Source organism: Zingiber officinale, chromosome 6A (assembly GCF_018446385.1).
Source record: "Zingiber officinale cultivar Zhangliang chromosome 6A, Zo_v1.1, whole genome shotgun sequence".
Classification (NCBI taxonomy): domain Eukaryota; kingdom Viridiplantae; phylum Streptophyta; class Magnoliopsida; order Zingiberales; family Zingiberaceae; genus Zingiber; species Zingiber officinale.
This window is the reverse complement of record NC_055997.1, coordinates 58,700,756-58,772,844: the sequence shown is the minus strand read 5'-3', so window position 1 is coordinate 58,772,844 and position 72,089 is coordinate 58,700,756.

The following is a 72,089-nucleotide window of genomic DNA, read 5'->3' as shown; positions in this document are numbered from 1 at the left end:
TTCATCCACCAGTCCAAGGCGCCTTGAGCTTCCTTCAAGGCACCTCGAAGCTTGCTTCGTGGACAGCTCAGCTTTGCATCCGAGGCGCCTCCAAGCCCCATGGAGGCGCCTCGGACACTGTTCATCCGAGGCTAAGTTGTGCTCCTTTGGTCCTGCAAAAAGTGTTAGTCCCTGCAAAACCAAATTAGCACAAAACAACAATATAGATATGATAATAGAGTATGATGACAGTCTCCGGACTGTCCGGGTCTGACTTCGGATTTCCAACCGGAAACCCTAGGTCGACCGACGCCTACTGTTCCCTCTACGGGGAACGCGTCCTCACCTACTCCACTCAGGAGATTTACCTGTTGCCAGTTCGATCCTCCAGATCACTGGACTTTTGCTCGGTGCTCGATGCTTCCGGACTTTCTGCTGGACTTTCGTTTCCCGACTGGGCCAGTCTTTCACCTGATTCGCGACACCAGAACTTTCTGTTGGTGCAGTTAGCACTAACGATTTAACCCAGGTTTTGATGAATGACAAATCAGGTTAAGTTAGTTTGTTGTTGTCTGACACTTTGATCGAGTGTGCAGGAGAAGTCCAGACAGGTCGACGGGCTGACCGGATGTCTGGCACGAAGCCCATCTAGGTCGACGGGCTGACCGGATAGTTGGCACGAAGTCCAAGCGGGTCGACGGGCTGACCGGACGCTTAGGCACGAAGTCCAGCTAGGTCGATGGGCTGACCGGATAGCTGGCACGAAGTCCAGAAGGGTCGACGGGCTGACCGGACGTCTGGCAGGTAAGTGAGGTAAGTCACTGGAGGGGAGTGACTGCGAGGACGCGTTCCCGGGAAGGGAACATTAGGTGTTGATCCGGCTTAGATCCATTTCGGATATCTAAGTCAAGATCGTGACTAGATTCCTGTCTCAGAAAGACGGAATCTAAGTCATACTCTTTTCTATTACTTTGTTGAACTTTAATTGTGCTAACAATCTGTTTTACAGGATATATATTTGCCTCGGACTAACTCTATTTTGCAGGAGAAGGAATTTCTAGAAATAAGAGGTCCGGGCGCCCCGGGGATCCGGACGCTCGGAGGTGAGTTTTATCCAAACCAAGTCGTCGTCACGTGGAGTTCACTGATTAGACCTGCCACGTCACACCAGGGCGCCCGGAAGGAATCCAGGCGCCCGGAGCAGCATATAAAAGAAGCCCCAGGGGTGGAGCTTCAAGATCAACTCAGAACTCTTAGACTGCTTGCTCTGCTGCTCTGCGCTCCAACGACGCTAACGAAGCTCCGACAACGTGCTCTTGTCCTTGTGGTTTTCTTTCTGTCGGTATAGCTTTGTTTTAATTTTTATTATCATTTCTTGTACTGTCTTTGTAATCATTATTTCGAATTGCTAGTGAATTGCCCAACGAAAGTACTCACGGAGTACGGGCCTTCGAGTAGGAGTCGTCACAGGCTCCGAACGAAGTAAAAAATTATTGTGTCTATTGTTTTTAAATTCTGCTGCGCTTAACTCTTTTTAACGCTATTTTTCGAATCGATATTCACCCCCCCTCTATCGACGTTTCACGATCCAACAAGTGGTATCAGAGCAGGTACCGCTCTGATTTGGTGCAACCACCAATCAGACAAGGGGTGAAAAATTAACCTTTATTTTTCTTTCATTTTTTTTAACGCTTAATTTCAATCTGGTATTATTACCTGATTTGGAAATTTTTTCGTTGCAATTAAGTCTAAATTGGTGCAACACCAATTTAGATACATCTATTATTTTTTCCCATACTACTAATCCAAGACCAAGTCTTGGGATATTTTTTTCTCGTTGTTTACTTGTGTACAAGATGTCTCAACTAGAAGGCTTCAGCATAGTACGTCCTCCCCTATTCAACGGGGATGACTTCTCGTACTGGAAGAAAAGAATTGAGGTGTACCTAAAGACGGATTACGATCAATGGTTCAGCGTTATAAAGGCCTACCGAGCTCCAGCCGACAACTCCGGAAATCCACTAGACATGGAACAGTGGACTCCGGACATAAGGAAAAAGGCGTCGATGAAAAACAAAGCAATCAATACGCTACACTGCGGCCTAACACGAGAAGAGCTGAACCGGGTCGGACCACATCAGAATGCTAAAGAATTATGGGAAAAATTGATTGAGCTGCACGAAGGAACGAGCGACGCAAAGGTAACAAAAAGATATTTACTTTTAAATAAAATATTTAATATAAAAATGCAGGAAGGGGAAATGGCAAGTCAACTGCACGCGAGGATCAAGGACATCCTCAATGGACTCCACGCGATAGGTCACCAGATGGAAAATAGAGATTTAATCAGGTACGCACTAAATGCTTTTCCACGTAATAGTTTGTGGGCATCGATCGTAGATGCCTACAAAATTTCAAAAAATTTATCTAAATTAAAGTTAGACGAGCTTTTTTGTGAATTAGAACTGCATGAACAAACTAATGTTGGAGCCGAGAAAGGTGTTGCTTTATTTGCAGGCTCATCCAAAGAAAAGAAGAGCAAGTCTGAATCTGAAGAAGATTCCGATCAAGATTCCGAAGACGAAGAATACCGGTGAACCTGGTACGAAAAATGTTCACCAGGAGAAAAAGGAGCTTCAGCAAGAAGGACCTTCAAAAGATTAGTTCTCCCGCAGAACAAAAGAACGTGACTTGCTTCGGATGCAATAAAAAGGGACACTACAAGAGCGAATGCCCAAGACTGAAGTTCGACAAACCGAAGCCGACCAAAAAGAAGACCCTCAAAGCAACGTGGGATGATTCCTCGGACGAATCGGAGGTAGAAGAGCAGAAACACCAGAGTCACCTCGCGCTGATGGCCCGCGAAGTTGAAACGGAAGACGAATCGGGAGATGAATCGGAAGACGGGTCCGAACTCGAATCGAGCCACGAGTCCGTACTCGTTTCCGAAGGCCCGGATTAGGTATATTTTAATTTAAACAAAATTTTTTAAAAAATTATTTCCTGCTTAAATAGTAAATTAGTTAAAATAGAAAATCAAAACAAATTACTCCTTGAGGAAAATCAAGACCTCAAGGAACAAATCAAAAATTCAAATTCAACTCAAGATCTAACACTTGAAGAGAATTCATCATTAAAATCAGAAGTTAATAAGTTAAAAGAAATACTAAAAAAATTCACTACAAGATCAAAAAATCTAGACTTAATCCTGAATAATCAAAAGGCGTGCTATAATAAAACCGGACTCGGATACAAGACGAACTCAAATAAAACTATTAAATCATTAATAACTCAATACAAATTAACTAATCAAACTTGGGTTCCGAAAGCGTGTTTGACCACGCAAGTAGGACTTAATCAATATTATATACCCAAAGAAAAAATATATTATATAAACTCGAATAAACCAAATCAAAAACCAAAATATAAACCTAAATCAAAAAATTCAAAGTTTAAACAACAAAATATAAATTATCACCAAGTTAATTATAACTATAAAAGAAATAGACACAAACCTAAAATTTAAACAAAAGGCCAATGATTCAGGGGGAGGCTCCAGAATAGCTAGCACCTCCAAAACTAACTTACCCGACAGGGTAACCCAAATAAACTAACCAGGCAGGGTAATTAGGATTAGTTAAAAAGAGATCCAATTTAACTTGAATCACGGTACTGGTGAAGTTTTTAGATGATAGTACGTTAGGGAAGCTTGGCCATCACATGTCTAGAAAGATATTGCTTCGATCTGGTGCATTTGGCCAAGTGGAACTGACCGAAGCTACCCTTAAACAGATCCTAACTAGTTAGACCAAGGTTTAGTACTAAGCTCCGTGGATAGGACTATTCGGAAAACTTCGAAAGGTTGGTTACTTTTAATGACGTCCAAGTGACTCACCAAGCTTAGAAGTTTATCCGAAGAATGTCTATTTGTTGAGACCAAAGCTAAACCTGAATCTAACACAAGTTAAACCAAACTCTATAATTAAATCTAATTCATCTCACAAAATTATAGGATACCCTGATTGATAATCTAGATCGGGTGAGATGAAAAAGGATTAGATTAATTAATTATCAAATTAATATTAATTAAAATTAAATTTCAAAATTCAAATTAAAATTAAATTTCAAACTTCAAGTTAAGTTAAAATTAATTAAAATTAAATTAACTTTAAAAATTATTTTAAAAATTAAATTAACTTTAAAAAAAAATTATTTTAAAAAAATTAAATTAACTTTAAAAATTATTTTAACATTAAAAAATTATTTTAAAAATTATTTTAACTTTAAAAATTATTTTAAAAATTAAATTAACTTTAAAAAGTTATTTTAAAAATTATTTTAACTTTAAAAAATTAATTAAAATTAAATTAACTTTAAAAATTATTTTAAAAATTAAATTAACTTTAAAAAAAATTATTTTAAAAAAATTAAATTAACTTTAAAAATTATTTTATCTTTAAAAAATTATTTTAACATTAAAAATTATTTTAAAAATTAAATTAACTTTAAAAAATTATTTTAAAAATTATTTTAACTTTAAAAATTAGTTTAAAAATTAAATTAACTTTAAAAATTATTTTAAAAAATTAAATTAACTTTAAAAATTATTTTAAAAATTAAATTAACTTTAAAAATTATTTTAAAAAATTAAATTAACTTTAAAAATTATTTTAAAAAAATTAAATTAACTTTAAAAATTATTTTAAAAAAATTAAATTAACTTTAAAAATTATTTTAACTTTAAAAAATTATTTTAAAAATTATTTTAACTTTAAAAATTTTTTTAAAAATTAAATTACCTTTAAAAATTATTTTAAAAAATTAAAGGAACTTTAAAAATTATTTTAACTTTAAAAATTTATTTTTAAAATTATTTTAACTTTAAAAATTATTTTAAAAATTAAATTACCTTTAAAAATTATTTTAAAAAATTAAAGGAACTTGAAAAATTATTTTAACTTTAAAAATTTATTTTTAAAATTATTTTAACTTTAAAAATTATTTTAAAAATTAAATTAACTTTAAAAATTATTTTAAAAAAATTAAATTAACTTTAAAAATTATTTTAACTTTAAAAAAATTATTTTAAAAGTTATTTTAACTTTAAAAATTATTTTAAAAATTAAATTAACTTTAAAAAATTATTTTAAAATTTTTTTTAAGTTTAAAAATTATTTAAAAAAATTAAATAAACTTTAAAAATTATTTTAACTTTAAAAAATTATTTTAAAAATTATTTTAACTTTAAAAATTATTTAAAAAATTAAATTAACTTTAAAAATTATTTTAAATTTAAAAATTATTTTAACTTTAAAAATTATTTTAAAAATTAAATTAACTTTAAAATTATTTTAAAATTAAATTAACTTTGAAAATTATTTTAAAATTAAATTAACTTTAAAATTATTTTAAATTAACTTTAAAAATTATTTTAAATTAACTTTAAAATTTATTTTTTTAAAAATAAAATTAACTTTAAAAATTATTTTAAAAAATTAAATTAACTTTAAAAATTATTTTGAAAAATTAAATTAACTTTAAGAATTATTTTAACTTTAAAAAATTATTTTAAAAATTATTTTAACTTTAAAAATTATTTTAAAAATTAAATTAACTTTAAAAATTATTTTAAAATTAAATTAACTTTAAAAAATTATTTTAAAAAATTAATAATCTTAAGAGACTAACCTTAATTCCTACTCAGTGTAGGAAACCAAGTGGATTTTGGATAGTGGTTGCTCCAAACACATGACTGGAGATCACACCAAATTCACTCAACTCACTTACAAAAGCTCAGGAACAGTTGCCTTTGGAAACAACGGCAAACTCAAGATAATTGGGATAGGTAATATTGAATTAAAAATAGATTTCATAATTACAAATGTTCTACTTGTCGAGAATTTTAAATACAATCTCCTGAGTATAAGTCAATGGTGTGAAACTAGGTATAAGGTTAAATTTCTATCCACAGAGTGTTTAATCAAACATCTGGATAATCCTACTATAAGCCTAAAAGGTTTTAGAAAAGACAACATCTATGCTATCAACTTAACCACCTCTTCAATTAAGTGTTATTTAACACAAAAAGAAGAAACTTGATTATGGCATAGGAGAATGTCTCACACCAACTTTAGAAATATAAGCAAATTAAATGGACTAATGAGAGGCTTACCAAAATTATCTAACCTAGATTCAACCATATGTAATGCTTGTCAACAAGGTAAAAAAACAAAATCCACTCACAAACCAACAAATCAGCCACAAACCGACTCAATATTAGAACTTCTACATTTAGACCTTTTTGACTCCCATGGAGTCAAATCCATAAATGGAAACTTATACTGTTTAGTAATAATAGATGATTATTCTAGGTTTACTTGGGTAAAATTCTTAAAACATAAAGATGAAACTTTTAAAATCTTTACAAACTTTTGCAAACAAATTAAAACGAAAAAGATCTTAAAATTAAAAGAATTAGGAGTGACAACGGGGGAGAATTTAAAAATCATAATTTTAACAAGTTCTGTCTTGAGAATGGTTACCATCACGAATTTTCATGTCCTAAAACCCCCCAACAAAATGGAATTGTAGAAAGAAAAAATAGAACCTTACTGGAAGCCTCTAGAACTATGTTAAATGAATATAACTTACCTAAATATTTTTGGGCAGAAGCTGTTAGTACAGCCTGCTATGTGCAAAATAGAACAACATTAAATAAAAGACATAATAAAACCTTCTTTGAAATATTTTATAACAAACAACCTAACATAAAATATTTTAAAGTATTTGGGTGTCCAGCCTACAGCTTAAATACTAGAGAACACTTAGGAAAATTTACCTCTAAAGTAGAAAATGGAATTTTTGTACGATATTCTCTAAATAGTAGGGGTTACAGAATATATAATAAAATTACGTTAAAAATCAAGGAAACCACAAATGTAAAATTTGAAGAAACCCAAGGACAAACTTAACTTCAACCTATTGAAAATAATAATCCTGAAGAAACCAATCAATCCCTAGATCATGAAGAAGATGAACACACTCAAGTAAATCAACCACCTAGAACTATAAGAATCAACCCTAACCATCCAACTGATCAAATAATTGGTGATCCAGACCTAAGGGTTCAGACCAGATCATCCTTTAGGAACCTAAGTCAAATTTCCCTGATTTCAAAAATTGAACCCAAAACTTTAGCTGAATCCCTACTTGATCCAGATTGGATCATCGCTATGCAAGAGGAACTAGCTCAATTTGAGCGTAATGAAGTTTGGGATCTAGTACCACCACCTAAAGATAAGAAAATAATAAAAACAAAATGGGTATTCAGAAACAAATTAAGTGAAACTGGGGAAATTACTAGGAATAAGGCTAGGCTAGTTGCCAAAGGGTTCAGTCAAGTTGAAGGACTTGACTATGATGAAACCTATGCCCCAATAGCCAGATTAGAATCCATTAAAATGTTACCAAGTTATGCAGTCCATAAGGGATTCAAACTATATCAAATATGTTAAGTCAGCTTTTCTCAATGGACTGATAAAAGAAGAAGTTTATGTAGGTCAACCTCCTAGGTTTGAAGATCTAGAACACCTTGATTATGTCTTTAAGTTAAAGAAAGCATTATATGGACTTAAACAAGCACCCAGGGCATGATATGAAAGGCTAACATCTTACTTAACATCCAAAGGATTCAACCAATGTCAAATTGACCTAACCTTGTTTGTTAAATTACTAAATAATGACATATTTATAGCACAAATATATGTAGATGATATAATATTTGTTTCAACTAACTCATACTTTTTAGAGGAATTTATCAACCTAATAGAACAAGAATTTGAAATGAGCTTAGTAGGAAAATTGACCTATTTTCTAGGTTTACAAATTAAACAAACAAATGAAGGAAATTACATTTATCAATATAAATACACTAAAAAATTACTTAAAAAATTTGGAATGGAAAATACAAAAGAAATATAAACACCTATGGCAGTAAACACAATCTTAGACAATGACCTAAATGGAAAACCAGTGGATCTAAAATATTATAGAAGTGCAATAGGTAGTCTACTTTACTTAACTGCAAGCCAACCTGATATCTTATTTGCAGTTAGTATGTGTGCTAGATACCAAACCTGTGCTAAAGAATCCCATTTGACTCAAGTCAAAAGAATTTTTAGATATCTTAAAGGAACAACAAATGTAGGAATTTGGTATCCTAGGACCAATAACTTTGAATTAATAGGATATTCTGACTCAGATTATGCTGGATGCAAATTAGACCGCAAAAGCACAAGTGGTGGATGCCAACTACTAGGTCCATCACTTGTCAGCTGGTTTAGTAGAAAGCAACACTGTGTTGCACTATCTACAACTGAGTCAGAATACATAGCCATAGGAGAATGTGTTGCCCAATTATTATGGATGATGCATACTTTAAAAGATTTCAACTTAAAAATCACAAATGTAAAAGTTTTAATTGACAATATTAGCTCAATCAATTTAACAAAAAATCCAGTGTATCATTCAAGAACCAAACACATTGAAATCAGGCACCACTTTATCAGGGATCATGTTACTAAGGGTGACATTGAGCTCAAATACATTGAGTCCAAGTCAAACTTAGCTGACATATTCACCAAACCACTCCCTGAAAGGAATTTAGCAATTTGCATAGAAAACTAGGAATGTGCCTAATAGACTAGGAGTTTCAAATTTCAAAAATGTTTTCAAAATGATTATTCTCAAATTATAGGTTAAACATGTATCATTTTCAAAACTTTTCTATTTTTAGATTTTTAAAAAATATTTTTTAGCCTTAGACTAGTTCAAAATCCTTAGAAAGTATGTACCCATAAGACTAGTTTTTTAGCATCTCACCAAAACCCTAGGCTTACCTTGCTTGTGTCTAATGAACATAGAAAGGGATGAGATGTATAGGCCACTTGCCTAAGACTTAAGATGCTTATTTCAGTGCATCAATATAAGTCTGGGCGTTAAATACAAAATATACATTAATCAAGTTAAGGTTAAACTTAACTTGACTAACCAAGTGAAAGTTGCTATCTTTTGATAGTCAGTCAGTAACTACCTGGTTAGACATTTGATTTAGTGTCAGGTTCAGGGGGAGAAATAAAACTAATTTAGTTTTTCAAATTGAATTTTAAACTTAATTTTTGAAAATCAAAGTTTAAAATCAACTTGTTTAAAATTGTGAAAATTTAGTTCACAAATTTTTTTCTTTTTACTTAGTCTTATAAAACTAAGTTGTTTTTAAGAATTGGGTTTTACTTTTTTTATTGAAAATTATGGAAATGAAAAATAAATTTCAATTAGTTTTTAACGTTGACCTTAAAAACTATACTTGAAAAATTAGCTATTTTTCAAAGTTACTAAGTTATAAATCAGCTATTTTTCAAGACTTAGTTATTTTTAAAGAAGTAAAGGTAAAACTATCGTTTAAACTCCCCTAAACGACATTTGTTCAAGACTATCGTTTCAAGACTTATTTCAGGTAAAATTAGTTTTTTTTTTTTTTGAAAAATATGCTTACTTGACATTTGTTCTTTTGATTAATGACAAAGGGGGAGGGTTAGGTGGTTAAGTTAGCCAAACCAAACTGAAAATACAAATTAACTTAAAAATCACATAAATGCATGTTGTTACTTGCATTTGTTTTCACTAACTTAACCAGGTTGTCATTCCATCAAAAAGGGGGAGATTGTTGGTGCGGTTAGCACTAACAATTTAACCCAGGTTTTGATGAACGACAAATCAGGTTAAGTTAGTTTGTTGTTGTCTGACACTTTGATCGAGTATGCAGGAGAAGTCCAGACAGGTCGACGGGCTGACCGGATGTCTGGCACGAAGCCCAGCTAGGTCGACGGGCTGACCGGATAGCTGGCACGAAGTCCAAGCGGGTCGACGGGCTGACCGGACGCTTAAGCACGAAGTCCAGCTAGGTCGATGGGCTGACCGGATAGTTGACACGAAGTCCAGACAGGTCAACGGGCTGACCGGACGTCTGGCAGGTAAGTGAGGTAAGTCACTGGAGGGGAGTGACTGCGAGGACGCGTTCCCGGGAAGGGAACATTAGCGTCGATCCAGCTTAGATCCATTTCGGATATCTAAGTTGAGATTGTGACTAGATTCCGGTCTTGGAAAGACGGAATCTAAGTCATACTCTTTTCTATTACTTTGTTGAACTTTAATTGTGCTAACAATCTGTTTTACAGGATATATATTTGTCTCGGACTAACTCTATTTTGCAGGAGATGGAATTTCTGGAAATAGGAGGTCCGGGCCCGAAGGTGAGTTTTATCCAAACCAAGTCGTCATCACGTGGAGTTCACTGATTAGACCTGCCACGTCGCACCAGGGCGCCCGGAAGGGATCCAGGCGCCCGGAGCAGCATATAAAAGAAGCCCCAGGGGTGGAGCTTCAAGATCAACTCAGAACTCTTAGACTGCTTGCTCTGCTTCTCTGCGCTCCAACGAAGCTCCGACAACGTGCTCTTGTCCTTGTGGTTTTCTTTCTGTCGGTATAGCTTTGTTTTAATTTTTATTAGCATTTCTTGTACTGTCTTTGTAATCATTATTTCGAATTGCTAGTGAATTGCCCAACGAAAGTAATCACGGAGTACTGGCCTTCGAGTAGGAGTCGTCACAAGCTCCGAACGAAGTAAAAATTTACTGTGTCTATTGTTTTTAAATTCCGCTGCGCTTAACTCTTTTTAATGCTGTTTTTCGAATCGATATTCACCCCCTATCGACGTTTCACGATCCAACACTTTCCACCTAGGGTTACCCCCTAGGACTTTTGCCTGAAGCACTTGATCCACCAAGACTTTCCGCATAAGGTTACCACCCCCTATGACCTAGGGTTACCACCCCCTAGGGTTTTCACCTTACCTAACCACAGTTAGGGCTTTTGCCTAAGTACACTTAGGATTTTCCTATAATCTCATTCAGACTGTTAGATCACCATAGGGGATGGTATTGTGGCCGGATATAAGAAAAGAAATCAAACTCATCTATATATATATATATATATATATATATATATATATATATATATATATATATATATATATATACACATTAACAGTATCTAGCTAGATTACTTTTAATATATATATATATATATGCACATTAACAGTATCTAGCTAGATTAACGTTGTTGGTTTCCCATGAGTTTTATTACTTCGATCGGCTAGCTATATACTGTTAATGTGCATATATATATATATATATATATATATGGCTAGCTAGATACTGTTAATGTGCACATACATATATATATATATATATATATATATATATATATATATATATATATATATATGTGCACCTTAACAGTATATAGCTAGCCGATCGAAGTAATAAAACTCATGGGAAACCAGCAACGTAACATTTACTTTTCTATATATATATATATATATATGCACATTAACAGTATATAGCTAGCCGATCGAAGTAATAAAACTCATGGGAAACCAGCAACGTAACATTATTTTACTTACCACAGGATTAGCTAGAAAGAGGCGATGTGGCCAAATGTATTCAATGCTACATGCATGAAAAGTGTGTCACAGAGGAAGTGGCTCGAAGGGAGATAAGAGAATTGATGAAGAAATATTGGAGAGCTTTGAATGCATCTCTTAGTTGGGATTCTCCATTAGAGGAGTACTTCAAGAATATAGCAGTTAGCATCCCTCGGACGGCACAATTCTTTTATCAAGATGGTGATGGCTTTGGCAAGTCGGATGGAGAAACTAAAACCCAAATTATTTCGGTGTTATTTGAACCTATCCAAATCTAGAAGGAATGCACACATGCTCTACTCCGTAGTTGTAGGCGGGCCAGGGGACGATGGATCCCGTCTTAATAACATTTGTATTCACCTATATAGATATATATAAAGTTTTATCCAACTAAATAAATGAAATATTTTCTATTGTTTACTCTTTATTGGGGATTTACCAACAAAAAGGAGTTGCTCCTAGGTTTAAATAAAAATAATTTTTTATTTAAATCAAAATTAAACCTAATGAGTTTTTACAAGAGTCCTAGCCCTTAGGGGGAAAACTCATCCTTAAAAGTAGAAGATAAAATCTAAACTAATTCTTTAGAAAAAAACTAATTCTAAAAATTTAAAATAAATAAAAGAAAAAGTTAAAAAAACTAAATCTAGAGTTCATCAAAAGACATAGCATAGCACGTTCATTCTAGGGCATAGGATGTCATGTTAGAGCGCAACTGAGTCAGGAGGTCATGGTCTGGTCATCTTCTTTGTCGATAGTCTCGATTATCCTTCTTCAAGACTCAAAAGGGAGGCTGGTAGACTCATTTTCTTCTCATCACAACTTAAAGGGGAACATAACCGTATCAGAGGAAATAAATTGGTCATTTTACTAGATGCTCCTGCATCAGAGACCGACCAACACAAGACCACGTTGAACTGCAAGGAATGACCGAGGGAATAGCTAGTCAACTTGGGGAGGAGTTGGAGACACCAAACTCTCGAAACCATGCTTCCCTTGGAGCTTTGAGTAAGAAGGGTGACGCGGGAGAAGAAACTCTGTGACTTATCTCTGTACATCTTCGATGAGCTCATAGGATATGCTTCAATCCTAGTGCGAGACTTCCTCAGTCGAAACCTTTCTTTCATGACCACGACCTCAACTATGCTGATTATTCATGGATCTAAGACTCTGATACCAAATGACACAGGGGAGAAACTTTGTGACTTGTCTCTGTAGATCTTCGATGAGCTTGTAGGATATGCTTCAATCCTAGTGTGAGACTTCCTCAGCCAAAACTTGTCTTTCACGACTATGACCTTGACTACGATGATCATCCATGGATCTAAGGCTTTAATACCAACTAACACCATGTTGAATATGTATATTATTCTGAAGCGTGAAGTTGCAGAGGGATTAATAAGAAAATAATAGAGAAGCAACACAAATAAAAGGAATAGCCTCAATTAGACTTAAGCCTATTATGAAATCAAGAGCGCAAAGAAAAAGAGATGTAGCTGTAACGTGGCTTAAGCGAAACCAATTGATTAAATATTAAAATAACTTATCCTAAACATCATCTAAGCATATGTTTATATAGTTCTTAAAATCTTCAAAAAAAATCTAAATAGAAAAACTAACCAACTAGACTTATTCCCTAAATTTAGGATAAATTAACTAAGAAGACTTATTCCCTAAGATTTAGGATAAATTATCTAACAAAACTAAGTTTCCTAAGATTTGGACCAAATTAAATATAATTAAGAAAAAATAAACTAAACTTAATTAACGGATTACTAATTTAAAAAAAACCCAAAAGATCCAAATCTGAATACTTTAGATTTCCTCCAGCATCAAAGGGAGATTAGGTAGTTGGAGTTCTTGTGATTGGAATCGAGGCATTGATTTATAAACGGAAGTGATGGTGTGAACAATGTGGGTAGCTAGCTACCTACACTGGGCCTATGCTAGCTCCACCTCTGGTGAGACCACCCCTCCACTATCGTCAAGATAAAGAGGAAAATGTTGCCATCACTGATGGGTGGGAGATGATCCGTTGTCATTTAAACATGTAATGGAAGATTTTGACAAAGAACGGTGGCTTGAAGCTATGAACCAAAAAATGGAGTCAAGTTACTCTGATTCTGTTTGGGTGTTCGTAGACCCACCTGAAGAGGTTAGATCTATTGGGTGTAAATGGATCTATAAGAAAAAGAAAGACTAGTTGCAAAGGTTTATACCCAAAAGAAGGAGTCGACTATGAGGAGACTTTCTCACCCGTAGTCATGCTTATCTTACTTTCAATTGTTGCTCATTATTACTATGAAATATGATAGATGGATGTCAAGATGACCTTTTTGAATGGTCATCTAGATGAGGAAATTCACATGCAGCAACTAGAGAAATTTATAGCTCAAGGCCAAGAGCAAAAAATTTGCAAATTGCTTAGATCCATTTATGGACAAAAGTAAGCCTCTAGATCATGGAACCATAGATTTGATAAGCCTCTAGATCAAGTATTATGGCTTTGACCAAAGCATTGATGAGCCTTGTGTATACAAGCATATCAAGAATGGAAAGGTGGTGTTCATAGTGTTCTACGTAGGTGACATTCTGCTCATTGGAATGATGTGGAAAAATTGTCTACCGTTTTAGGTTAGTTAGCTAAGAAATTTTAAATGAAAGATTTGAGAGAAGAAAATTATGTTCTTAGAATTTGAATTGTTCGAGATCGCAAGAATAAATTGTTGGCATTGTCTCAAGCTTCTTATATTGATAACTCGACATGAGAATGCAAGATTTCAAAAAGGGTTACCTAGCTACCAACCCGACATGAAATCGTCCTCTCCAAGGAGCAGTGTCCTAAGACCCCACAAGAAGTTGAGGACATGAGATGCATTCCCTATGCCTTTGCAATAGGCAACCTTATGTATGTAATGTTGTGCAATAGGCCAGACATTTGTTATGTGGTAGGGATAGTTAGTTATTTTCTGTCAAATCATGACATGCGTCATTGGATAGCTGTAAAGAACATTCTTAAGTATCTTTGAAGAATGAGAAGTTATATTCTTGTCTATTTAGGTGAAGATCTTAAAATAGACTGTTACACTAATTTTGATTTCTAGTAAGACAATTATACTTGAAAATCGACATCTGCATAAGTGTTTACTCTTGGTGGAGATCCTATAATCCGAAGAAGCATCAAACAATCTAGTATAGCCGACTCGACCATGGAGGCCAAATACACAATCACTTTTGAAGCTGCTAGAGGCTGTAGGGCTTAAGAAGTTCCTAACTGAATTGGAACAAACAATAACAACAACCAAGCCTTTCCCCACTAGGTAGGGTCGGCTGTATGAATTCTTTTACGCCATTGAGCTCTATCTCGTATTATATCATCATCTATATTTAAATAAATTTTATCTTATTTTATTGTTACTAACCAAGTCTTTTTTGGTCTTCCTCTTTCTCGTTTGATATGCATGTTTATCATAGTTTCACATCGCCTAACTGAAGCATTTATTGGTCGTCTAAGTACATGTCCGTACCATCTTAAACGTGTCTCTTGGAGTTTATCCTCAATAGATGCAACTCCGACTTTCTCTCTAATGCTCTCATTTCTTATTTTGTCCATCTTCATATGTCCGCACATCCATCTTAACATCCTCATCTCTACAACTCTCATCTTCTGCTCATGTGCTCGAGTCATAGCCCAACATTCAGCTCCATATAACATAGCAGGTCTAATTACGGTTTTATAGAACTTACCTTTAAGTTTAAGTGTAAAATATCGGAAAATATGCGAATATTAATAAGGAAAATTTTCAGAATTTTTAGAAATTTTTCGAAAATTTTTCGGAGCTTGTATGGACGAGTTAACGGGGATAAAATTTGGGTTCCGGGAAAGCCTGTTTAGGTTACCCATTTAAGTGAGGAAAAGTTTACTTTTTCCTTTATTTTTCTTTTATTTCTTTTCTTTATTCTCTTTTCCTCCGTTTCTCTTCTTCGCCGAACCCACGCGCGCCTATTCTCCTTGCCCTAACCACACTCGGCGGTTCCATCTCCCTCCGAGCGTTTAGGTTGTGATCAAGGGAGAAGCCGAGCACTCATCTTCGTTTTCTTTCTTCTTCTTTGCCTTCCGACGTCGATTCCTTGGCCACAGAAGCTTCGCGCGCCGGCCACAGGTTGCCAAACCATTTCCGGTCTCCCTCTCTGGATCACGGCCAACAGGGGCTCGCCGGAAGTCTGATCTCTTCCCACTGACGCCGGCCATCTTTCTCTTCATCATTTCTCCCGAGCCGCACACCGCCGGCCGCTTGTCCTCAGCAAAGCAGCGCCGCACTCCTTGTGCCATTTTTCTTCTTGTGCCGACCAAGTTTCTTTGCCTAGCCGACATCATCACTGCCATCGCGAGTGCCCTAGCCGGTTCTGACGCCACTGCTGGCCACTGCCTTGTTTCGTGCTTGAGCAGCCGGCGATCGCAGGGATCTTCCTCACCAGTCCCGTGCCCTGGGTTTGATTTTTTTTTCAGCCGACCTTACCTCATTTTTCTCGGAGACAAATCGATTAAGGTAAGGTTAGGTTGTTGATTAGGTTGGTGTTTAGATCTATGATTCCCATGGCTTGATATTTGTTCTTGTTCTGATCAAGGATATTATTGCTTGATACCATATTGATCTGTTCCGTGGGAAGAATTCCAGCAAGGTGCTGTTATGTGGTTTGTTTTGGGTCCGGCAGTTTTCTAACAGCGGCTACTTTTCTTCGGCAGCAACATTTCTGCTGGGAATCTAGGTAAGGTGTAGGATAACAGATTCTTGTAGTAGATTCTGTGTTGGTTGGACTATTATGATGATAGATGTGGGTTAAGTTTATATGTTGAATTAGGTATGTTGATTTATGATTTAGGGTTTTTGCCCTAGATAGTTTTAAGGATTCTATTTAGAAATTCACTGGAATTTTAGCTAAATAAATAAATCTCTGTTGGTATTACAGGATTTTGACACGAGACGATTATCTCGGAGTCGGATTGGACCTTTCTATTATCGGAGGCGGGTACTTTTGATTTTTTTGTCTTTGATATGCTTAGTAATGAAATCAACATATTGCATCAATTGTGTTTCTTATCTGTTTCGATTAATCACTACCCAAATCTTGGTACGTGCTTGATTGATTGATTGATTTGCATCTCATGTATATTTTACCTGTTTATACATGCTTATAGGGGGTAGTGATATACCATGCTTCACCATGTTCAGGACCTAGGTTTTTATACTTTCTGTGTACCTTTGATTCGATATGATTCATTTACCTAGGGTGCACTTTTCTACATATATGGATTAGGTCAGGATGTTTATATGGTTATTGCCATGCATCATTTGCATGATTGCATGCTGTGCGATAGTCCGCTCCATTATTGTTGAGCACATCGCCAGTTACATGGATCTGCACACACCACCACTCATGGGTTAGTGGTCGATTTAGGTAGAGTGTGTTGCAGCAGGGACTCTGTTAGGCACCGTTGGTCCGCTCATGGGTAGTGTGACACAACGTGTTATCCGGCAGGGATTCCTCCCCGTCATCGTGTACCGGGAGTTGAGAGCATTGCGCTCCCCCATCTATGATTTGGGGTAGGAGGATAGGTGTACTCCGACAGCATCCCGTCCACTCAGTCACTCATCAGGAGTAGTGACGACAGAGTGCACGGTTGTCACAACCCTACCCACTCGGCCTCACTATGTGTGTGAGATGATCGACTGGCGTCAGGGGTGACCAGGACGCATCATTGGCATCATATGCATGATGCATTTATTGCTTGTGTTTGTGTTTGCTGCATTTATATGCTGCATATTGTTTGGATACCTATGTTTGACATGCATACAGGATTTCCTTATCCCTCGGACTGTTTGACCTTATACTCAGGACCTGGTTAGTACAATATTCTCCTGTTTACTCAGATGCATTTTTTTATCTTTCTTATCAGGAGACTGTACGCATGATTAGTGCTAGGTGTTGTTTCTTTACTTTGCATATCAATTGTACCTGCTGAGTGTTGGACTCACCCCACCTCCATTGTTGTTATATTTCAGGATGATGCTGTCAGGAGAGAGTTCTAGTTGCTGGTCCCCTGAAGACCCGAAGACTTACGGATCTACTGGTTTTGTTTTTTTTTTTTGACTATGTTATTGACTTGGTTTGTTTGGATACTTGGACTTTGTATGGATTTTGAGATGTTGATGGATTTTTGGTATGATTTGGATTTTATTCTACTACATGCCTGCCTGGACGGCAGAAGAGGTGAGTTTGTCAGATTTGAGCTTTACGAGTGTAGTGGAGTAGGGTGGATTTCGAGTCAGGGTATTATCTTTCTGTTTACTTATATAAACTGCGTGGTGATGTTTTATTTTGTTGTTATTATTCCAGCCGCCTGTGGCTGAGGTATTTGTGAGATGTAGAAAAGTTTCAGATTGTCCACCGTACAGGGGAGATGCTGCCGAAATTTTCTCGGACAGGGACTCCTCTGGGGCGTGACAATTTAGTGGTATCAGAGCACAGTTTTATGATCTTTTGTTTCGTATTTTGGATTTCGGGATTTATCTGATACCAATTTATTTGGTATCAGAGCGGGTTATGATACCTGCTTTTGGTGTTCTGGAGATTTATTGGATACCTGTTGTTGGTATTCTGGATATTTGGGTTAGCCAGGTTTGCGAGTCAAACTGGGCATTATCGGATTTTCGATATGGTTATGTTTCGGATTTCCGTTTCGGATTTATATGGATTTCCGGCGATTTTTTCGTTCGGAATTTTGAGGTCAGAAGTTGGGGACTGGACAGCGATGGAACATCTCCGGACGACAAATAGGTATGATGTTTATTTTATGATAGTTAGGACATCTTTTAGCACTTTATCTTTACACATATTACATGTGATGGGTTAGCCATTGAGCAGAGTTGACCTTAATAGAGATCAAGGATTATAGTCTCTGATGATTTTTTTCCATCATACCATAAGTAGTTTTAGCTGCTGTTACTACTAGTAGGTGATGGAGGCACATACCAGCCTCTGCTATTGTTAGCTGGCTAATGGATGATACCTACATATTCCTGTTGACTTAGCCAGTAGAGTTTTTATACTCATATCTTTTGGATATTAGGATATCCGTTACGATGAAAATTGGTCATTTGGGGAGTTATCATGTTTGATCATTGTTGAGAATGATTTGAGGTTGAGGAACATTGTGAGATCAGATATTGTGATGTGTTGATTTCTAATGATTTATGAGAGTAAATGTTATGTGGTTGTCTGATGATCTATTACTAGATATTTGTTTTGATGATCTATTAGTGGATAATTATTTTGATAATCTATTATTTGGGTTATCGTTGATGGTGACATAGTAAGTGTCATGTATGATATTCACAGGTTTGATGATTATAGTTGGTGATCAGATATAGATCGGGTGCTAGAGAGTTTACGGTTGAGTGTGTCTATGAGATTTTAATAAATCTAGTTAGTTGTGGTTAGTTAACAGGATGATAAAATTGATGTTTACTTCCTCTGATATTGGACTATGTTGATAAATAGTGATTTGATGTTTTGAATGTTAACTTGCTCTCATGGGGAGTAGAGACTGATTCATCTGATATTATGTGGGTTGATATTTTTGAGGATAAAAATGAGAGTGTCTTGATGTTCTTGAATTCTGACTTTGTCTTTTGGGTCGTACACATTTATACATATGATTTTTGAGGGTGTCTAGTAGATTATACCCGAGTGGTTAGATATACATATCTGATTGTTTATTGGAGGTATTTGTCAATTAAAAACTATGTTGTGGAATGTGCACATATGTTTGAGTGTTTTATTGGATGTATCTTATCGATTAAATTTGAGTTGTGATATGTGCAGATGTGTTCGGTGTAATATTTGAGGTATCTTATTGATTATATTTGATTTGTGGATGCGCTTGTGTCTATTAGGTTTTGTTGGAAGTATTACGTTGATTATATTCTTGGTATAGGTATATATATGCCGTGTGAGGTTATTTGAGGTGTATTATTGATTATACCTATGTTGATATATGCACACGGGTTTGATAGGTATTGTTGGAGGTATCACACTGATTTATACCTGTGCTATGAGTGTGTTTGGTGTGTACAAATTGGAGGATTATGTCGATCATACATATGTTGTGTGTGCAGGTGTACCAGGTGTATGGTGGGTAACATCATGATGATTCTACCTATGTTGAATGTAGAATGCTGAGTGTCTACATTATGTTATTGGTTGTATAACCCTGTCAACTAATTCTCCTATTAGTGGGTGACCAACCCACTAGGATGATGATAGAGTTGACTATGGATTTGATTTTTTTTACTAGGTTGTTTATACCTTTGGCTGCCCACGGTGATATGTGGTCGAGTGATCTCGTGCAGCCTTTAGTTGGATAGTTAGGTGCCTTGGACACTTATGGATCGTTTGTGGTGGAGCGGAGTTCCCACATATACATATTTCGGATTGCTTATAGCGGAGCATTGCTCCCATATCTATTGCAGATACATGATATAGATTATTTGTAGTGGAGTGTTACTTCTGCATATTGAGGATTTCTTGTGGTAGAGCGTTGCTCCCACATATGTGGTATTTTCTGTGATGGAGCGTTGCTCTCACACTGGAGGATCTATGCTTAGATGATTTATATCGTTGGTGATCATATTTCAGACTTATTGTCAGGGATCTTATGGTTAGAAATGTCTGTGATATGGACATTATGGGTCATGATTTTACCATTAGGGTTTGGGAAGCCTTAAGTGTTTTCAGAGACTTGATGATTTTGGTATTTCCAGGATGTTTGGATCGGTTTCCATTGTCTTTGTTGACGATGTTGTGATCTATTCCTGATCTGAGGTGTATCACGTACACTATCTTTGCATAGTTCTAGAGATGTTTCGATGGAAACGTCTATATGTGAAGTTCAGTAGTGTGTATTTTGATTGTCTCCTGTGAGATGTTTGAGACACACGGTCACCAGTAGGAGTATATCATGGTTCCACAGGAGATCGAGGTTGTTACCGTTGGGAGTAGACGGAGTCTATAGAAGAGGCTCGCAACTCTCTTTGTTTGGTTCGATATTTCCGGAGATACGTTGAGGATTTCTCTCGGATAGTTATGTCACTGACACGCTTTACCTGGAAAGGCGTGAAGTTCACTTGGACTGAGGATGACAAGACCAGTTTTTAGGAGCTGAAGCGGAGACTAGTGTCGGCTCTGATTTTGGTGTTACCTTCTGGAGAGGACGGATATGTCCTCTACACCGACGCATCTATTCAGGGTTGAGCGCTGTTCTGATGCAGCACGATATGGTAGTCTTCTATGCTTCTCGTTGATTGAAGGAACATGAGAAGAACTACCCTGTACATGATTTGGAGCAAGTCGTCATTATTTTTGCCATGAAGATTTGGCGATATTAGTTATATGACATTACATTTGAGATTCTCACTGACAATAAGAGTCTCAAATATCTGTTTACTTGGAAGGAACTTAATCTCCGACGGAGGAGATGGATGGAGTTCCTGAAGGATTATGATTGTACCATTAGCTATCACCCGGGGAGAGCTAATGTGGTTGCCGATGCGCTTAGCAGGAAGTCCGGAGGGACTTTAGTTTGCCACCGAGTTGTGGTCACAGACTTGATTTAAGGTTCCTCCGATTTGGTCCTTGAGGGGTAAGGACAGACAGAGTAGGGTACTTTGGTACCATGGGTGCTCAGTCGTTGATCAGGACAGGGATACGAGAGCCATAGGCTGCTGATCAGTATTTGCAGTTTATTTACAGCTAGATAGCTTCCGGGTAGCAGACCGAGTTCACACGAGACGAGAAGGGTATTATATACTTCCGAGACAGATTATGCGTACTGTTGGTGCAACCTTAGGTCAAGGTTGACCTGGTTGACCTGACTCGAGTTGACCTGACTCGAGTTGTATTTTGATGTTTGACTTAGGAAGATTGTTGGTGCAACCTTAGGTCAAGGTTGACCTAGTTGAGTTGTATTTTGATGTTTGACACTCGTGGAAGAGTTGTATTCTTGATATGGGACAAGAATAGATGTTTGGGAGATTATTGGTGCAACCGTAGGTCAAGGTTGACCTGATTCGGGAAAAAGTCCAAGTATGGAGACTTGACAACGGAAAAGTCCAAGCAGGGAGCTTGGCACTGGAAAAGTCCAAGTATGGAGACTTGGCACTGGAAAAGTCCAAGCAGGGAGCTTGGCACGCGAAAAGTCCAAGTATGGAGACTTGGCACGGAGAAGTCCAAGCAGGGAGCTTGGCACGAGGGAAAGTCCTAACTGGGATGCTAGGCAGTTGGAAAGTCCTGGTGAGTGAAGCCAGGCAATAGGAAAGTCCTAACTGGGATGTTAGGCAGTTGGAAAGTCCCGTGAGTAAGTCCTAACGGATGTTAGGCTTGGAAAGTCCTGTGAGTGAAGCCAAGTGAGAAAGTCCTAACTGGATGTTAGGCGGTGTGGAAAGTCCCGTGAGTGAAGCCGGGCGGTGGGGAAAGTCCTAACTGGGATGTTAGGCGGTTGGAAAGTCCCGTGAATGAAGCGAGCAGGAGAAAGTCCTAAGCGATGTTAGGCGGTGTGGAAGTCCCGGTGAGTGAAGCCGGCAAGGAAAATCCAGATGGATCAAGGGTGATCGGACATCTGGTGTTGAGAAGGTCAAGTAGGTCAAGGGAGTGACCGGATACTTGACACGAAGAGAAAAGTCCAAGTGGGTCAAAGGATTGACCGGCTCGGTGGGGAGTCTTAGCAGGTCAAGGAGTCATCGGATGCTAAGCATGATGTACCAATAGGTCAAGGTTGACGGATATTGGTTTGGACTTGGTTTGGGCAAAAACCAAGACCTGGATCGGTCTGGTGACACAGATGATCAGGGAGTTTCTTGATCGGTCCGGAGACCGATCGAAGCGATCGATGCCTCTGCTGAGCTTCGATCGGTCGGGACCGATCAAGATGAAGCTGATCGATCCGGGACCGATCGGGCACGCACGCAGAGTTGGGCAACTCGAGTGTGCTGATCGGTCCGGGACCGATCAACATACCTGATCGGTCCCCATGACCGATCAATCAGTTCGCACCGATCGTGGTGATGCTCGATCGGCACCAGTCGTTGGCTCACAACGGCTGGTCTTCGCCTTCTTCTTCGGTGGATGCGGTATAAGAGGTCGAGGGCTTCTGCGTGTAGTGACTTCTTCTAGCTCTTCTTCTTCTTGCCGCTGCTTCTTCACTGCTGTGATTTGAGTTTGCTGAGCTCGATTCTGCTTGAAGCTTCGTGTGAGCTTCCTTTCGGCTGGGTTCCTGCTGTTGTAGGCGTCGCTTGAAGCTGCTGCTTCATCCAGTCGAAGAGAAGGCAAGTAAGCGAAGGTGTTTCATACATTTGTATTGTACTTTGCTTCTTGCTGCTTTCTACTCCTGTATTGCTGTTGCAAAGTTTGTGGCGAGGTTTCTCCACCCACAAGGAGTATTTATTAGCCGGTTATCCGGGGACTCATCCACCGACGGATTGATAGGCTTCGTCCACCTTACGGACACGCCGAGGAGTAAGAGTATCATCTCCGAACCTCGTTACATCTTCGTGTTGAGGTTTGCTTCTCCTTTTGCGTTTCTATTTAGTTATTTCCGCTGCGCTAACCCTAGTTTGTAGAAAGAAACGCGAGAATTTGGGGCGGCTATTCACACCCCCCCTCTCTAGCCGTGTCCATCGATCCTAACAAGTGGTATCAGAGCGAGGTCGCTCTTCGCCGGATTAACACCCGAGGGAGCATGAGCTAGAGAATGGATCTATTCGGAGAAGATGTCACGATTCCACCTTTCTACGATCGCGACGACTTCGCGTTTTGGAAGGTAAGAATGAAATATTTTCTTATGACTAACCTTGAAAATTGGAGTTGTGTTCAATTAGGGTTCAAGCCTCCGATGGACAAGAAAGGAGAAACCCTAGAGAAGAAGAAGTGGACCAAGGAACAAGTCCACCAATCCCTAGTCAACGACGAGGTAATGAAAATATTTGAATTCTCATTACCTAACGATATATTGTGTAAGATAGGTGGTTACAACAATGCCAAGGAATTGTGGAACAATTTGGCCAAGTTCCATGAGGGGAGCTCCACTTCAAGTCATGAAGAGGAGTCAAGTGAGCTAAGTAGCTCACTTCATGGAGATGTGGATTTAGAAGTTGAGGGACACTCAACATCTAAAGAAGAAGAGGAGGAGAGTTCTTCTTCAAGTTCGGAGCAAGAAGAAGCTTCTACCTCCGGAAGGGATGAAGGAGAGAGCGTTCATCCATCCTCACCTCTAGGTAACTCAAGCCATTTAGTTTCTAGCAAATTACACATAATGTGCTTTGAGTGTAGGGAATTTGGGCACTACAAGAGTAAGTGTCCAAAGAGGATTAGAAAGACTCCACCGGCGCCAAAGGTCAAGAAAGTCGGAGTCCCGATACGCAAAGGCAAAGAGCACGTGGTGTGCTTTCAATGCAATCAAAGGGGACACTATAGGAGTCAATGTCCGAGGGGGAGACAATCTCACAAGGACAAGAGACCGAGCACGTCTATAGGGGGAGCTAAGGTAAACCCTAAGGTAATCTCTAAGGCTCATTTTTGCAATTCAAATAGAACACATGCTAGTAGTTTGATTGCAATTGTTAACAATAATGATAAGCATGATAATTATAGAAATCGATACACATGCTTAGGTGCCAAACATGTGAGCCTAGATAAGGATAACACTAGGAAAGCCAACCCTAGGATCAACTCATCTAAGGTTAAGGATAACCTAGGTAGAAATCCCAAATCATCTAGACATATGCCTAGGAATACCTCAAAGACAAATGACAAGTTAAAACTTGAGGTATTAGAGAAGGAAAATCAAGTCTTGAGGTCAAGACTTGATACTTTGGAAAAGGCTCTTAAGAACTTGGAGAAGTCATCTCTAGGGTTTAAGGGTCAAAAACCAAAGTCCAAGGACAAGAAAGGTTTGGGTCACAAACCTAAGTCCCAAATGGTCAAGCCCACTTATCACAATGTTCCATTCGATTATGGAACAAAATCTAGGGCTAGGAAGACCATCACCAAGGTCACAAGGGGAGTCACCCCTAGAGTTGATCTTGATGAGTCCCAAATGACCAAGGCTTTAAAGTCTAGGAGGGTCATTAGGAGGGTTGCTAGGGAAGTCATCCCTAGTGAATATTTAGTGAACCCAATGAGCTCCAATAGGTATTGGGTTCCTAGGAGTGTGATTCCATCACGCTAGATGGATTAGAGTGTGCCAACCTTATTTGGATAGATAGTTAATCTATTTATAGCAAAAGGTGGCATTTGAGGAATTTTCAAGGGGTAATCAAGGCTTGAAAATGAAATTAACAATTATTCCTAAGGTGATTAGAATGTGTCAATCAAATTTGAGGAGTTTTCTAGAATCAATCTAGTTGGCACGTAGTGATCTAAACATCTTTGGTATATGATTTGAGGTCTATCACACTTAGGAATATAGAATTTATGGCAAAATGATCAAAATTATCAAAAATGGCAACTAAAGCTAGAATTAGGTATTTTTTATACCTTTATGTGCTATTTACCATATATTGTTTGCCATATGCCATGTCATGACATCATATTTATTTTATGGTCATTTGAAATGTCATGATAATGCTTAGGTTAGTTATATGTCATGCTTTATTTAAGTTTCATACTTTATGCCATGACATCATGGCATTGGCACATGTTTTCATTTATGATATTATTTTATGTCATGTCATCATTTCTTGCATTTATAATCAATAAAATTGATCTAAGGATAAACAACACAATTTGATATGGAGATCAAGTTGTTGTTTTAGAAAATGCATGAAAACTTAGCCTAAGATAACCTAAACCCATATCTCACATCAAAATTGACTTGGATGTGTTTGATACACCTTAGATGTGTGTGAGATATTAGGATGATGAGTTAGGATCAAGGTGCATAGTTCTTGTACCTAGATGAGCCTAATTCAAAAATTGGGGATCATAGGGAAAGCTTATGTACAAGTCATGTACATATAGCCCAAAGATTGTGGTCCCAAATTAAAGGGTTTAAAATCATTTCAAAATTGATTTGAAAAACCTTGATGAAGCTTTTCTAGTGATAGCATTCATCATTGAGCAAATTGATACAAAGTTGAGGTAAACTTGAACTATTTCAAAGTTTTTGAACTTTGTATAAAGATTTGAAAATGGAACTTATTTTCACAGAAAACTATTTTTCCATGATAGTATATGTTATGAGGAATGTATCCTCAAAATTTCACAATTTTTCAAATTTTCTGGAATTTTCTAGGAGTTTCTGAATTTCGGGAAGGAAATTTCAGAAATTTCCTGTCAGAGTCTGGATCGGTCTGGGGACCGATCCAGGTAAGTCCTGATCGGTCTGTGGACCGATCCAGTGAAGCATGGATCGGTCTGCAGACCGATCCAGTAAGAACCAGAGAGCTTGGTGCGATCTGGTGAAGGCCTGATTGGTCTGGGGACTGATCCATGGGGTTTCTGATCGGTCTGGGGATCGATCAGAGAATGCCAGTTTCTGATTTTCAACCGTTGGTCTGAAATTTCAGCTGGAAGTTGGGTTTTGTGGATTTCTAAAGGTTTGGAACTCACAAAGACATTGTTGGTGCAATGGTCAAGGGGGAGTTAACCTTTAGGGGGAGTTTTACCTAATCGTCAAGGGGGAGTTGACTGTTAGGGGGAGTTTTTACTCCTTAAGACTTTTGAGGATTAGTGATATGGGATTATCACTAAGCTGATTGTTGAGTTTAGTATCAAGGGGGAAATTAAGAGTTTCAATGAAATGTATGGGACTTTCATTAGGAAGAAACTCTTGACCTTGATACCCTTTTTTTCCTTTTTGATGTGTGTCAAAAAGGGGAGAGTGTTCATTGGAGAATTATTGGAGAACCCAAGTTAGGTTATCGGGTTAACCTAAGCTAGGGAAAGAATGTCAAGGAATGTTCAAGAAAAGAACATTGAAATTCTTTTTGATGTGTGTCAAAAAGGGGGAGAATTATTGGAGAACCCAAGTTAGGTTATCGGGTTAACTTAAGGGGAGAATGTCCAGAGAATGTTCAAGGAAAGAACATTGGACATTGGAAGATGGTTGGAAAACCTAAGTTAGGTTATCGGGTTAACCTAACTTGATTATGGGTTTTGTCAAACATCAAAAAGGGGGAGATTGTTGGTGCAACCTTAGGTCAAGGTTGACCTGGTTGACCTGACTCGAGTTGACCTGACTCGAGTTGTATTTTGATGTTTGACTTAGGAAGATTGTTGGTGCAACCTTAGGTCAAGGTTGACCTAGTTGAGTTGTATTTTGATGTTTGACACTCGTGGAAGAGTTGTATTCTTGATATGGGACAAGAATAGATGTTTGGGAGATTATTGGTGCAACCGTAGGTCAAGGTTGACCTGATTCGGGAAAAAGTCCAAGTATGGAGACTTGGCAACGGAAAAGTCCAAGCAGGGAGCTTGGCATCGGAAAAGTCCAAGTATGGAGACTTGGCATCGGAAAAGTCCAGCTTGGCATGCGAAAAGTCCAAGTATGGAGACTTGGCACGGAGAAGTCAAAGAGGGAGCTAAGTCCTAATGGATGCTTAAGCTCTACTGAAATACCTCATAGCAATGGAGATATCTTTATCTTAGAAAGTTATGATGTTTGTCAGGTAGTTCTAATGTGAGACTTTGATTGGATGCTTAGCAAAAAGTCCTAGTGAGTGAAGCCAAGGAGTTGGAAAGTCCTGGTGAGTGATGTTAAGCAGCTGGAAAGTCCTAGTGAGTGAAGCCAGGCAGTTAGAAAGTCCAAGTGAGTGAAACTAGGCAGTGAAAGAAGTTCTGGTGAGTGAAGCAAGTGAAAAACCCTAGTAAGTGATGTAGGCAGAGGGAAGTCCCGTGAGTGAAGCGCAGGGAAAATCCAGATGGATCAAGGGTGATCGGACATCCGGTGTTGAGAAGGTCAAGTAGGTCAAGGGAGTGACCGGATACTTGACACGAAGAGAAAAGTCCAAGTGGGTCAAAGGTTGACCGGGACACTTGGTGGGGAGTCTTAGCAGTCAAGAGTCACCGGATGCTAAGCATGATGTACTAATAGGTCAAGGTTGACGGATATTGGTTTGGACTTGGTTTGGGCAAAACCAAGACCGGATCGATCTCGGTGACCGATCCGGTGATCTGGTTTCTTGATCGGTGCGGAGACCGATCGAAAGCAATGCCTCAGTGAGCTTCGATCGGTCTGCGGGACGACAAGATGAACTCTGATCGATCCGGGACCAATCAGGGCACGCATGCAGAGTTGGGCAACTCTGCAGAAGTGTGTGATCGGATGCGGGACCGATCAACATAAACGATCGGTCCCCATGACCGTCGGACATCGATCAGGGTGATGCCTGATCGGTCTGGCACTAGCCGTTGGCTCACAACGGCTAGTATTCTGTCTTCTCTTCTTCGCAGGTGGATGCAGGTATAAGAGGCTGAGGGCTTCTACAGTGCAGGGAACTCTTCTTGCTCTTCTTCTTCTTGCTGTTGCAAGTTCTACTGCTGTGATTTGAGTTTGCTGAGCTCGATTCTGCTTGAAGCTTCGCGTGAGCTTCCTTTCGGCTGGGTTCCTGCTGTTGTAGGCGTCGCTTGAAGCTGCTGCTTCATCCAGTCGAAGAGAAGGTAAGTAAGCGAAGGTGTTTCATACATTTGTATTGTACTTTTCTTCTTGCTTGCTGTTGCAAAGTTTGTGGCGGGGTTTCTCCACCCACAAGGAGTATTTATTAGCCGGTTATCCGGGGACTCATCCACCGACGGATTGATAGGCTTCGTCCACCTTACGGACACGCCGAGGAGTAGGAGTATCATCTCCGAACCTCGTTACATCTTCATGTTGAGGTTTGCTTCTCCTTTTGCATTTCTATTTAGTTATTTCCGCTGCGCTAACCCTAGTTTGTAGAAAGAAACGCGAGAATTTGGGGCGGCTATTCACACCCCCCCTCTCTAGCCGTGTCCATCGATCCTAACACGTACCTCAGTCTCATCCGGTCTTATAGAAGCTACTTCAGGAAGCTCATCGCTCTCGATTTGCTGTCCACCTAGGCGGTACCCATATGTACCAAGATTTGAGGCGTTCCTACTGGTGGAACAGCATGAAGAAAGACATCGCGGATTTCGTAGCTAGATGTCTTGTCTGTCAGCAGGTGAAGGCTGAACACCAGAGACCTGCAGGATTACTTCAGCGGATTCCTATTCCTGAGTGGAAGTGGGATCATATTACCATGGACTTTGTGGTGGGTTTGCCGAGGACACGACGAGGCCATGACGCGATTTGGGTAATCGTAGATCGATTAACCAAATCCGCGCACTTCTTAGATTTCGGAGGACTGATTCCCTGGATCGATTGGCAGATCTGTATTGCCGAGAGATTATCAGACTACATGGTGTTCCATTGAGTATCATTTCGGATAGAGATCTACGGTTCACGTCTCGTTTCTGGCAGAGTCTGCAGCAGGCCTTGGGCACACAGCTCCGTTTCAGTACATCTTTCCATCCACAGACAGATGGACAGTCAGAGCGGACCATTCAGACTTTAGAGGACCTGCTGAGGTCATGTGTTATGGATTTCGGAGGCAGTTGGGAGGACCATCTGCCGTTGGTAGAGTTTGCCTACAACAACTGCTTCCATTCGGCTATCCAGATGGCACCGTTTGAGGCGTTGTATGGTAGACCTTGTCGGACACCCGTCCTTTGGGATGAGGTTGGAGAGGCTCAGTTGTTGGGACCTCATAGAGTTCAGCAGGATGCAGAGTTGGTCCGTACTATCAGACGGAGGATGTCAGAGGCGCAAGATCGTCAGAAGAGTTATGCTGATCGGAGATGCAGACCACTAGAGTTCTCTGTTGGCGACCATGTATTTTTACGAGTTTCGCCCATGAAAGGGGTGAAGAGATTTGGCCTCAGAGGTAAGCTAGCTCCGCGGTACATTGGTCCTTTCGAGATCTTGGAGAGGATCGGAGCAATAGCTTACCGACTGGCACTACCACCGTCCCTGTCAGGCGTTCACGATGTATTTCACGTATCGATGCTGAGGAGATATGTACCTGATCCGACGCATGTGCTGGCAGATATCCCAGTTCCAGTTCAGCCTAACATTACCTATAAGGAGGTTCCGGTACGGATTCTCGACCGGAAGGAGCGTCAGTTGCGGAACAAGACCATCCGGCTGGTTAAAGTCGGATGGCAGCATCATTCAGACGAGGAGGCTACTTGGGAGCTCGAGGATACTATCCGAGCTCGATATCCCCATCTTTTCACTTGAGGTATGTGATTTAGTTTACCATTCAACATTTATACGTTCTGTCTGTTATTAGTACTTGCTGATGGTAGATAACGAAATTTGGGGACCAAATTTTTATTAGTGGGGGAGAATGTAAAATATCGGAAAATAGGCGAATATTAATAAGGAAAATTTTCGAAATTTTTGGAAATTTTTCAGAAATTTTTCGGAACTTGTATGGACGAGTTAACGGGGATAAAATTTGGGTTCCGGGAAAGCCTGTTTAGGTTACCCATTTAAGTGAGGAAAAGTTTACTTTTTTCCTTTATTTGTCTTTTATTTCTTTTCTTTATTCTCTTTTCCTCCGTTTCTCTTCTTCGCCAACCCACGCGCGCCTATTCTCCTTGCCCTAACCACACTCGGCGGTTCCATCTCCCTCCGAGCGTTTAGGTTGTGATCAAGGGAGAAGCCGAGCACTCATCTTCGTTTTCTTTCTTCTTCTTTGCCTTTCGACGTCGATTCCTTGGCCACAGAAGCTTCGCACGCCGGCCACAGGTTGCCAAACCATTTCCGGTCTCCCTCTCTGGATCACGGCCAACAGGGGCTCGACGGAAGTCTGATCTCTGCCCACTGACGCCGGCCATCTTTCTCTTCATCATTTCTCTCGAGCCGCACACCGCCGGCCGCTTGTCCTCAGCAAAGTAGCGCCGCACCCCTTGTGCCATTTTTCCTGTTGTGTCGATCAAGTTTCTTTGCCTAGTCGACATCATCACTGCCATCGCGAGTGCCCTAGCCGGTTCCGACGCCACTGCTGGCCACTGCCTTGTTTCGTGCTTGAGCAGCCGGCGATCGCAGGGATCTTCCTCACCAGTCCCGTGCCCTGGGTTTGATTTTTTTTCAGCCGACCTTACCTCATTTTTCTCGGAGACAAATCGATTAAGGTAAGGTTAGGTTGTTGATTAGGTTGGTGTTTAGATCTATGATTCCCATGGCTTGATATTTGTTCTTGTTCTGATCAAGGATATTATTGCTTGATACCATATTGATCTGTTCCGTGGGAAGAATTCCAGCAAGGTGCTGTTATGTGGTTTGTTTTGGGTCCGGCAGTTTTCTAACAGCGGCTACTTTTCTTCGGCAGCAACATTTCTGCTGGGAATCTAGGTAAGGTGTAGGATAACAGATTCTTGTAGTAGATTCTGTGTTGGTTGGACTATTATGATGATAGATGTGGGTTAAGTTTATATGTTGAATTAGGTATGTTGATTTATGATTTAGGGTTTTTGCCCTAGATAGTTTTAAGGATTCTATTTAGAAATTCACTGGAATTTTAGCTAAATAAATAAATCTCTGTTGGTATTACAGGATTTTGACACGAGACGATTATCTCGGAGTCGGATTGGACCTTTCTATTATCGGAGGCGGGTACTTTTGATTTTTTTGTCTTTGATATGCTTAGTAATGAAATCAACATATTGCATCAATTGTGTTTCTTATCTGTTTCGGTTAATCACTACCCAAATCTTGGTACGTGCTTGATTGATTGATTGATTTGCATCTCATGTATATTTTACCTGTTTATACATGCTTATAGGGGGTAGTGATATACCATGCTTCACCATGTTCAGGACCTAGGTTTTTATACCTTCTGTGTACCTTTCATTCGATATGATTCATTTACCTAGGGTGCACTTTTCTACATATATGGATTAGGTCAGGATATTTATATGGTTATTGTCATGCATCATTTGCATGATTGCATGCTGTGCGATAGTCCGCTCCATTATTGTTGAGCACATCGCCAGTTACATGGATCTGCACACACCACCACTCATGGGTTAGTGGTCGATTCAGGTAGAGTGTGTTGCAGCAGGGACTCTGTTAGGCACCGTTGGTCCGCTCATGGGTAGTGTGACACAACGTGTTATCCGGCAGGGATTCCTCCCCGTCATCGTGTACCGGGAGTTGAGAGCATTGCGCTCCCCCATCTATGATTTGGGGTAGGAGGATAGGTGTACTCCGACAGCATCCCGTCCACTCGGTCACTCATCAGGAGTAGTGACGACAGAGTGCACGGTTGTCACAGCCCTACCCACTCGGCCTCACTATGTGTGTGAGATGATCGACTGGCGTCAGGGGTGACCAGGACGCATCATTGGCATCATATGCATGATGCATTTATTGCTTGTGTTTGTGTTTGCTGCATTTATATGCTGCATATTGTTTGGATACCTATGTTTGACATGCATACAGGATTTCCTTATCCCTCGGACTGTTTGACCTTATACTCAGGACCTGGTTAGTACAGTATTCTCCTGTTTACTTCAGATGCATTTTTATCTTTCTTATCAGGAGACTGTACGCATGATTAGTGCTAGGTGTTGTTTCTTTACTTTGCATATCAATTGTACCTGCTGAGTGTTGGACTCACCCCGCCTCCATTGTTGTTATATTTCAGGATGATGCTGTCAGGAGAGAGTTCTAGTTGCTGGTCCCCTGAAGACCCGAAGACTTACGGATCTACTGGTTTTGTTTTTTTTTTTTGACTATGTTATTGACTTGGTTTGTTTGGATACTTGGACTTTGTATGGATTTTGAGATGTTGATGGATTTTTGGTATGATTTGGATTTTATTCTACTACATGCCTGCCTGGACGGCAGAAGAGGTGAGTTTGTCGGATTTGAGCTTTACGAGTGTAGTGGAGTAGGGTGGATTTCGAGTCAGGGTATTATCTTTCTGTTTACTTATATAAACTGCGTGGTGATGTTTTATTTTGTTGTTATTATTCCAGCCGCCTGTGGCTGAGGTATTTGTGAGATGTAGAAAAGTTTCAGATTGTCCACCGTACAGGGGAGATGCTGCCGAAATTTTCTCGGACAGGGACTCCTCTGGGGCGTGACATTAAGAGGTACTTTACGGTCACATAAAATACCCGACACTCCCTCCATTTCATCCATCCTGCTTGTATTCTATGTAAGACATCTCTCTCAATCCCTCCATCATTTTGTAAAAATGATCCTAATTATTTAAATCTCTCGGTTCCGGGCAACTCGTCCTCTCCTATCTTAACAATTGTCCCATTACTTCTAATATTGCTAAACTTAAATTCCATATATTCTGTCTTTAATCTACTAAGCTTAAAACCTTTCCCTTCTAGTGTTTCCCTCCAAGATTCTAGCTTAGCATTTACTTCTTCACGTGTCTCATCTACCAAAATAATATCATCTGTAAACAATATGCACCACGGTACTGTGTCTTGAATGTGCGCAGTGAGTTCGTCCATAATTTGTGTAAAAAGACAGAGACTTAGGGCTGATCCTTGATGTAACCCTATCTTTATTGGAAATGCTTCAGTTACTCCACCTGAAGTCTTTACTCTGGTCGTTACATCCTCATACATATCCTTAATTAGTTCAATATATGTTACGCTAACACCTCTCTTTTCTAAAATTCTCCATATAAGTTCTCTTGGGACTCTATCATAAGTTTTTTCTAAGTCAATGAATACCATGTGTAGATCTTGTTTTTGCTCCCGATATTTTTTAATTAATTGTCTAAGGAGATGTATAGCTTCTATTATCGACCTTCCATACATGAACCCAAATTGATTTTCTGTCACTGTGGTCTCCTTCCTTAATCTTTTTTCTATTACTTTTTCCCAAAGTTTCATAGTATAACTCATTAGTTTAATACCACTATAGTTTGCATAATTCTGTATGTCTCCCTTGTTCTTATATAAGGGAACTAGAGTACTTATCCTCCATTGATCAGACATTCTTTTCATTTTCAATATCATATTAAATAATTTTATAAGCCATTCAATACCTTATTTCCCTACGCACTTCCATACCTCTATCAGAATATCATCTGGTCCAATGGCTTTTCCATTATGCATCTCATTTAAAGTTTGTTTTACTTCTGAAGTTTGAATTCTTCGATAAAAATTAAATTTTTTATGCTCATTTGACCTAATTAAATTACCTAAGTTAAGTTGGTCACTTAAACCTTCATTAAAAAGTTGATGAAAATACTTCTTCCACCGCTCTTTTATTTCTCCATCATTTACTAATACCCTTTACATTCATCTTTAATACATTTTATTTGGCTAAGATCTCTCATTTTTCTATCTCTCACTTTAGCTATTTTATAAATGTCTCTTTCCCCTTCTTTTGTATCCAATTTTTGATATAACCGTTCAAAAGTTTCATTTTTTGCTGCACTCACTACTTTCTTAGCTTCTTTCTTTGCTATTGTATATTTTTTTAAGTTTTCCTTGTTCTTACAAATATATAATTCCTTATAAGCTATTCGTTTTTCCTTCACTTTCTATTGTACTTTCTCATTCCACCACCAAGATTCTTTACTTAGTGGTGCATGCCCCTTTGACTCACCGACTACACTCTTAGCTACTATTTTCAACTTTGATACCATCTTATCCCATGTTGTATTAGAGTCATCGTATATTTCACCTAATGCTTGTATTTCTACCTTCTCCTTAAATATATTTTGTTTCCCATCCTTTAACTTCCACCACTTAATTTTAGGAATTGTATATATTTTCTTTCTATTGATACTATGTTTGAGGTGTATATCCAACACTACTACCCTATGTTGGGTAGTTAAGTTTTCTCCAGGGATGACTTTGCAATCTTTACAAATCTTTCTATCCTTCTTCCTAACCATAAGAAAGTCAATTTACGATTTATTATTCCCACTTTTGAATGTGACTAAGTGTTATTCTCTTTTCTTAAAAAATGTATTAGCTAATATAATGTCATATGCTATCGCAAAATCTAATATAGTTTTCCCTTCCTCATTCCTCGTTCCAAACCCATAACTCTCATGTACTCTCTCATATTCCTCATTTTTCACTCCAACATGCCCATTTAGATCACCTCCTATTAAAATCATTTCATTTGGTGGAATATTTTGTAATATTTCATCTAAGTCCTCCCAAAACCTTGATTTGGTAGCTTCATCTAATCCTACTTGTGGTGCATATATGCTAATTATGTTCATAGTTTCTTTCGCCACTATTATCCTAAGGGATATAATTCTATCCCCTTTTCTAACTACTCCTACAACTTCATCCTTTAACAAACTATCTACAATGATACTCACTCCATTTCTTGCTTTACTATTTCTAGTGTACCATAACTTAAAACTCAAGTTCTCTATCATCTTTGCCTTCTCGCCTGCCCATTTTGTCTCTTGTACACACAAAATACTAATTTTTCTCCTATTCATCATATCTACTATCTCCATTGATTTACCAGTGAGAGTTCCTATATTTGCATGCTCCAAATCTTAGATTATTAGTTTTCCTATCATATTTGTTCTTATCTAACCTATGGTGTGAGAACTCTTGCCTATTTAACACTACACCCAAGTTCTCATGGAGATGTAGCGGTCCTTGCCGAGATGTTACAGTCGGACCCTGCAATGCGTTCCTTCCAGGGAATAACCTAGCATTAGAACAATAGTTTAATGGATTCATTCATTGAATATTTGCCATAGTTTGACCCTGGCTGACAACCTAACGCAACCGCCCTCCTTTATCCGGGCTTGGGACCGGCCATGACCGGTCATCATTGGCGGAGTTCCTAACTGAATTGGAAGTTGTTCCAAAATTGATAAGTCATTCACTTTATGGTGTGACAATAGTGGGGGAGTAGCTAATTCAAAGGAACCTCATAGTCACAAGAGATCGAAGCATATAGAAAGGAAATACCACTTGATTCAAGGGGTAGTGAAAAGAGTTGACACTTCTATTCTCAAGATTGTGTTTGTTGACAATATTGTTGATCCATTCACCAACATACTCTTGCAAAAGTGTTTGAAAGGCACATGCTAAATATGAGACTGAGAGTCATGTCTCACATGTTTTAGGGCAAGTGGGAGATTATTAGGAATAGTGCCCTTAAAGTATTATTATAATCATACTATATTTTTATAATTAATAAAATTGATATTTATTTTGTCTTAAATTTGTTGTCTTGAATTATCATAGCAAAATCCCAAGTTTATTAGATGTAACAATGATTTTAGTATGCATATGAGTTATATATACGAGAGGATTAAGATCATGGATAATAAACTTAAATTAAGTTTGTGATGAAATTAATTAAAAGCATGCGATCTTTAATTAAATTCATCACTAATGCGACCTATGAACATTTTGAATGTGACATCTTATTTGGACCGTTAATATGGAGATATCTAGATGAGGGCATTTATATATAATGAGATTATATAGGATGATCCCATCCGGAAGCTTCGGACGGAGGCTTCCTGCGCTGTCCTCGAGGTTGATGGAAAGTCGTGGAGATGCTTGGTTGATATGGTACCTACGGGAAAGGTTTCCACATGTGGATGACGGGGGGTGATGACTGGGGCGATGAGGCGAGGGTTCTGCACACACTCAGACAAGCCGTCCTCACGTTAGAGACCAAGAACCAGGGAAAAAGTCCCTGGATCAGGCCCTCCGATGCTCAAGTCAGGTACTTTTTCCCCAGAAGCACAATGAAAGGATGAAAAGTAAAAGATGAATGTGAAAAGATGAGTAAGCGTACCTGCTTAAGGGAAAAAAACCTCCCTTTTTATATGACAGTGGGTACTTCTAGAGTCTGACGAGTGTCAGGGAATGTCGGGTGTCAGGATTTGTCTGGCGGCGAATGACACATGGCATCTTCCTATAGGTCTAAGGGGGGATCGGTGTGCAATGAGCCCTAGACCGTTAGCATATTTCTTGACATGCGGTGATTATTCTATGATAGGTTGTTACGATTCTCTGGCTTGATTGTTGTATAGTGTGCGCCCGCCCCGGTCTGTTAACCTTGAACTAGGTCCTCGTACCTACAAATCTTGACTTGTGGGTGCAGACCTGCATTCCCTGGCTTGTATTTGTCGCCCCATAAATCCAGCCAGATCTATATGTCCAGCCCTCTATTTGATATTCGATAGATCCCGGTAAATCCAGACCTGCGCTTACTGCCTTGCCAGTTGAGGCCTTCGCTTATCATTCCTTAAGTCTCGTTCCGTATGTAAGACCCTGCTCTGTATTTTATCCTGTAAGTTCGGAACTGTATCCTATAAGCCCTGACCTGTAAGCCTTAGTCCTCCTGTCCTGACCTGTACGCCTTGATCCGTGTGTAAGCCTTAGTCTGCTTACCTTGAACTGTAAACCTTAGTCCTCCTATCTTAACCTATACGCCTAGATCCGTGTGTAAGCCTTAATCCACTTACTTTGAACTGTAAGCCTTTGTCCTCCTGTCCTGACCTATACGCCTTGATCCGTATGTAAGCCTTAGTCCGCTTACCTTGAACTGTAAGCCTTAGTCCATCTATCCTGTCCTGTATGTCCTGGTACGTATATCCTGACCTGTACGTCTTGATCCGTGTCTCCTGTTCTGCCTGTCTTATCCTGTGAGTCCAGACCTGCAAGCCTTAGGCCGCCTATCCTAACCTGTATATCCTGGTCCATATATCCTGACCTGTACGTCCTAGTCCATATATCCTGACTTGTACGTCTTGATCCGTGTCTCCTGTTCTGTCTGTCTTATCCTGTGAGTCCTGACCTGTAAGCCTTAGGCCTCCTATCCTAACCTGTACATCCTGGTCTGTATATCCTGACCTATACGTCTTGATCCGTGTCTCCTATTCTGCCTGTCTTATCCTGTGAGTCCTGACCTGCAAGCCTTAGGTCGCCTATCCTAACCTATATGTCCTGACCTGTATCCCGTAAGTCCTGACTTGTACATCTTACCTTCTGAATTCCTACTCACCATGTAGGCCTAACCCCTGAATGCCACTTATTCCAACCTGGATCGTCCTGTAATCTAGACCTTTGACCACCACGTAGGCTGGACTTTTGACCACCACGTAGGCAGACTTTTGACCATTACGTAGGCTTGACTTCTGACCGCCACGTGGGCTTGACTTCTGACCGCCTCATGGGCTTGACTTCTGACCGCCCCGTGGGCTTGACTTTTGACCACGTCAGCTATCTGACCCCACTATCATGCACCGTATCACAAGCCTCCGCCTCAAGTCTAGTCGAAGAAGGCTCCAGTCCGACTGACTAGACCCAAGTCCCATTCTTACCTAACCTAGCCTTTGTGTTTCTTTGGCTGCTAACCCTTTTCCCGATATCCCACTCAAAATTTATCACCCTTCCTAGGTGAGACTTTATTGCATGCGCGTCCACTCCGCAATCCTCGATCCTGCTATTTTTCCATAAATGTCACACTATTTCCCAAACATCCTCACATATTCCGAAGTTCACTCTTCACATTCCCCTCCTTTAAAAAAGGGGCGCGTTTACTGCTGCCTTCACTTTCCTTAGGCAACCTTCCTCTTTATTCATGGAATTAGACGAGGCATCTTCTTTGCGCCATCAACTCACTCTTTTGACCCAGTTGCTAACTCACAAAAATGAGGCCCTTCTTGAAATGATGTAGAGTAGGAACCTTCAGTCCTCTCTCCGTCGGGAAATGGAAGAGCTCTGGCTGGCAGCTAAATCCAGGACTCGAGCTGAGGCAGCTCTAAAGCATAAGGCTTATGTAGACTTAAAGAGTCAGACCCATTTCATTACCTACCTAAAGCTGAAACACAAGGGCACTGTAGCCCTCCTGCAAGAGGAAAGCCTGATAAAAGATGAAACCATTGCCCATCTACAAAGCAGCATCCAATGTATCAAGGAAGAACTGGCTTAAGCGCAGGCTCATCTAGCGAAGAGGGACCGGGCATCTTGATATTGTAATAAAGTGGCCTCTTGAAAGATGTTCTGTTGGTGCGGGAAGCATCCGACGATTGAACCTGAGTTTTGATAATGGCAAAAGATTCAAAGTTAAGGGTTGGTGTAATCTAACATGGTTGAATGAGTATTTCAGGAAAGTCCTAGCTGCGGTTAGGCAAAGGGAAAAACCCTAGGGGGTGGTAACCCTAGGTCATAGGGGGTGGTAACCCTATGCGGAAAGTCTTGGCAGGTCGATGGCTTCAGGCAAAAGTCCTAGGGGTGGTAACCCTAGGTGGAAAGTCCTGGTGTCGCGAACCAGGTGAAAGTCTGGACTAGCCGGGAAGCGGATGTCCAGCAGAAAGTCCCGAAGCGTCAAATGCCGAGCAAAAGTCCAGTCGATCTGGAGGCACGTACTGGCAACAGGTAAATCTCCTGAGTGGAGTAGGTGAGGACGCGTTCCCCGTAGAGGGAACAAGAGGGCGTCGGAGTCGACCTAGGATTTCCTGGAAATGTCGACTGACATCCAAGACCGCCAATTCTTCTTTACGATGTTTTGTCTTATTCTAACACTGTCTTGCAGGGGATTTTGCTCGGACTAACCTTTGTTTGCAGGTGAGGAACCTGCTGGAAAAAGGCTGTCCGGGCGCCCGGAGGTCCGAGCGCCCGGAACAGGTCCGGGCGCCCGGGACCAAAGTTTATCCCCTGCGCGAAGTTGACACGTGGAGCATCCTGGTTGGTTGGCCACGTCACACTCCAGGCGCTCGGAAGAGATCCAGGCGCCCGGAAGAGATCCAGGCGCCCGGAACCTCATATAAAAGAAGGGTCGAGGTGCAGCACCAAGTACAACGACAATCTAAGTAATCTCCCTGCGACAAGCTGCTAACGACTCGATCCAGAAAGTGCTGCAACGACACCCCGACAACCCGGAGCTTCGATTTAGTCTTTTGTTGTCGGTATAATCTGTTTATTGCTTTAAATTGTAGTTAATCTGTAATAGTTTTATCGTGCTTATAGTTGTTGCCCACGGAAAGCGATCAAGGATCGCGGGCCTTCGAGTAGGAGTCGCTTTAGGCTCCGAACGAAGTAAATCTTCCTGTGTCTCTGTGTTTGTTATTTCTTTATTTCGCTGCGCTTTTACTCGTTTGTTTTACGAATTGAAAGAAATAGCCACGAACGCTATTCACCCCCTCTAGCGTGGTCTCGATCCAACAATTGGTATCAGAGCGGGGTCATTTTGAATTGGTGCAACCACCTTTCAAAACAAATTTTTCTTTCGATTTTATATTTTTCGGAGTCAATTAGAATTTAGCCTTAAAACTTTATTCTAATTCTTTTATCGAATCGGCTTTTGCCCGAAGTTGGTGCAACACCACTCGAGCTCATTATTACTACTATTCTTTATTCCCGCACTACTAATCCAAGACGTAGTCTTGGAACATATATTTTTGTTGTTTTTGTTGCATATTACAAATGGCTCAACAAGAGGGGTTCAGTACTGTTCGCCCCCCACTATTCTCCGGAGATGATTTCGGTTATTGGAAGGGAAGAATGGAGACGTATCTGAAGATTCAGTTTGAAACATGGATGATCATTAAGACGGGACTTCAGCTACCTTCCGATGACGACGGCAATCCAACCCCCTGCGAGAAGTGGGACGCCTCTCTAATCAAAAAGGTGGAAGCCGACACCAAAGCTACCTGCACCCTCCAGTGCGGCCTTACCAAAGAATAACTCAACAGAGTTGGCCCGTTCTCTTCCGCAAAGGAGCTCTGGGAAAAGCTAGTCGAACTCCACGAAGGCACTAACGACACTAAGGTAAGTAAAAGAGATCTTTTACTTAATAAATTATATAATCTAAAGATGCAGGAAGGCGAGACGGCAAGTTCTCTACATGCGAGAATCCAAGACATCCTCAATTCTCTTCACGGAATCGGACAGAAGATAGAGAATCGGGACGTCATAAGGTATGTTTTAAACTCATTTCTAAGGAACACATTGTGGGCATCAATGGTAGATGCCTACAAAGTTTCCAACGACTTGTCTTCAATAAAATTAGACAAATTATTTTGTGAATTTGAACTTCATGAGCAGACTAATGCACAGCCAACCGAGAAAGGTATTGCGTTGGTTGCAGGTACAAGTCGAACACGGGAACCGAGATCACGACGAAGAACGGAACCGGAGTCGGAGGTTGAACCAGACTCAGATGATGAAGACATTGAAATTACAACCAAGCTGGTAAACCTCGTGAAGAAGCTCTACAAAACCAAGGGCTTCAACAAAAGAGATCTAAAAAAGGCAGTAAAAACGAAGGAAGGTTCACAGAACTCAAAGATGAAGTTTGAAGTTACATGCTACGGCTGCAACCAAAAAGGGCACATCAAACCCAACTTCCCTAACCTGAAGGAAGTCAAAAAGCAAAGAAGGAAAAAGGTCCTTAAGGCAACATGGGACGAATCTTCATCGGAGGACGACGACGACGAGCTCGAACAGACGAGTCTACTCGCATTAATGGGCCGGGACCAAATCGTCGAATCCAGAAGCGAGAGTGAGTCCGAGGCGGAGTCCGAGCAAAGCCACGGATCCGTATCCGTTTCCGAAGGACCAGACCCTGCTGTAAGTATCTCCCGGTTAAACATTTTAGTTAGCTATTTATTGCGCAAATTAGCTAAATCAAACCTGAAAGTTAAGTCACTTCTAAAGGAAGTATCTGTCCTTAAAGAAGTGGCTGACACTAAAACCTTACCTGACCAGAGTCAGACTGAATTTCCAACTCAAGTTCATAAACTTGAGGAAGAAAATTCAAGTCTAAAAAATCAGGTTAAAGATTTAAAAACTACTTTAGAACGGTTTTCTTTGGGCTCCAAGAACTTGGACTTAATTCTTGGGACACAAAGGGCCATTTACAATAGAACTGGGCTAGGATATAAAAGTAAATATAAATCTTACTTATCCTTAATAAACAAACAAAGTAGTAACATAGCCCAAGCATGGGTCCCCAAGTCCAAATTGATCAATCAAGTTGGACTTGGTCAATACTGGGTCCCGAAGGATCAAATACATTACCTCGATAGACCATATCGAGGCCGTGATCCAGGGGGAGCAAAGAGAAAAACGATAATTCGAAATTAAACTATAAATTCAAAAATTCAATTCAAAATTTGAAATTAAATTATAAATTCAAAAATTAAATTCAAAATTCGAAATTAAATTATAAATTCAAAAATGAAATTCAAAATTCGAAATTAAATTATAAATTCAAAATTCAAAATTCGAAATTAAATTATAAATTCAAAAATGAAATTCAAAATTCGAAATTAAATTATAAATTCAAAATTCAAAATTCGAAATTAAATTATAAATTCAAAATTCAAAATTCAAAATTAAATTATAAATTCAAAAATTAAAAATTCGAAATTAAATTATAAATTCAAAACTTCAATTCAGAATTCGAAATTAAATTATAAATTCAAAATTCGAAATTAAATTATAAATTCAAAAATGAAATAAAAAATTCGAAATTAAATTATAAATTCAAAAATTAAATTCAAAAAATTAAATTATAAATTCAAAAATTCAAAAATTAAATTATTAATTCAAAAATGAAATTCAAAATTCGAAATTCAAATTCAAAATTCAAAATTTAAATTCAAAAATTAAATTCAAAAATTAAATGAAATTCAAAATTCGAAATTAAGTAATTAAATCAAATTAAAAGGAAGGCTCCAGATTATCTGGCACCTCCGAACTTAATATACCCGATAAGGGTAACCAAGAGTAGACCACCCGGCAGGATAATTAAGGTTAGGTAAAATGGGCTAGGTTTAACTTGACCCGCAGTACTGGTGAAATTTTTTGGATGATAGTACGTTAGGGAAGCTTGGGCATCGCATGTCTAGGAAGATATGGCTTCGACCTGGTGCATTTGGCCAAGTGGAACTGACCGAAGCTACCCTTAAATGGATCCTAACTAGTTAGACCAAGGATTAGTATTAAGTTCAGTGGGTAGGACTATTTGGAAAACCTCGAAGGCATGGTTACTTTAATGAGCTCCTTGTGACTCACCATAGCCCAGAAGTTTATCCAAAGAATGCTTACTTGTTGAACCCAAAGCTAAACCTGAATCTAACACAAAGTTAAGCCAGACCTCTGAATTCAACAATAAATCATCTCACATCAATTATAGGATTCCCTGATTGACAATTTAGATCAGGTGAGATGACTAAGCAAACTAAATTTTAAATCTTACTTAAAGTTAAGTTAAACATCCTTCAAAATCAAATTAATTCAAATATCTCCAACCTAAACAGTGTTAATCAAGTTAAATTAATAATAATAATAAATAAATAAAAAAACTTTAAACACTTTTCTAAACAATTGCAACAATATGACCAATTATTGTTAACTTAGCCTGGATAAGATAAAATTCTAAGGAGTCCACTTCAGTCAAACTATCTTTTTATCCATTAACAAGAAATCAATTCATTCACTTTATGTGTAGGAGTTGGATCAATGGATGTTGGATAGTGGATGCTCCAGATATATGACTGGAGATAAATTGAAGTTTTCAAAGCTCAAACTAAAAAATTTAGGATCAGTTGCATTCGGCAACAATGTTCAACTTAAAGTAATCGGAAGAGGTAATATCGAACTCAGCTCCGATTTATTATTAGAAAAGTTCTGTTAGTTAAAAATTTCAATTTCAACTTACTAAGTATAAGCCAATTGTGTGATAGCGGATACTTAGTCACTTTTGACAAAGCTAGATGTTTAGTCAAAAATATTGAAAATCCTGAAATCACACTTAAGGGACTTAGGAAAAATAATATGTACTCAATCAATCTACCCACATCCTCAATAAAGTGTTTAATAACACAGGAAGAGGAAACTGACTTGTGGCACAGAAGACTGGGTCACACTCACACTAGACTCATTTCAAAAATGAGTCATAATGGTCTAGTTAGAGGTTTGCCCAAAATAAAATTCATTGAAAACTCAATCTGTAATGCTTGTCAACAAGGAAAACAAACTAAGTCAACACACAAATCAACAAATCTAGAAAGAACCAACTCGTTACTTGAGCTCCTTCACCTTGACCTATTTGATTCACATGGAGCCAAGTCACTAAGCAAGAACCAGTATTGCTTAGTAATAATTGATGACTACTCTAGGTTTACATGGGTAAGATTCCTAAAAACAAAAGATGAAACCTATGAAATATTTAGTAATTTTTGCAAACTAATAGAAAATGAAAAAGATACTAAAATTAAAATAATAAGAAGTGATCACGGGGGAGAATTTGAAAATCATAGATTTACTCAATTTTGTAAAGTAAATGGATACCTACATGAATTTTCATGTCCTAGAACCCCTCAGCAAAATGGTCTAGTGGAACGTAAAAATAGAACACTACAAGAAGCCGCTAGAACTATGTTAAATGAATATAATTTAAATCACCAATTTTGGGCTGAAGCAATAAATACTGCAAATCATATTCAAAACAGAATTTTAATCAACAAATTTCACAAGAAAACCCCTTATGAACTATATTATCATAAAATTCCTAACTTAAACTATTTAAAAATATTTGGGTGTAAAGTTCACATTTTAAATACTAAAGATTATTTAGGAAAATTCACACCCAAATCTAACCCAGGAATATTTTTAGGATACTCCTCAAATAGTAGAGCCTATAGAGTCTACAATCAAAACATCCTAAAAGTTGAAGAAACAACTAATATAATATTTGATGAAGAAAATAATCTACCAAATATAAGTGTGAATGTTGAACCAAGAAATATAGAAGATGATGAAATTCAACCAAACCTTAATAAACCAGAGGAACCAGCCCCTGACCCAATTATAAGACCAACTAGGGCCAGTACCTCTCATCCACCTGACCAAATTTTGGGTGATCCAAACCTAGGAGTCAGAACTAGATCTTCCTATAGAATCCATAGTCAGATTGCCCTAATTTCTAAAATCGAACCTAAAACAATAGAAGAAGCACTACCCGACCCGGACTGGATCATAGCTATGCAGGAGGAATTAGCCCAATTTGAAAGAAACCAAGTCTGGGACCTTGTACCTAAACCCATAGATAAATCAATAATAGACACCAAATGGGTTTTTAGAAATAAGTTGGATGATCAGGGTGATATCATAAGAAACAAAGCCGGACTAGTAGCCAAAGGGTTTAGTCAAGTTGAAGGATTAGACTATGATGAAACCTATGCACCAGTAGCTAGACTCGAATCCATTCGAATGCTATTAGCCTATGCAGCAAATAAAGGGTTTAAATTATACCAAATGGATGTTAAGTCAGCCTTTTTAAATGGTTTCATCAAAGAAGAGGTCTATGTAAGCCAACCCCCAGGATTTGAAGACTTAAACAATCCTACTCACGTATTTAAGTTAAAAAAAGCCTTGTATGGACTTAAACAAGCCCCTAGGGCATGGTATGAACGGTTGTCCAATCACTTAATTTCCAAAGGCTTCAACCAAGGTCAAATAGATCCAACTCTATTCGTAAAAACTGTAGAAAAAGACATCTTCATAGCCCAAATCTATGTTGATGATATAATTTTTGGATCTACTAACTCTAAATTTCTAAAAGAATTTGTTAAATTAATGGAAAGTGAATTTGAAATGAGTATGGTTGGTGAACTTAATTTTTTCTTAGGCTTACAAATAAAACAAACTAAAGATGAAATTTACATTTATCAAACTAAATATGCTAAGGAGTTAGTTAAAAAATTCTGCATGGAAAATTCAAAGATAATAAACACTCCAATGGCAACCAACATCAATATTGATTCTAACCCAGTAGAAAACCAGTAGACCCAAAATATTATAGAAGTGTAATAGGTAGTTTATTGTACCTAACTACAAGCCGACCTGATATATTATTTGCTGTAGGTATGTGCACAAGATACCAATCCTGTCCAAAAGAGTCACACTTAACCTATGTTAAAAGAATACTTAGGTACATTAAAGGTACTCTAAATATAGGACTCTGGTACCCTAGAACTTGCACTCTTGACCTTCATGGCTATTCTGACTCAGATTACGCTGGATGCAAGTTAGATAGAAAAAGCACAAGTGGCAGTTGTCAATTCTAGGGCAATTCCTTGTAAGTTGGTCAAGTAGAAAGCAACATTGTGTTGCTTTATCTACCACTGAAGCTGAATATATAGCCTTAGGTGAATGCGCATCTCAATTGTTATGGATGATGCATACTCTTAAAGACTATCAGCTAGATTATCATAAAACAAAAATTTCAATTGATAATATAAGCTCAATAAATCTAACAAAAAAACCCAATTCATCACTCAAGGACTAAACATATAGAGGTGAAGCATCATTTTGTAAGGGATCATGTAGCTAAGGGTGATATTATACTCAACTATGTTGAGTCAAAATCAAACCTAGCTGACATTTTCACAAAACCCTTACCTGAACTTGAGTTCAGCTCACTTAGAAGACAAATAGGTATGTGTTGGGTAGAATAGATACTATAACTTTATATTCTTTACTTGTTTTTTTTAACTTCTAGGCAAAATTAATTTTCCAAAATCTCCACTTTGCTAGACTTTCAAAAGTTGGATTTAGCCTAGGATTTACCCTTAGAAAACATGTTCCCCCAGGACTCAGCCAGAGCATCTCACAAACACCTAGGTTTACCTTGATTGTGTTTGTAAAACATAGAATGGTGTGAGATGCATAGGGTACAGCCTGGACTAAAGAATGCTTATTTCTGTGCATCAATATGAGTCTGGGCATTAAATACATAATTAACAGTAATCAAATCAAGTCTCCCAGCCTTAGTCAAATCTAACTGGATCAATTGACTTGACTTGACTAACCAGGTGAACACTGTTGCCCTCTAGGCAATCAGCAAGTAGCTAAATGGTTAGACAGTTGGTGGAGGCAATATTAAAAGTTTAAGCATGTTTGTATTTAAGGGCTCTGATACCTGATCAAAACCAAATCTTGACTCATGCTTGGACTTTAGAACACTGAAACCTTACTAAAACTAAATTAAGGTTATCTCTTCTCCTTTGCCTTAAGTATTCCTGAAATTTATCTCAAAAACATTCCTTAAGCAGTTTTATCAAAATTTTCTCCAAACTTAACTTTCAAATATCTTCTTCTTTGGAAATTTTTTTTGAAAAATTCATTAAGTTGTTAAAGCTTTAAAAATTATTTTTCCTTGCAAATTTATTTGAAAATCTCTGAAGTTGAAACTTGTATTTTGAAATTTTTCTATGAATATTTTGGAAACCAATGTTTTTCTATAGACTCCATAGACTCAAAAAGAGCTCATGTTTTTCGATGTCTATTCAAACAAAATAAATTCTAAGGTGTTGTCCTTCACTTTCCTTGCCTAAGTTAAAATGTTTTTAATTCTGTCTTGAAAAATTAAGTTTTTCAAAACTAGCTCATTTTTGATATATGGCAAAGGGGGAGAATAGAGAAATTCAAAGTAGAGAAACTCAAAAGAAAAAGGAAACCCTGTATTAAGGGGGAGCTTCACAAAAAGTTTACAAAAAGTTTAAGTGTTAGCTTAAGATAGGCGTTCATTTGAATTTATATACTTAAGCTTGCTTAATATACTTATGCATTTATTTTTTTACTTAACTTTGAATTTGGGTTGTCATAATCAAAAAGGGGGAGATTGTTGGTGCGGGAAGCATCCGACGATCGAACCTGAGTTTTGATAATGGCAAAAGATTCAAAGTTAAGGGTTGGTGTAATCTAACATGGTTGAATGAGTATTTCAAGAAAGTCCTAGCTGCGGTTAGGCAAAGGGAAAAACCCTAGGGGGTGGTAACCCTAGGTCATAGGGGGTGGTAACCCTATGCGGAAAGTCTTGGCAGGTCGATGGCTTCAGGCAAAAGTCCTAGGGGGTGGTAACCCTAGGTGGAAAGTCCTGGTGTCGCGAACCAGGTGAAAGTCTGGACTAGCCGGGAAGCGGATGTCCAGTAGAAAGTCCGGAGCATCGAAAGTCAAGTCAGTCTGGAGGATCGGACGGCACAAGTAAATCTCCCGAGTGGAGTAGGTGAGGACGCGTTCCCGGAGAGGTGTCCGTTCGACCTAGGATTTCCGGTTGAAAATCCGAAGTCCGAAGACTGTCAATTCTTCTTTACGATGTTTTGTCTTATTCTAACACTGCCTTGCAGGGGATTTTGCTCGGACTAACCTTTGTTTGCAGTGAGGAACCCTGGGAAAACCCGGCGCCGAGGTCCGGGGCCGGAACAGTCCGGCGCCCGGAACAGTCCGCGCCGGGACCAAAGTTTATCCCGGCGAAGTTGACACGTGAGCATCCGGTTGGTTGGCCACGTCACACCTGGCGCCCTAAGAGATCCAGGCGCCCGGAACCTCATATAAAAGAAGGGTCGAGGTGCAGCACCAAGTACAACGACAATCTAAGTAATCTCCCTGCGACAAGCTGCTAACGACTCGATCCAGAAAGTGCTGCAACGATACCCCGACAACCCAGAGCTTCGATTTTGTCTTTTGTTGTCGGTATAATCTGTTTACTGCTTTAAATTATAGTTAATCTGTAATAGTTTTATCGTGCTTATAGTTGTTGCCCACGGAAAGCGATCAAGGATCGCGGGCCTTCGAGTAGGAGTCGCTTTAGGCTCCGAACGAAGTAAATCTTCCTGTCTCTCTGTGTTTGTTATTTCTTTATTCCGCTGCGCTTTTACTCGTTTGTTTTATGAATTGAAAGAAATAGCCACGAACGCTATTCACCCCCCCTCTAGCGTGGTCTCGATCCAACATGTTCCTCAACTCTTATTAAATAAACAATGTTCTCCGCATTATCTGCCTATTAGGACGTGGGTTTGTATTTCATTATCTTTCCTATTATCATGTTCCACAACCGCATGCTCCCCAAGGAAATTTTCTAAAAAGGATAATTTAGAAAGGATAATTTTTACTTACCAAACCTTTTTCTTACCTTAAGGGTTGGGAAGTCGTGGCTCATATGGGCATGCTTGCTTGTATCTCATATTTGCAGTAGAAGTATGGCTTACAGGCCTATTGAACTCGAGTATGTCCCCATGTGGCTTGCCCTGAGGCAAGAGTGGGGGACGCCGACCGGGAAGGTCGTTGGGCGTGAGAGCCTAGCTTTTGTAAACATTTATTTATGAAATAAAAGAATCACATTGGTCAAATGTCTACATTTTATTTGTTAAGTGTAGTTGTTCAATTAATTTATATTGTAGATAATATGGTGTGTGGTGTCACACACAGAAGATCATGTTATCAGTTCTTTATAAATTATAAACATTTGCTCACGACTAAGATGGAAAGGAACAAATCATTGGAATAGTCGTAGTGTAATAAGGTATTAGTTTATCTTGACAAATAAATTACACTAGTGCACTCTAAGTGTATTGAGTAGGACCATTTTAAGTAAGTTCTTTTTATACTGATTTAATAAAAGAACTAGACCTTAGTTATTATGGAAGTGTGTGCTCTTAATCCTAATATAATAACAAGTACATATGTTTAGTATTTATTTCTTTAACTTATCAAAGGGTGAGATTTAGTTCGATAAATCAATAGGCCCGATAAGTTGGGAAATGATATTACTTATAGTGTGTATTGTTGATTATATAAGGAATCTGTGTTCTAGTTATCTAAGTTGAGAATGCCCCCGAAAGGAGCTCATAAGGATTGTCATGTTAAACCCTGCAAGTGGACTTAGTCCAACATGACAATGAAGTTGAGTGGTATTACTCTTGGAGCTAGATATTAATTAAGTGAGTTGTCAGTAACTTACTTAATTAGTGGACATTCGTTATCTTAAACACAGGGAGACTAACACACTCATATATGAAGGAGCCCATAATGTAATTTGGGATTGGTGCGGTAGTGCAATAATAACTCTCTAGTGGAATGAGTTATTATTGATGAACTTGAGTTGTGTGTTCGGAGCGAACACGGGATACTAAAGCTCATTGGAAGGCCAAAACCAATTTCTCCTCTAGGTCCCTGTCGTAGCCTCATTAAATCCTCAAGTCCACCCATATAAAGCCCTTCTTGGTGTCCAAGAAGAGGTCGGCCCATGGCTTGGTGACCAAGCCAAAGGGGCCGACCAATCTCCTTCACAAAGGGGTCGGCCCTTTGCTTGGTGTCCAAGCAAAGAGGGGTCGGCCATAATAAATTCAAATAGGAGGGGTGTTTTGAATTTTTAATATCTTCTCTTTGTAGAAAACTACAAGTTTTAAAAGAGAGTTTTTAAAATATAAAACTTTTCTTATTTGAATTAGGTCACATGGTTTAAAAGAAAATTTAAAAATTTTAAAACTTTCCTTTTTTTAACCATCCTCATGGTTTTAAGAACAAAGGAAAAGAAGTTTTAAATTTGAAATTTTCTAACCATGTTAAAAAAGGAAATTTTATAAGAGAAGTTTTAAATTTTTAAAACATGGTTTTAATTTTTAAAACTTTCCTTTTTTAACATTCATTTTAGGAAGTTGAAAGAGAGCTTGTAAAATTTTATAAGAGTTTTTTCTTTGCTTATAAAATTTTTACAAAAGTTATTTCTTTCCTTTTATTATGGTCGGCCACCCTTGCTTGGTGCCCAAGCAAGGGGCCGGCCATTCAAGTTAATCAATCCATGTTTGATGATTGAATCAATCAAGAGGAAAGAAAAGGAAAAATAAAAAGGGAAAAGGAAAAATAAAAAGGGAAAAGGAAAAATAAAAAGGGAAAAGGAAAAACAAGAGGAAGATTTTAATTTTTATAAAAAGTCTTTCCTTATTTGCCTTGGGCAAGTAATATAAAAGAAGGGGAGGAGATGTCTCATGTATAATCAATTCTTATTCTCTTGGTGGAGTTCCTCATTGTGGCCGGCCCTCTCTCCCTCTCTTTTCCCTTTGCTCTCTTTTGCTCCTTGGTGGTGGTGGTGGCCGAAACTTAGAGAAGGAAGAGGAGTCCTTTGGGTGGTGTTCATCTTGGAGGGTCGTTGCCCACACAACGTCCAAGGCGAGGCGAGGAATACGGCAGAAGATCTCGAGGTCATTAGCATACAAAGAGAAGGTATAACTAATAATTTTCTTCCGCATCATGCTAGTTATTTTTCTTTGTATGAATTCTAAACACAAGAGGAATTAGATTCTAGTTTTTCGGATTTGTTTTGAAGTTGTGTTTTTTTTGTTTTTCGAATTTGTGATTCAATTGTTCCTTTTGGTTAAACCTAGAGTTATATAAGGAAATTAAATATTAGCTTTCCTTAAAAGGCTTGTCAGGGAAGTGGTGGTTGCTCCTATTTCCAAGAAGGCCTAGTGCCTTGCCATGTTTAACCTGGAAGCCAATTTTGGAAATTAATATTTAATTGAATTTATAACATAGGTGGATTTGGATCAGTAGTGTTAAGTTCCGCTTGCGATCCAAGTCTAAACCATTAAGAACAGATAAGTTAAATTTGGAATCAATAATGTTAAGTTCCGTTTGTGATTCCTAATTTAACTTCTAAAGAACACAATAGGTTATTAGGAAAGGTTCAACACTTGTACAAAATTTTTGTACAGTGGAACCGGTACGATCTTCCTAGGACTAACCAACAATTGGTATCAGAGTTAGGGTTTGACTCTGTGTGTTTTGGTTTTCAAATAGATTATGCACATGTCATATATAATTTAGGCAGGATAATAGTAGGATGTGCTAACTTTGTGGTTGCAGGCTCCAACTATTATGGCTTATAGATATTGTGTGTGATTAGACCCTTGAACATATCAAGGGCATTATTTTGTGTGTGCATGATTATATGTATTAAATACAGCAGGAGCTGTATTAATTTTAGAATTTTACTTTTTTGTTCGATCTAGAATACATGTACATTCCTTTATGGAATATAAGATCGATATATGTAAAATTTTATTTTTGTCGCGGATCGTATCTTTGCGAGGCGTGGTGCTATTGGAGGATTAGAGGCGCAACGGAATAAGAAGCAAGATAGATGCGACAACTCGACCTGATGGCGGTGGCTAAAGATGGCAGCAGCTAGGGTTGGAGCACACGGAGAACAGTGACAGAAAAGGCCATAATAGTTGAAAAATTAATTTCCATATTTATTGCTTTTATTTACTGTGATGTATGTGTGCATGTGATGTATGCTAGCATAGGTTAAAATTCCTCACCTTAAATAACTAAGTGGGAGAGGGATTTTAAATAAATTCCACGGTCTCCATTACTGGTTTGTAAGTGATGCAACAAGCTTGCGTGTTGGCTCTGAGTGCCTCCCTCCACAACAGATGGGTTTGTTGTGGATCACTAGATCAAACTTCCTTTATGGATAATTATAGGAAATTATTTAGGAGCGTGTGACCTTTTCCAACTGAAGGGGCACAATCCTATTTAATGGACTAAGTATCAAGTAATGGTATACACTTAAACGCATTCAATAGTATCATCCCCAACGGAGTCACTGCTATTGTTTTGCGTGACCAAAGTAAAACCAACTATTAATTTTATTTGTCATAAAGTTAGGATGATAAGATAATAAAATTAATGGGTAAGACCCTCCTCTTACAAATGTTTAATTTGTATACGTCCACACTAACGTGGCATGCAATATTCACGGTGTTTTAAGGTGTTGGTAAATTTAAATAGTATTGTTTGAGGAATCAATATTATTCTAAATTTAGAGACCTGACCAAAGTTTATTTTGTGATTATTAGGATGTCTTCCAACCCATTGGCCATTATACTGAAAGAGAACAGACTTACTAGTCCCAACTATATAGACTGGAAAAGAAACCTGGATATTGTCTTAACTGCTGAAAGCTATAAGTTTGTACTATCAGAGGTATGCCCAGATACACCTAATAGTGATTCTACCCCAGAGGAGATTGAGTATCATAAGAAATGGGTAAAAGCAGATGAGATGGCGCAGTGTTACATTTTGGCTTCAATGTCAAATGTATTGCAACATCAACATCAAGATTTACCAACTACTTATAATATAATGAACAATCTCAATGAACTCTTTGGGCACCAGAGTTGGACTGCTAGGCAAGAGGCAATGAGAAAGTTAATGACAGCCACCGTGTCAGAGGGGACACCCGTAAGGGATCATATCCTCAAAATGATGGCTTATTTGAATGAAATACAAGTCCTTAGAGGTGAAATTGATGGGGAAATCTAGGTCGATATAATTCTCCAAACGTTACCCAGAAGTTTTGAACAGTTACGCCTGAACTATAACATGAATAAAAGGGAGTATACGTTGGCGGAACTTCTGACAGAACTACAGACAACAGAAGGAATATTTCGTCACAATACTCAGATTCACTATGCTGAAAATGGTTCTACTTCTAAGTCGAAAGGCAAGAAGAAGAAGAAGAAACAGCTCTTTTCAGCAAAGAAAGGTGAATAAACCTCAGGGTACAGGACAGAAAGTTGGAATGAAGAAGCAAAAGGGCAAGTGCTTCATCTGCAAGCAGTCAGGACATTAGAAGGCGGATTGTCATCGTAGGAATCAGAACAATAAAGGTATATCTCATACTCTAGTAGTTGAAACATATTTAGCGGTGTTATCTACCAGCACCTGGTGTGTAGATACAGGAGCCACTGATCATATCTACAACTCTTTGCAGGAGTTCCAGGAAACCCGATGACTATTTGAAGGAGAGATAACTGTCTACATGGGCAATGCTAATGTTGGGTTTTTCGGGCCGCGAAAATCGCGTTTTCGCGTCGCGGAAACCCCGAATCACCCATGCCACTGGATCTCATGCGAAGAAAACTTACGAAAAATATGAGTACAAGTTTAAACGTCGATCTACAGTATATCTACAAAGGGAAAGCCTTATACCTTTGAAGCGTGCCCTCGCAAATCCCGCTGGTACAACGGTACGCCGGATCTCGAAGTTGTCAACGTAGACAACTCTCTATATGTATCCACACAAGCAAGAGATGGAGAATAATCTCTAAGGATGTGCTAGCAACCTAGGAGATCAGTAGGGAGGAGAGGGAGAGCAAGGAAAAACTCAAGAGGAAGAAGAAGATGGAGTTACAACCACTTGAATGAAAAAAATCAATTTTCATCCACACTAAAAGTGGCCGGCCACTTCAAGTCATGTAAGCCCTATGGAATATCAAGAGTCAAGTCTCTTGATCTCCTCCATGAGGTGGCATTTGGTCAAGTCAAACTTGACCAAATGAAGAAGCCTTGATGATGTGGCATTGATCAAGTCAAAGTCAAGTCAAAACTTGACTCTTCATCTTCCTACTTAAGTCAAGTCAAACTTGACCATTTCTTTCCCTTGGTTGATCTAATCTAACCATTGGTTCAAGTCAAATTTAATTTAATGAATCTCCATTCATTGAATTAAATTAATTAAATGAGTCTAAGTCCAAATTAGACTCACTTAACACATGAACCAAATTGAGTCCAACTCAATTAGTCTATTTTGGATTACTCTTAATCCAATTTGGTTCATCATATGAACCTAATCATTGAGGTTCATCAAATGAATCTAATCTCCATCTAATTGCCCTTAGTGTGTGACCCTATAAGTTCTTGTAACGTTGGCAATGCCACTAAACCCATTTAGGAGCATAAGTAATGAGCAGTATCTAGCAACACATCATTACTACCCAAGTTACAAGAATGTTGAGATCCAACATCACCTTGTGACTACTAGTTGTGACTCCTCACAATATATGACAAGTGTCTTTCTATCCTAGACATCTAGATTGATCAATGTGAGGCATAGACCGTGTCATCCCCTCATTAATCTAAATCTTGAACTCCAAGTAGACTCACTAAATCAAATGAGCTCAATATCTTATATTGACTCATTTGGGCATGGCCATGCACTTCGTGGTCTCACTCTATCAAGAATACCGATGTCTCTCCCATCATATAGGAGGGATAGATCCCATCTACATCACTCACATCCCTCTGCATAATTCATTACATACCCAGTAATCGCCTTTATAATCCACCCTGTTACGGGTGACGTTTGACGAAATTAAAGTACATAACTCCTTATGTAGGGAACCATGGTGACTTCAGGTCTAAGGACTAGTAGTCATACTAATAGCCACATGAGAAAGTATATGACACTTATATAACGATCCATGATACTTTCTCATGACGGGTCATTCAGTATACATTCTCCAATGCATACCCATGTGTCAACTTGATATCTCTATATCCATGACTTGTGAGATCAAGTCATCGAGTTGACCTACATGCTAGTCTTATTGCATTAACATTGTCCCTAAATGTTAATACTCGACTAGAAATGTTTAAGAGTAGTGTTCCTTATATCATCTCACTATCGGTTCAACTAACCGATTGATATAGGTGAGAACCGTTTACTCAAGGACGTTATTATACTTAGTTTATTTGGCACCAATACAAGTAAGTATAATAACCAAAAACCAAATGCCTTTATTTATATATAATATGATACAACAAGTCCAAAATACAATCATCAAATGATTGGCTCTAGGACTCTAGCTAACAATCTCCCACTAGCACTAGTGCCAATCAGTGTAGGCTCTAAGCCCCAATGACCTAGTGTGACCATCATGCTTCCTCTGTGCCAAAGCCTTGGTCAAGGGATCTGCGATGTTAGCCTCTGTAGGTACTCTGCAAATCTTCACATCTCCTCTCTCGATGATCTCTCGAATGAGATGGAAGCACTGTAGTATGTGTTTGGTCCACTGGTGTGAGCGAGGTTCCTTCGCCTGTGCTATAGCTCCATTATTGTCACAATAGAGCTCAATAGGGTCAGCAATGCTAGGAAGCACCCCAAGTTCAGTGATGAACTTGCGAATCCAAACTGCCTCCTTTGCTGCCTTTGATGCAGCAATATACTCGGCCTCTGTCGTAGAATCAGCTATTGTGTCCTTGAACTCTTCCACTCACACCACCATTAATGCAAAACACGAACCCCGATTGCGATCTATAGTCATCCTGGGGTCTGGAAGCTAGCATCACTAACCCTTTACGACTAGCTCATCATTGCCTCCATATATCAAGAAATATTCTTTAGTCCTTTTAAGTACTTAAGAATATTCTTGACCGCTATCTAGTGACTTTACCTGGATCTGATTTCGCTCGTCATGCTCAAAGCATACGAGACATCAGGTCGAGTACATAGCATGGCGTACATGATCGATCATATGGCTGAGGCATAAGGGATCTGATCCATGCGGTCTCTCTCCTCTCTAGAAGAGGGACCTTGAGTCTTCGAAAGACTCACGCCATGTGACATTGGCAGAAATCCCTTCTTGGAGTTCTGCATGACAAACCGAAGGAGTACCTTCTCAATGTATGTACTCTGACTTAGGCCAAGCAATCTCTTAGATCTATCTTTATAGATCTGTATCCCTAGAATACGGGATGCCTCACCTAAGTCCTTCATTGAGAAGCAACTCCCTAGCCATGTCTTGACAGACTGAAGCATAGGGATGTCCTTCCCAATGAGCAGTATGTCATCCACATACAATATGAGGAAGACAATTATGCCCCCTACAACCTTCTTGTAGACACAAGGTTCATCTTCGTTCTTGATGAAACCAAACTGTTTGATTGCATCATCGAATCAAAGATTCCAGCTCCGAGAAGCTTGCTTTAGTCCATAAATGGACCTATGCAGCTTGCATACTCTGCTAGTATACTGTGGATCTACAAAATCCTTAGGTTGTGTCATGTACACATCCTCGAGTAGGTTTCCATTCAGAAACGCGATTTTGACATCCATCTGCCATATCTCATAGTCATGGTAGGCTGTAATAGCAAGCATGATCCGAATGGACTTAAACATCGCTACTGGAGAAAAGGTTTCATCATAGTCAATACCATGAATCTGCTTGAAACCTTTAGCTACCAAGCGACCCTTATAGATAAGTCCATCCATGTCAGTCTTTCTCTTAAAGACCCACTTACACCCAATGGGTTTTACCCCTTCAGGTGGATCAACCAAAGTCCATACTTGGTTGGTGTACATGGATTCCATTTCGGATCTCATGGCCTCTAGCCATTTCTCGGAATCTGGTCTCATCACAGCTTCCTGATAGGTGGTGGGCTCATCCTTTATGAGCACAATGTCATCATGGTCAGACAAGAGAAATGAGTATCTCTCAGGCTGACGATGTACCCTATCAGATCTGCGAAGAGATATGTCTACTTGAACTGGTTGTTGTTCCTCAACTCCTTATCGAACAACATCATCCACAACACTTTGTGGTACCAGTTCAACATCCATCGAGGCTTCAGTACTATTGTTCGTATCTTGAACTTCTTCAAGATCGAATGTGCTCCCACTAGTCTTTCTAGAAACAAAGTCCCTTTCTAGAAAGACCCCAGTCTTTGCCACAACTACCTTGTGTTGACTGGGAATGTAGAAGTAATATCCCTTAGTTTCCTTTGGATATCCAATAAAATCGCACTTGTCGGATTTGGGTCCTAACTTGTTTGAGACTTGACGTCGAACGTAAGCCTCACAACCCCAAATCCTCATGAAAGACACCTGGGCATCTCTCCCAGTCCATATCCTATATGGTGTCTTTATCGCGGCCTTGGAAGGAACTCGGTTGAGTATAAAAGCTGCCGTGTCTATAGCATAACCCCAAAGGTATATCGGAAGATCTGTGTGACTCATCATAGATCGCACCATATCTAATAAGGTACGATTCCTCCTTTCGGATACACCATTCCACTGTGGTGTTCCAGGAGGAGTGAGTTGGGATCGAATCCCACACTCAGCTAGGTAGTCACGAAACTCATGGCTAAGGTATTCTCCACCTCGATCGGATCGAAGTATCTTAATACTCTTGCCAAGCTGGTTCTGTACTTCATTCTTGAATTCTTTGAACTTTTCAAAGGATTCAGACTTATGTGTCATCAAGTACACATAACCATATCTACTGAAGTCATCAGTAAATGTGATGAAGTACCTATAACTGCCTCTAGCAGCGACATTGAAAGGGCCACATACATCACTATGTATGAGTCCTAACAAATCAGTCGCTCTCTCGCTGTGCCCACTAAAGGGAGTCTTGGTCATCTTGCCTCGTAGGCATGACTCGCATACCTCATATGATTCAAAATCAAATGAGTCCAGCATACCATCCTTATGGAGCTGGGATAAGCGCTTGTCATTTATATGACCTAAGCGACAGTGTCAAAGGTAGGTTTGGTTCATGTCATTTGACTTGAACCTCTTGGTATTTATGTTATAGATAGGGCTCTCAAGGTCTAGAATATAGAGTCCGTTTATCATAGGTGCACTACAATAGAACATATCGTTTAAAAAGACGGAACAACATTTGTTCTTTATTGTAAACGAGAAACCTTTCTTGTCCAAACAAGAAACTGATATAATGTTCTTAGTTAATGCAGGCACATAACAACAATCGACTAACTCTAGTACAAGCCCAGAGGGCAGAGATAGAAAGTAAGTCCCTACAGCAACAGCAGCAACCCGTGCTCCATTGCCTACTCGTAGGTCCACCTCGCCCTTTGTCAATGTCCTGCTATTTCTTAGTGCCTGCACATCAGTACAAATGTGAGAAGCACATCCAGTATTTAATACCCATGATGTAGAAATAGATAGATTGACTTCTATAACATATATACCTGAAGTGGAAGTCTCACTTCGCTTCTTCTTAAGATCCTCTAAGTATACCTTGCAGTTCCTCTTCTATTGTTCGGTCTGACCGCTGTGGAAGCAGGTAGCATCCTTGGCGACCCCTCCTTTAGGCTTCAGTGCCTTGCCTTTGCCCTTGGCTTGGGACTTTCCCTTGCCTTTGGGCTTGCCCTTGCCCTTATGTTTCTGAACCATCAGAACAGTGTTGGGCTTAGCCTTCTTAAGGTTTAGCTCAGCAGTTCTTAACATGCTAAGCAGCTCGGGCAGTGGCTTGTCAATCTCGTTCATATTGTAGTTTAGAACGAATTGACTGTAGCTATCTGACAAGGATTACAAGATCAGGTCAGTGGCCAGCTCTTGGCCAAGTGGGAACCCCAACCTTTGTAGGTTCTCTATGTACCCAATCATTTTGAGTACATATGGGCCTACAGGAGCCCCGTCTGACATCTTGCACTGAAACAGTGCCCTTGAGATCTCAAATCTCTCATGCCTCGCTTGACCTTGATACAGTTGACGAAGATGTTCAACCATATCGTAAGCACCCATTAACTCGTGTTGCTTCTGAAGCTCAGAGTTCATGGTCGCGAGCATTAGACAAGACACATCTAATGCGTCATCTTGATGCTTCTTGAAAGCATCTCGGTCAGCTCGCGGGGCAGTGGCAGGAGGAGCCTCCGGAATGGGCTGCTCCAGAACGTACAGTTTATGTTCTTGGGTGAGAACTATTCTCAGGTTCCTGTACCAGTCCAGGAAGTTTGCTCCGTTGAACTTGTCCTTTTCGAGGACAGATCGTAGGGAGAAGGTGTTCGTGTTCGACGTCATGGTAATCTACGACAGAAATAAAAGCAGAAATAAGTATCATATTCTTAATCATTTAATTAGGCCTTTAACTAAATGATGCTCCCACTGAATTCTATAATTCAAGTGGGACAAGATCCACATCATACTAACCCTTGAGTTAGCTTTGACTAATACGCCCAAGACTTAGTATGATCGGTAGGTAACGATTACCAATTACATCTCTATGCAACTCTTGTTTATAGGATCAAGATCCGCATTGATATTAAAACTCGAGTTAGCTTTGGCTAATACGCCCAAGAGTTAATATAAACGTGATTTTGTCTTACCTTTCCAACCGTTGGAAGAATGCCTATAGTTGTACTCGATCCAATCGAGTTAACTAGTTACTCAATCTAATTGAGTTGAACTCACCCATGCGTTGATAGGCGGGACCAAGATTGTCCCTCCGTACCCTACCAAGATAATATGTGTTGCTCTGCTTTGGCAGATTCAACAACACATGTGATCGAGGTAGTAGTAGGTATCACGGCACGGTAGGCATTAGAGTTGACGTGATTTAGATCTAATCTAAATGATGATGCGTATCAAATACTTGATTTAGATCTAATCTAATCGTGGGGTGCATCATGTGCACGATTTAGATCTTATCTAATTGTTAGGCACTAATTAACTACTTAATTAAACATGCATCACATACATATAAGCAATTAATTAAATTATTTTGTGATTGTGTCATGGCCCTACTACGATCTTCTCAAGCCAATGAGAAGATCGGATGGTCAACCTAAGGTCAACAGCTTCTCAAGCTTCTTCCTTTGACCACCTTGTGTTGCTCGCGCCCTCCTCGTAACTCCGTCTCGTGTGGACCTTCCACCGCTTCAAAATTACATTACAATTTTGAAACTCAAGTTACATTCGAGTCTAAATCTAATTTATAACCAGAATATAAGAGAAAGGCACGATGCGCAGGTCGTGAAAATAAAATAAAATAAAATAAAATAAATACAGCACGCACATCACATAACGACACGCAGACCGTATTATGAATTACATACAACACAATTGTCCAATCGAATTGGGTCTTTGGGCTATGACTATCACAAAAATAATATATAATTCAAAATTATATATTTTTTTATAATTTTCTGTAATTTTTCATAAGTTTACAGATTTTATGAGTAAATTTTTCTCGACGGTCCCGATTAGCGATTTCGGGCGCAATCGCGCAACAAATCCCCTTGCGGGGTTAGGGGCAGTACCCCTACCCTCGATCTAACCATCGCGAGTTGCTCCTAAGCGATCCAAGAGCGCCTTAGCCTGCTGTCCCAAAATATTTTGGGTCGAAACATTACCGTTTTTGGAAAAACTTCTCGGTAGTCGAAGCCTACAAGTGTTGAAACACTTGTGCTTCGCTTCTACGAGAAAAATACCCATAAAATAATAAAAATTAGGAAATTCACAGAATGTTACAATATGCATATTTTTCATAAAAATACTAATTGAAACTCGTACTCGCTTCGCACGTGGCTCTGATACCACTGTTGGGTTTTTCGGGCCGCGAAAACCGCGTTTTCACGTCGCGGAAACCCCGAATCACCCATGCCACTGGATCTCGTGCGAAGAAAACTTACGAAAAATATGAGTACAAGTTTAAACGTCGATCTACAGTAGATCTACAAAGGGAAAGCCTTATACTTTTGAAGCGTGCCCTCGCAAATCCCGCTCATCCAACGGTACGCCGGATCTCGAAGTTGTCAACGTAGACAACTCTCTATATGTATCCACACAAGCAAGAGATGGAGAATAATCTCTAAGGATGTGCTAGCAACCTTAGAGATCAGTAGGGAGGAGAGGGAGAGCAAGGAAAAACTCAAGAGGAAGAAGAAGATGGAGTTACAACCACTTGAATGAAAAAAAATCAATTTTCATCCACACTAAAAGTGGCCGGCCACTTCAAGTCATGTAACCCCCATGGAATATCAAGAGTCAAGTCTCTTGATCTCCTCCATGAGGTGGCATTTGGTCAAGTCAAACTTGACCAAATGAAGAAGCCTTGATGATGTGGCATTGGTCAAGTCAAAGTCAAGTCAAAACTTGACTCTTCATCTTCCTACTTAAGTCAAGTCAAACTTGACCATTTTTGTCCCTTGGTTGATCTAATCTAACTATTGGTTCAAGTCAAATTTAATTTAATGAATCTCCATTCATTTATTTAAATTAATTAAATGAGTCTAACTCCAAATTAGACTCACTTAACACATGAACCAAATTGAGTCCAACTCAATTAGCCTACTTTGGATTACTCTTAATCCAATTTGGTTCATCATATGAACCTAATCATTTAGGTTCATCAAATGAATCTAATCTCCATCTAATTGGCCTTAGTGTGTGACCCTATAGGTTCTTGTAACATTGGTAATGCCCCTAAACCCATTTAGGAGCATAAGTAATGAGCGGTATCTAGCAACACATCATTACTACCCAAGTTACAAGAATGTTGAGATCCAACATCACCTTGTGACTACTAGTTGTGACTCCTCACAATATATGACAAGTGTCCTTCTATCCTAGACATCTAGATTGATCAATGTGAGGCATAGACCGTGTCATCCTCTGATCAATCTAAATCTTGAACTCCAAGTAGACTCACTAAATCAAATGAGCACAATATCTTATATTGACGCATTTGGGCATGGCCATGCACTTCGTGGTCTCACTCTATCAAGAATACCGATGTCTCTCCCATCATATAGGAGGGATAGATCCCATCTACATCACTCACATCCCTCTGCATAATTCATTACATACCCAGTAATCGCCTTTATAGTCCACCCTGTTACGGGTGACGTTTGACGAAACTAAAGTACATAACTCCTTATATAGGGAACCATGGTGACTTCAGGTCTAAGGACTAGTAGTCATACTAATAGTCACATGAGAAAGTATATGACACTCATATAACGATCCATGATACTTTCTCATGGCGGGTCATTCAGTATACATTCTCCAATGCATACCCATGTGTCAACTTGATATCTCTATATCCATGACTTGTGAGATCAAGTCATCGAGTTGACCTACATGCTAGTCTTATTGCATTAACATTGTCCCTGAATGTTAATACTTGACTAGGAATGTTTAAGAGTAGTGTTCCCTATATCATCTCACTATCGGTTCAACTAACCGATTGATATAGGTGAGAACCATTTACTCAAGGACGTTATTATACTTAGTTTATTTGGCACCAATACAAGTAAGTATAATAACCAAAAACCAAATGTCTTTATTTATATAGAATATGATACAACAAGTCCAAAATACAATCATCAAATGATTGGCTCTAGGGCTCTAGCTAACAGCTACTAAGGTGGCGGCTGTTGCAGTGGGAGACGTCTATTTATCTTTTGATAGGAATAGAATTTTGATTTTAAGAAATTGTCTTTATGGACCCAGTTTTAGAAAGAATTTAATTTTAGTTTCTAAACTGTATTTGGATGGATATTCTGTTTCTTTTAGTAACAATATGGTTATAAAGAGAAATATGGTTATTATCTGTTTTGGTGCATTGATTGGCAATTTATATACTCTAAATCCAATTTCTCCCACAATACAATATATGGAAATTAATAACACATCTTCTAACTCTAATAAGAGAAAAGAACCTTCGGAAATGAACCAAACATATCTTTGGCATCTAAGGCTTGGTCATATTAACTTAAGTAGGATTCAAAGGCTTATAACCGATGGACTCTTGGGTACATTAGAGTTGGAAAACTTTCCAACCTGTGAATCTTGGTTGGAAGGTAAAATGACCAAGAGACCTTTTAAGGCCAAGGGGTATAGAGCCAAAGATGCGTTAGAACTGGTTCATTCTGATTTGTGTGGTCCTATGTCTATCCAGGCAAGAGGTGGTCATGAATACTTTGTCTCCTTTATAGATGATTATTCAAGATATGGATACATTTACCTGATGCGCCGCAAGTCTGAATGCTTTGATAAGTTCAAAGAATATAGGGCTGATATGGAGAAACGTCTTGGTAAAAGTATCAATATACTACGGTCTAACCATGGTGGCGAATACCTCTTTGGAGAGTTTAGGAATTACTTATCAGAAGCTGGGATCCAATCCCAATTGTCTGCACTTGGTACACACCAACAGAATGGTGTAGCATAATGTAGTAATAGGACTCTTATGGAAATGGTTAGATCGATGATGAATTATTCAGAATTACCAAATTCATTTTGGGGATATGCTCTGGAAACAGCAGTATACATTCTGAATATGGTACCTTCTAAAACAGTTCCTTCTACTCCTATGGAATTATGGAATGGGCGTAAGCCTAGTCTGAATCATATCCGGATATGAGGTAGTCTAGCACATGTGTTAAAGGGAGATACTGACAAATTGGAATCACGTACAAAAGTATGTCTGTTTGTGGGATATCCTAAGGGAACGAAAGGTGATTTGTTTTATATTCCTAAAAATCAGAAGATCATTGTTAGCACCAATGCTCAATTTTTAGAGGAAGATTATGTAATGAACCATAAGCCCATGAGTGAAATTATTCTAGAAGAAATAAGAGAGGATACGTCTACTTTAGTACCAACAATACAAGATGAAGTACCACAAGAGACTGCAACATGTGTCACAGATGATGCACAGTTACAGACAGTGCCTTATTGTAGTGGGAGGGTTGTGAGACAACCTGAGAGATTCATATTTTTGGGAGAATCTTCAGATTTGATCCTAGGTAAACATGAACCCGATCCCTGGTCATATGACGAAGCACTCCAAGATAAAGATGCAGTATCTTGTTAAAAGACAATGAATTCTGAAATAGAATCTATGTATTCTAATAAGGTTTGGGAGCTTGTAGAACCACCATATGGTGTAAAAGCCGTTGGATGCAAGTGGATCTACAAAAGGAAAAGAGGGACAGACGGGAAGGTAGAGACCTTCAAGGCAAGGCTTATTGCGAAAGGGTACACTCAGAAAGAGGGAATCGACTATGAGGAGACCTTTTCACCGGTAGCTATGTTAAAGTCTATCCGGATACTCTTATCCATTGCTGCTCATATGGATTATAAGATTTGGCAAATGGATGTCAAGATAGCTTTCCTTAGCGGAAGTCTTGAAAAAAACATCCATATGAAGTAACCAGAGGGGTTCATTGAAAAGAGCAAAGAGCATCTAGTGTGTAAGCACAATCAATCCATTTATGGACTAAAGCAAGCATCAAGATCTTGGAACATCCAATTTAATGAAGTAATCCAGTCATATGGATTTATTTACTGTCCGGATGAGTCTTGTGTATACAAGAAGTGTAACAGAAATGTGGTGGTATTTCTTGTACTATACGTAGATGATATTTTGTTAATTGGCAATAATGTCAAAGTGTTATCGGACGTAAGAGTATGGTTGTCCAAACAATTTAATATGAAGGACTTAGGAGAATGTGCACACATTCTTGGGATCAAAGTCATAAGGGATCGCAAGAAAAGGATGTTGTGCCTATCTCAAGCTTCATATATAGATACAATCCTTGCTCGTTTTAGCATGCAAAACTCCAAGAAAGGTTTCTTACCTTTCAAGCATGGAGTAGCTTTATCTAAAGAGATGTCTCCGAAGACATCAAAAGAGATAGAGGACATGAAGACAGTTCCTTATGCTTCGGTTGTGGGAAGCCTAATGTATGCAATGCTGTGTACGAGACCTGATATCTATTTTGGCATGGGCATGGTTAGCAGATATCAGAGTAACCTTGGACAAGGACATTGGACTGCTGTAAAGCATATATTGAAGTACCTAAGAAGGACTAAAGATTATATGCTAGTTTACCAAGCAGACGATTTGTTCCTTGTGGGTTACACGGATTCGAATTTCCAATCAGATAGGGACAACAGTAAGTCTACATCAGGCTATGTGTTTACTTTAGGAGGTGGAGCCATTGCATGGAGGAGTGTTAAGTAGAAATGTGTTTCATACTCAACCATAGAAGCTGAGTATGTGGCAGCCTCTGAGGCAGCCAAAGAAGCTGTATGACTCGGGAACTTTCTAATGGACTTAGATATGATTACTGGTTTGCCCAAAATCATCACAATTTATTGTAATAATAGCGGTGCAGTTGCAATATCAAAGGAACCACGAGCCCATAAGGAAAGTAAACATATAGAGCGCAAGTACCACCTCATACAAGACATCGACAAGCGAGGAGAAGTTGTATCGCCAAGATTGCATCAGCAGATAATCTGGCAGATCCTTTCACTAAGGCCCTTCCGGCGAAAGCTTTTGATCAGCATGTGGAGGGTATGAGAATCATATGTATGGCAACAGATATAGCAGCTTAGCCTTTTAGTATAAGTGGGAGATTGTTAGAGTGTATACTAAAAGCCTAGCTTTTGTAAACATTTATTTATGAAATAAAAGAATCACATTGGTCAAATGTCTACATTTTATTTGTTAAGTGTAGTTGTTCAATTAATTTATATTATAGATAACATGGTGTGTGGTGTCACACACAGAAGATCATGTTATTAGTTCTTTATAAATTATAAACAGTTGCTCACAACTAAGATGGAAAGGAACAAACTATTGGAATAGTCATAGTGTAATTACGTATTAGTTTATCTTGACTAATAAATTACATGAGTACACTCTAAGTGTATTGAGTAGGACCATTTTAGGTAAGTTCTTTTTATACTGACTTAATAAAAGAACTAGACCTTAGTTATTATGGAAGTGTGTGCTCTTAATCCTAATATAATAATAAGTACATATATTTAGTATTTATTTCTTTAACTTATCAAAGGGTGAGATTTAGTTCGATAAATCAATAGGCCCGATAAGTTGGGAAATGATATTACTTATAGTGTGTGTTGTTAATTATAGAAAGAATTTGTATCCTAGTTATCTAGGTTGAGAATGCCCCCAAGAGGAGCTCATAAGGATTGTCATGTTAAACCCTGCAAGTGGACTTAGTCCAACATGACAATGAACTTGAGTGGTACTACTCTTGGAGCTAGATATTAATTAAGTGAGTTGTCAGTAACTTACTTAATTAGTGGACATTCGTTATCTTAAACACAGGGAGACTAACACACTCATATATGAAGGAGCCCATAATGTAATTTGGGATTGGTGCGGTAGTACAATAATAACACTCTAGTGGAATGAGTTATTATTGATGAACTTGAGTTGTGTGTTCGGGGCGAACACGGGATACTAAAGCTCATCGGAAGGTCAAAACCAATTTCTCCTCTAGGTCCTTGTCGTAGCCTCATTAAAGCCTCAAGTCCACCCATATAAAGCCCTTCTTGGTGTCCAAGAAGAGGCCGGCCCATGGCTTGGTGACCAAGCCAAAGGGGTTGGCCAATCTCCTTCATGTTGGGTTTTTCGGGCCGCGAAAATCGTTTTTCGCGTCGCGGAAACCCCGAATCACCCAAAGCCGTAGATCCGTGCAAGGTAAAATTTCTGGAAAACACGAGTACGAGTTTTAATACTTTGATCTACAGTAGATCTACAAAGAAAACATTTTACCTTCGATGCGTTCCCTCGCGAAATCCCGCTTGTCCAAGGTACGTGTCGGATCTCCAAAGTATCAAGATAGATACTTCTCTAGTGATATCCACACGAACAAGGAGTACTCTCTAGCACTCAAGGATGGAGAAGAAAGACCCCAAGTGTGCTAGCACTCTCTCTAGGGCTCTCGGATGGGAATGGAAGAAGAAAGGAAAGCAAAGAAGAGAATACAATACACTCCTCTAAAAATATTACCTTTCTTCTTGGACTTCTTGGATTAACTCACTCAACCACCTTCTCCTCACCATGGAAGTCACGGCAACATCTATCCAAGAGAGGGGAGAAGCAAGGAAGAAGATGATAGAATGAATGCACACATAACTCCACAAAATCAAAACCCCCCTACCATTAGTGTGGCCGGCCACACAATGTAACCCCCTTCATTAATGTGGCCGGCCACATTAAAATGCAAGGTTAGAGTGTAACCCCCATGAGGTGGCATACCTCATGAGGTGGAGGTGATGTGGCAAGGATGAGTCATCCTTATGATGTGGCAATACATCAAGTCAAACTTGATGTTTCAAATTCCATTTGGTCAAGTCAAAATTGACCAATTTCTTCCTTGTTGAGTTAAATCCAACCTTTGATTCAAGTCAATTTCAATTTAATGAATCTCAATTCATTAATATAAATTGACTCAATGAATCAAATTTAAATTAGACTCATTCAACAATTGAATCTAATTGAGTCTAACTCAATAAGTCTAATTCGAATCCAATCTTTGGTGCATCATATGAACCTAATCCAATTGGTTCATCATATGAACCTAATCTCCATCCACTTGTTCTTTGTGTGTGACCCAATAGGCTCTTGTAACGTTGACAATGTTTCTAAACTCCTTTAGAAACATAAGCAATGAGCGGCATCTAGCAATACATCATTGCTACCCAAGTTACAAGAATGTTGAGATCCAACATCACCTTCTGACTATTAATTGTGATTTCTCACAATATATGACAAGTGTCCTTCTATCCTAGACATCTAGATTGATCAATGTGAGGCATAGACCGTGTCATCCTCTGACCAATCTAAATCTTGAACTCCAAGTAGACTCACTCAATCAAATGAGCTCAATATCTCATATTGACTCATTTAGGTATGACCATACACTTCGTGGTCTTACTCTATCAAGAATATCGATGTCACTCCCGTCATATAGGAGGGATAGATCCCATCTACATCACTCACATCCCTCTGCATAATTCGTTACATACCCAGTAATTGCCTTTATAGTCCACCCAGTTACGAGTGACGTTTGACGAAACCAAAGTACATAACTCCTTATGTAGGGATCCATGGTGACTTCAGGTCTAAGGACTAATAGTCATACTAATAGCCACATGAGAAAGTATATGACACTCATATAACGATCCATGATACTTTCTCATGGCGGGTCATTCAGTATACATTCTCTAATGCATACCCATGTGTCAGCTTGATATCTCTATATCCATGACTTGTGAGATCAAGTCATCGAGCTGACCTACATGCTAGTCTTATTGTATTAACATTGTCCCTGAATGTTAATACTCGACTAGGAATGATTTAGAGTAGTGTTCCCTATACAATCTCACTATCGATTCAACTAATCGATTGATATAGGTATGAACCTTCTACTCAAGGACGCTATTATACTTACTCTATTTGGCACTAATACAAATAAGTATAATAACCAAACAAATGCCTTTATTAATATACAAGAATTTGATACAATGAGTCCATACAATCATCAAATGATTGGCTCTAGGGCTCTAACTAACAATCTCCCACAAGCACTAGTGCCAATCAGTATAGGCTCTAAGGCCTAATGACCTAGTGTGACTATCATGCTTTCTCTGTGCTAAAGCCTTGGTCAAGGGATCAGTGATGTTAGCCTCTGTAGGTACTCTGCAAATCTTCACATCTCCTCTATCGATAATCTCTCGAATGAGATGGAAGCGCCGTAGTATGTGTTTGGTCCGCTGGTGTGAGCGTGGTTCCTTCGCCTGTGCTATAGCCCATTGTTGTCACAATAGAGCTCAATAGGGGAAGCAATGCTAGGAACCACCCCAAGTTCAGTGATGAACTTGTGGATCCAAACTGCCTCCTTTGCTGCCTCTGATGCAGCAATATACTCGGCCTCTGTTGTAGAATCAGCTACTGTGTCCTGCTTCGAACTCTTCCAGCTCACAGCACCACCATTTAAGCAAAACATGAACCCCGACTGCGATCTATAGTCATCCTGGTCGGTCTGGAAGCTAGCATCACTGTAACCCTTTACAGCTAGCTCATCATTGCCTCCATATATCAAGAAATATTCTTTAGTCCTTCTTAAGTACTTAAGAATATTCTTGACCGCTATCTAGTGACTTTCACGTGGATCTGACTGGTATCTGCTCGTCATGCTCAAAGCATACGAGACATCAGGTCGAGTACATAGCATGGCGTACATGATCGATCCTATGGCTGAGGCATAAGGGATCTGATACATACGGTCTCTCTCCTCTCTAGAAGAGGGACCTTGAGTCTTCGAAAGACTCACGCCATGTGACATCGGTAGAAATCCCTTCTTGGAGTTCTACATGGCAAACCGAAGGAGTACCTTGTCAATGTATGTACTCTGACTTAGGCCAAGCAATCTCTTAGATCTATCCCCATAGATCTGTATCCCTAGAATGCGGGATGCCTCACCTAAGTCCTTCATTGAGAAGCAACTCCCTAGCCAGGTCTTGACAGACTGAAGCATAGGGATGTCCTTCCCAATGAGTAGTATGTCATCCACATACAATATGAGGAAGACAACTATATCTCCTACAACCTCCTTGTAGACACAAGGCTCATCTTCGTTCTTGATGAAACCAAACGGTTTGATTGCATCAACGAAATGAAGATTCCAGCTCCGAGAAGCTTGCTTTAGTCCATAAATGGACCTATGCAGCTTGCATACTCTGCTAGTATGCTGTGGATCTACAAAACCCTCAAGTTGTGTCATGTACACATCCTCGAGCAGGTTTCCATTCAGAAACGCAGTTTTGACATCCATCTGCCATATCTCATAGTCATGGTAGGCTACAATAGCAAGCATGATCCGAATGGACTTAAACATCGCTACTGGAGAAAAGGTTTCATCATAGTCAATACCATGAATCTGCTTGAAACCTTTAGCTACCAAGCGACCCTTATAGATAAGTCCATCCATGTCAGTCTTTCTCTTAAAGACCCACTTGCACCCAATGGGTTTTACCCCTTCAGGTGGATTAACCAAAGTCCATACTTGGTTGGTGTACATGGATTCCATTTCGGATCTCATGGCCTCTAGCCATTTCTCGGAATCTGGTCTCATCACAGCTTCCTGATAGGTGGTAGGCTCATCCTCTATGAGCATAACGTCATCATGGTCAGACAAGAGAAATGAGTATCTCTCAGGTTGATGACGTACCCTATCAGACCTGCGAAAAGGTATGTCTACTTGAACCGGTTGTTGTTCCTCAACTCCTTGTGGAACATCATCCACAACACTTTGTGGCTCCAGTTCAACTTCCATCGAGGCTTCAGTGCTAGTATTCGCATCTTGAACTTCTTCAAGATCGAACGTGCTCCCACTAGTCTTTCTAGAAACAAAGTCCCTTTCTAGAAAGACCCCAGTCTTTGCCACAACTACCTTGTGCTGACTGGGAATGTAGAAGTAATATCCCTTAGTTTCCTTGGGATATCTAATGAAAAAGCACTTGTCGGATTTGGGTCCTAATTTGTCTGAGACTTGACGTCTAACGTAAGCCTCACAACCCCAAATCCTCATGAAAGACACCTGGGCATCTCTCCCAGTCCATATCCTATATGGTGTCTTTATCACGGCCTTTGATGGAACTCGGTTGAGTATGAAAGCTGCCGTGTCTAGAGCATATCCCCATAGATATGTCGGAAGATCTGTGTGACTCATCATAGATCGTACCATATCTAATAAGGTACGATTCCTCCGTTCGGATACACCATTCCACTGTGGTGTTCCAGGAGGAGTGAGTTGGGATAGAATCCCACACTCAGCTAGATAGTCACGGAACTCATGGCTAAGGTATTCTCCACCTCGATCGGATCGAAGTATCTTAATACTCTTGCCTGGTTATGCTTCATTCTTGAATTCTTTGAATTTTTCAAAGGATTCGGACTTATGTGTAATTAAGTACACATAACCGTATCTACTGAAGTCATCAGTAAATGTGATGAAGTACCTATAACCGCCTCTAGCAGCGACATTGAAAGGGCCACATATATCACTATGTATGAGTCCTAACATATCAGTCGCTCTCTCGCTGTGCCCACTAAAGGGAGTCTTGGTCATCTTGCCTCGTAGGCATGACTCGCATACCTCATATGATTCAAAATCAAATGAGTCCAGCATACCATTCTTATGGAGCTGGGATAAGCGCTTGATATTTATATGACCTAAGCGACAGTGCCAGAGGTAGGTTTGGTTCTTGTCATTTGACTTGAACCTCTTGGTATTTATGTTATAGATAGGGCTCTCAAGGTCTAGAATATAGAGTCCATTTATTAGAGGTGCACTACAATAGAACATATCGTTTAAATAGACAGAACAACATTTGTTCTTTATTATAAACGAGAATCCTTTCTTGTCCAAACAAGAAACTGAAATTATGTTCTTAGTCAAGGTAGGCACATAACAACAATCATCTAATTCTAGTACAAGCCCAGAGGGAAGAGATAGATGATAAGTTCCTACAGCAATAGCAGTAACTCGTGCTCCATTGCCTACTCGTAGGTCTATCTCACCCTTCGTCAATGCCCTGCTATTTCTCAGCGCTTGTACATTAGTACAAATGTGCGAAGCACATCCGGTATCTAATACCCACGATGAAGAAATAGAGAGGTTGACTTCTATAACATGTATACCTGAAGTAGAAATCTTATTTCTCTTCTTCGTAAGATCTTCCAGGTATTCTTTGGAGTTCCTCTTCCAGTGCCTTGCTTGTCCTTGATATAGGTGACAAAGATGTTCAACCATATCGTAAGCGCTCATCAACTCATGTTGCTTCTGAAGCTCAGAGTTCATGGTTGCGAGCATAAGACAGGACACATCTAATGCGTTATCTTGATGCTTCTTGTAAGCATCCCGGTCAGCTAGCGTGGCAGTGGAAGGAGGAGCCTCCGGAATGGGCTGCTCCAGAACGTACAGTTACGTTCCTTAGTGAGAACTATTCTCAGGTTCCTGTACCAGTCCAGGAAATTTGCTCCGTTGAGCTTGTCCTTCTTAAGGACAGAACGCAGGGAGAAAGACTTCGTATTCAACGTCATAGTTATCTACAACAGAAAATTTGCAGAAATAAATATCATATTCTTTTAAAATCATTTAATTAGGCCTTTAATTAAATGATGCTCCCACTGAATTCTATAATTCTTGTGGGACAAGATCCACATCATACTAACCCTTGAGTTAGCTTTGGCTAATACGCCCAAGGCTTAGTATGATCGGTAGGTAACGATTACCAATTACATCTCTATGCAACTCTTGTTTATAA